We start from the raw sequence: 71,461 nt of genomic DNA, 5'->3' as shown, positions 1-71,461 counted from the left end.
TCCTTACGAATTTATCCCTTTATTCTGGGCGGATTATGGGCCTGCCGAGGACTAGACTGTCCTCGGCTGCCTCCCAAAAATTGGTCCGTACTCGGCGTCATGGAGCTTGGGCCACAGTTCTCCTCGGATTGGGCCCTCGGACTTTCTAAGGGCAAATGGGCCTGGTCCACGAATTGCTGGGCCCCACAATTAGTAATTTAAAAACTCCTAATTTTTAGCTAAAAAAAAACAGTTTTTTCTCTCACTTCTCCATTTCTCTCTCACGTTAGTTTTCCACTTTTTTTTTTTTTTTTTGATAACTTTCCACTTTTTATTTTGATTGAACGTTTCCAACTTTTTAAATTAACAAAATCATTTTTCCCCTTTTTAAAACCGATTAGATTTACCATGTTTCACTCCTAAAAAATTGCTTTTAATTTGCCAACCACGTTTTCCACTTATACAATTACTAAACTCAATTTTTTTTTTCCCTTTTACAACAAATTGTAAACCAAATTCATTGTAAAATGCATTTTTTCAGTTCCTTTTCAGTTTCTTTGCAGTTCACACTTTCTCCATTTTTTATATAAACAAATGCACTTTCTTCTCATCTTTTATTTATCCAGTATCTATATATATTTTGTTTTTAGGTGGAGAGAAGAAGAGGCTGCCAAAAAGAGATTTGGCCAGTGGGGAGAGAAAGCAAATCTTGGCCATTCTTCTTTTCTATTGCCACTCTAGAGTCTAGATCTAGAGCCATTCCGAATCCACTCATCTACTTGACTTTGGTAATTGGTAATATCCTCCCACCGAACAACCTCTTTTTTTTTTTTTTTTTCAGTCTCTTTAATATCTATTTGCTTTTAATTTTGTGGTACTGGTTCTTTTTTTTTAAATATTTTCTCTAATTGTTTCACTTTGGTGCGAATTCTTTTTCAAAGTATGGAAATGATAATATTTTTATCTCTTTTTTTGTTTTTGTGGTTATCAGTTTGAAATTATTGACTAATTAGTTGATATTGTATATTATAGATGATAAAGGCATTCCCTAATTATTTTAAGTGGTGTTCTCTCTTCCTCCTATTCTTTTTCTTCTTCACGTTTGATTGTTCTTCATTTTTTTTTCTTTTATGTTTCTGCATTTCATAATTTGGGGAATGTGGTGAGTTGTGTCCGTTGCTTTTGTGGTTAAATACGTGTTGTAGGTGGTTGTAAAAAATATTTGGTTTGCAAACGTCTAAAATTTTTCTTATTATTTCTCAGGTGAGTGACCCATTTTTAAAATGAAGCCAACGTTGTCTCCAAAGATGTTGAGCCCGGGCAGTGTTGTAGCTGATCATCAACGACATAGTTGTTAGCATTAATAGCGGTGAGAGAGATGGAAGGGAGTCAGTGATGAGCTATAGTCATAGTAGATAGTTCTTAGTTTTTAAAATTTATGTTAATTTTTCAATTTAAATTTGTACTACTATGAGCATTCAGTTTAGTTCTCAGAGTTACTATTACTCCATTTGGAATTTGGAAGTTTGATTGATTATTTGATTTTGCTATGAAATTCAAGGCATATATATATATGCCTTGATTGATTATTAAACCTCTTCTACCAATTTTAATATCAAAAGAGTTATCAATATTTAATATGTTGAATTTGTCTTGTAAATTACTAGGTTTTCTTTTACAATTTTTATTAAAGTATCCAGATTTTCCATAGTTAACATGTCTCTTCTTAGCATGGAAATAATTAGGTTTAACAAAGTTATATCTGTACTTGAATTGGTGTTTTAACAATTTTTTATTATTACCCCTATTGGTACTAAGTTTTTTAACAGTATTGAAAATATCTTCATAGGTTAAATTATTATAATCAATAGAATTATTTTTACCCACTAATTCTTGTTTTACCTTATGAGCAAAGATAGGAGGCAGACCGTCAATAAACTTTTAGCTTTTCCCTTGTTTTTCCTTTCCATAATAATCCACTTACTAGTGGTAAAAATATGAATATTATTATTGTCCCACTTATTAGTGGTATTTATCCACGCATCATTATCCGATTCCTGCAAAGAAGCATTAATATTGTTAGGATAACGGATAGTTTTTATCATTTTGGTGTCATGAAAATTACCTTTAAAATCATCAGAATTCATTATTAGTTCTTGAACAAGTCCATTCATGGGAGAGTCTTTCTTATAAGACAGATTATCAATATCAATTTCAAACTTTGAAGCAAATTTGAATTTTACTTTCTGTCCAAATGGATCAGTAGTAATTCCATCATGTTCAACAAGAAAGGGATACAAAGCATTAATAAATGGCAGACCAAGAATCACTCTATCAGTCATATTTTTTACAAGAACAGAAGGAATCTTGAAGCAAACATTATCATGGCACACCTGAGCATTATTCAATTCATACTTAATTTTCATTTGAGAACCATTAGCAGAAACCAATCTTTCAGTAGATTTCTCAAAATATTTTGAGGGAATTAATCCTTCTTGGATACAGTGACAAAAGAGGATGAAGTGACAAAAGAGGAAGTGAAGGCCTCTCCTTTCAAAATTGCTGATGATCAAACTCCTATTGTTAGTCTTATTGAACAAAACAATTTCACTAATCAATCTTTGCATATTATTGGTCAACAGCTTGACCGTATTGAAGAAAAATTTGTTGAAAAATCTGTTCCTGTTTCTGAAAAATCTGTTCCTGTTAAAACTGAGAAACCTTTGATTGATTTACCCAGTCAAAGAGAAAAAGTTATGTTTAAAACTTCTCAGTCCAAGACTCTTGAAATTGTTGACAAAATGCTTTCTAATTTAAAGATTAAAACTGAGGGTACTGGTACTTCTACAAGTATTCCAATTAATCGAACTATTTCCAAAAAAGAAATTGTTTCTGAAGAAAATACAGATTCTGATACTGTTTCTTCTGTTACTGCAAAAAGAATCTTTGATGATGATTTCCCAGAAATTAAAAGATTTGTTGGGAACTCCAAACCCATGTCTTTTACAAAAAATTGGTATCCAAAACCTACACCTCCTGATATGCAGTTTGAAGAGAGATCTTTTCAAACACAGTTTTCTGTCTCTGCTGATAAGCTCTATGAATGGAATATTGATGGTTTGTCTAAACAGGAAATCATTAATAAAATGAGTCACATGTCTATGGTTGGTATTGCTTATCAAAATAACCATGATCTTGATCAACCTGAAATTGTTAACTTGCTTCTTACTGGTTTTTCTGGTACTCTTCGTGGATGGTGGGATTCATACATCACTGAAGAATCCAAAGAGTCTATTAAACATGCTGTTAAAAAGAATGATGAAGGTTTGCCTATTTTTGATGAAAGTATTGGTCGTGGTATTCCTGATGGTGTTAATACCTTGATCTATACCATTCTCAAACATTTTGTTGGTACTCCATCCAATATTTCATCCCGTGTTTCTGATTATTTGAATAATTTGAGTTGTCCAACTATGTCTGATTACAGATGGTACCAAGATGTTTTTACTTCTAGGGTGATGCTCCGGAAAGATTGCCATAAGCCTTATTGGAAACAGTGTCTTCCCCCTTTAGAGAGAACATCACCATCTTTCTCATATTGCTATTTCAAAATCCAAGGTATTTTATATTTTTTAACAAAATGAAGCAAAGCAGGAAATTTGGCTCCATAAGCATCACACCTATAACATTTCTTGAAACAGTTGAAAGCATCAAGCAATGGTGCAGGAAATAATTCAGTAACAGGACCAAATTGGCCCCACCAGCGGTTGAACCAAAGGGGCAAATCACCAGTGAATTCTTTGTCAAAGTTAACAAACCAGGAATGAGACATGTTTTCATTCTGGTGCAGCATGAATCTTGTCCAAGCCATGATATAATCATAATATGAATAGGGAATGGGGGAACTTGGCATTGTTCTGGTAGATGTAAGAGAAAAGCCCCATTGTTCTTCAGAAATAAAATTGGCCAAGTAAACACTGTGATAAATAATTTTGGAAGTGTCATTATGATCAAAAATGGTGTTAATAATAATAGATCTTTCATGGCGCAGAAGATCAGAATAATAATTTAAATTCTTTTCCCTATGCTCTGGAATCCAATGAAACTTCGGAGGGAAATAACTCTTAGCAAGTCTGAAAGGATCAGAAATAGAGGCTCTGTTGGGTTCAACATAAAACAGGTGTTGGTAATATTGTTTTTTGATGTATTGGGGGGAACTTTTTGGAAAAACAGTTTTGATGGGCCGGTTAACAGGGGTTAAGGCATAAGGATCAAATTTCTGATAAATTGTTGTAATCCAAAATTGATAATTTTCAAAAAATGTTGATTGATGATGTTTGCTCCGATGTTCCTAATGCTTTCTGGCATAGGAAGAAACATATTGTTGATTTGCAGTATGTCAAAGATTTTGACGAGAAAAATATTCCCACAAAAGCTCGTCCTATCCAAATGAATGTTGAAACTGTTGAATTTTGCAAAAAAGAAATCCATGATTTGTTGCAGAAAAAATTGATTAGGAATAGCAAGTCTCCCTGGTCTTGTTCAGCCTTTTATGTCCAAAAAAATGCTGAGATTGAAAGAGGAACCCCAAGATTAGTCATTAACTACAAACCCTTGAATAAGTCAGGAAGGGGACGCACTACTGAAGAGAAGGAGACGGAAGCACAATAATAATGTAAATGGAAATAATGTAGAGAACTTGAAAGTAAATAGCTTGAAAGTAAGTAACTTGAATGTAAGAACAATAATAAGGCGGTAGAACTAGCCAAGCAGTATATATCAAAATAATTTAAAGTAAATAAGAACAATAGTTCAAAATAAATGAAAGCAATTTAGAACCATCCGGTATGGCGGTAATCCGTCCAAGGTGGTGGTAGCAACAAGTAAAGTAATGAACATAGAACTGAAAATACTTCTTATTGAAAGTAGGATAAACACTTACAGCAGTAGTAGTGAATACAAGATCTCAACAGTTACAGGTTAACAGTTACAAAGCTTGAACTAGTCCTAGTTACAAGGTTTGTAGGATTACAAGGCTTGTAGTGAATAATGGTGAACAAGGTAGTAGTAGAACAATAGTAGTGGAAGCAAGTGGGTTCTCTCTCTAAGAAGGCTAGTTCTAAGGGAAGAGAAATCAGAACTAAACTTTGCTTCCAACTTTGCTTGAGAAAGCCCTCCAACATAAGGGACAACCCCCCTTAAATAGGCAAAATTCGGAGTGAATAGTGTCATGAATAGTAACGGATGAACAGTACCAGTGAATAGTGACAGATGAATAGTGACAGGTGAATAGTGACTGAATAGTAAAATTTGGAATTTTCCCTCTTTTTTGACCCAATCTTGTGAGGAATCCTTCCAAGATTATGGGAATCAGCAATAGCCCTCTAAGTGTAGGAACAAGGCCTCATTATTGGTGTCCTTTAAAGACAAAAGATGCCAATAAGAAAGAAGCCAACAAAAGGAACTAATAGGCATGCATTTTGTTGTCTTCACGTGAACATTAATCTTTGGGATCTTTTGAAAGCATCATAATAGTGGAAAACCAGCTTCTAGCAGTAGTAAATATTGCAGCATTGGCCATTGTGCAGGCTAGACAAATAAGAAAATCAAAATCTTCCGCAAAATCCGGAGTATTATGAACCAGTACCGGATTTTCTGCAACAAATTTGTGAAGGACAATATTTTATCTTGGCTGTTGTGCAAGCCAGACAAATAAAGTAACACCAGTCTTGAAATAGTAGTGACCTCAGGAATAAACTCATTAACCAATGGAAGTAGCATCTGATGGGTAGTCATCGTAAGGTTCCCATGGAGGATCATCATTACATTCATGCTCATGATAGAGAACATATTGGTTACAAAATCCACAGTATAGAAGTGGCTCAAACTCTGGAGTTTTTCCTGGAGTGAGAAAACTTCTTGGATTATAGTGATCTGCTATCCGCAAATGAGGAATGGCATTAGCATAAGGTCTTGGACCAAAAACAGAAATTCTACCTGAATTCCCCATAAAGTGATAATTCTTCCATAAATTCTGAGCAACTTCACGAATTTGATTCGTAAAATAATTACTCCAGCAGTCTGCGAGAGCCCAAGGATTTTTGAAGGATAAATAAGAGTCTCCTTCATACCATTGCCCTTGGATGCGTGTATCCATTAATGAGAATGAGATGTTTTGAGGGCTGGACATTCATCCAGTTATCTCTTTCCCATTGAGGCAAAGTGCTCCAGCATCTGATCGAAACAAAAGGACTTTCAAATTGTTTAATAGCAGTCTGAATGATTTGTGGGAGCTGGCTGGTTTGGTCATGGCTTGTTAGTCTTATGAGCCTAATAAAGCCATACTCAAACATTTGAGAGAGCCAATTAGGACCCCTCTTATCATCATCTGAACCATCATCATAATTGACCAGAAGGCCGGGAAATGGGTGTTTCTTTTCATACACTCTGAAACTACTCCCAAAGTGTTCTTTCCAATCAGCTTGTTGAAGAATATCACTAACATCATCTGAATTAGCAGGATCAGGAATAACAGTTGTAACAAGTATCTTGAAATGCCCGAACCATAAGTCAGAAGACTTAAACATAGCCTTGCTTTCCAGAATACGAGATTGTATGTCTGTTGGCAAGTTGGCAATAGCACTTTTCAACAAAGATTGGGTCTTAAGACTCAATCTTGCGTAATCAGTGCCCATAATAGTCTTTTTATCCATTGAATGGATGTCCTCTTTGCCAAAGAGTTGACTAGTATTGGGTCCATCTTTGATATTTGGGTGGTTAACAGGATGGCTTTGAAAAGCCTCATTTTTTGAAACAAAGTCATTTTCTAAAGCAAGATTATTTTCTGAAATAGGGTTAGCTGGGTGGCTCACATAAGCTTCATTTTGAGCAATAAGGTTAACAAGATGGATTTCAAGGTTTCTGAGAGTGTTTTGGAAAAGATCATGGTGGTTTCCAATAAAAGCAAATTGAAGGTTATCAAGGATGAGTTTAATAGAATTTGGTAATTCTAAGCAGGTTCCATTGTGAAATTGCAAATTTCTTGACAAAACTTCTTGTAAAGCAATTAACATATTACCATTGGAATATGTCACCGTTGCCAGGACATCTCCTTGAAGGGATGTTGATCCACTAGGTTTTACCCTAGAAGATGCGCCTTCAAGCATTGCAAATTGAGAATAGTCCTGTGTAGGAGCTTTTCCCTTGTTCTTCTTTTCCATAATGATCCACTTACTAGTGGTATAAATATGAATATTATTATTATCCCACTTATTAGTGGTATTTATCCACGCATCATTGTCCAGTTCCTGCAAAGAATCATCGATAATGTTAGGATAATGAATAGTATTTAACATTTTGGTATTGTGAAAATTACCTTTAAAATCATCAGAAATATTGGTAAGAATTCATCATTAGTTCTTGAACAAGTTCATTCATGGGAGAGTCTTTTTTGTAAGACAGACTATCAATATCAATTTCAAACTTTGAAGCAAATTTGAATTTTACTTTCTGTCCAAACGGATCAGTAGTAATTCCATCATGTTCAACAAGAAAGGGATACAAAGCGTTAATAAATGGCAGACCAAGAATCACTTTATCAGTCATGTTTTTGACAAGAACAGAAGGAATCTTGAAACAAACATTATCATGGCACACCTGAGCATTATTCAATTCATACTTAATTTTCATTTGAGAACCATTAGCAGAAACCAATCTTTCAGTAGATTTCTCAAAATATTTTGAGGGAATTAATCCTTCTTGGATACAGTTCATATCTGCACCAGAATCAATCATGGCAATAACAGTGAAATGATAATCAGGAGAAACAACAATTTTAACTTTTGTAAACCATTTTGGAGGACATAATTTATTAACAAAAGCAAGTTGGGGATCAGTAAAAGTATCAGGAGTACCTTTATCAGAAAGAAGAGCTTGTTGACTGGATTCATCTCCATCACTGTGCTCATTTTGTTCTTACTGGATTTATTAAGATTTTTATCAAGTTTTAACATTGTCAATTCTTGTTTGAGATTATTGTTATCACTTTTCATGCTTTTAAATTCATGTTTTAATTCATTCATCTCTTGTTTAACAATATGAATTTCATTATGGAGATCATGAACAGTTAATTCTTTAGATTTCTTTTTATTAAATCTTTCCAAAGTTTCTTCAAAACTTATAGTAGATTTTGGTTTCTTACCAGTTTCATTTCTTATCAAATTTTTCTTAAATCTATCCAAATATTCTTTCTGGAGTTCAGGGTTTTGAATTTGATGAATTAGTTGAATTATTAATTTTTCATCTTCTTCAGTCTTGGTGAGAGTATTAACAACATTGCAACAAGAATCTCTACAACCAATTTTGATATTAGGAGAATCAGAAGAATCATCAGCAGATTGATAACAAGAATCAGATGAAGAAGAAAAATCATCTTCCAAAGAATCAGACGAGTTGTTTGATTCGAGGATTCTGAATAACTCTTCTTGCACATTATCATCAATGTTTAACATGTTGAACTTGTTTTCAATTTACCAGGTTTTTCTTTGCAATCTTTACTAAAGTGTCCAGGTTTACCACAGTTAAAGCATTTACCTTTACCCGATCTCTGTTTAATATATTTTTTAGAAACATTTTTCTTTTTAGCATAGAAATCATTAGGTTTAACAAAGTTATTTCTGTATTTTTTATGGCTTTTATCATGTTTTTTACTTTTTTGCTTAGAAGGAGCAATAGGAGGCAGACCATATTGTTCACAGAAATTTCCCATTTCATATTTAGCTTTTCTTTTATTCTTTAATTGGTGTTTTAACAATTTTTCATCATTACACATATTGATACCAAGTTTTTTAATAGTACTGAAAATATCACCATAAGTTAAATTATCATAATCAATAGAATCATTTTTACCCATTAACTCTTGTTTTACCTTATGAGCAAAGATAGGAGGCAGACCGTCAATAAACTTTTCTTTCCAATAAGGCTTATGGCAATCTTTTCGGAGCATCACCCTGGAAGTAAAAACATCTTGATACCATCTGTAATCAGACATGGTTGGACAACTCAAATTATTCAAATAATCAGAAACACGGGATGAAATATTGGATGGAGTACCAACAAAATGTTTGAGAATGGTATAGATCAAGGTATTAACACCATCAGGAATACCACGACCAATACTTTTATCAAAAATAGGCAAACCTTCATCATTCTTTTTAACAGCATGTTTAATAGACTCTTTGGATTCTTCAGTGATGTATGAATCCCACCATCCACGAAGAGTACCAGAAAAACCAGTAAGAAGCAAGTTAACAATTTCAGGTTGATCAAGATCATGGTTATTTTGATAAGCAATACCAACCATAGACATGTGACTCATTTTATTAATGATTTCCTGTTCAGACAAACCATCAATATTCCATTCATAGAGCTTATCAGCAGAGACAGAAAACTGTGTTTGAAAAGATCTCTCTTCAAACTGCATATCAGGAGGTGTAGGTTTTGGATACCAATTTTTTGTAAAAGACATGGGTTTGGAGTTCCCAACAAATCTTTTAATTTCTGGGAAATCATCATCAAAGATTCTTTTTGCAGGAACAGAAGAAACAGAAGAAACAGTATCAGAATCTGTATTTTCTTCAGAAACAATTTCTTTTTTGGAAATAGTTCGATTAGTTGGAGTACTTGTAGAAGTACCAGTACCCTCAGTTTTAATCTTTAGATTAGAAAGCATTTTGTCAACAATTTCAAGAGTCTTAGACTGAGAAGTTTTAAACATAACTTTTTCTCTTTGACTGGGTAAATCAATCAAAGGTTTCTCAGTTTTAACAGGAACAGATTTTTCAGAAGCAGAAACAGATTTTTCAACAAATTTTTCTTCAATACGGTCAAGCTGTTGACCAATAATATGCAAAGATTGGTTAGTAAAATTGTTTTGTTCAATAAGGCTAACAATAGGAGTTTGATCATCAGCAATTTTGAAAGGAGAGGCCTTTACTTCCTCTTTTGTCACTTCATCTTTCTTAGTAGTTATCAAAATTGAATCAAGAGGAGGATGACTAGACCTAACAATGGTTTTATCCATCTTAACAAAATTTGATTTCTTTATCACATATAAATGTTGTTTTGAAACCTCATTATTTGGAACATAATGGTTTTCAAGAAAATCAAAAAACAAAATATGTTTTTTCAATTGATTCATCATATCCAACCATTTTCTTTTAACACGGTCTTTATCAGACTGAGCAAAATTATCTTGGAAATATTTTCTCTTGGTTTTGTTTGATGCAAGCATAAACTCATTGTACAAAGAATCTCAATCAATTTCAAAATCATCATTTAAAACAGTCAAAACTCTTAATTGATTTTGGTAAACAGGAGGAGTTTCAATAGGAGAATCAAAATCAGATGGAGTAACAGAAACAGAGTCTTCCTCATCTTCATTAGCAGTTTTACTAAATGGAGTGGAAGTTTCAGGTTTAGTTGAATAGTAAACAGAGCTAATTTGGGATTTATCACTTGAAATACCTTTTAGCTTTAAATCAGAGGATGTTTCCAAATTCTTTTTCAAAAATTCATTGATCTCGCGATCTCTTTTTGAAATACTTTCAGATCCAGCAAAGGAATGTCTTCCTTCGTTGACCCTCAAAGGTGGATTGTTTTGAAAACTTATTTTAACAGTACCATCAAGATATTGTTGAATATGGGTGAGATCAAGCTCATCAAAAATGGGTTTAGCATGAGGGGTTTCTTGTTCTAACACCCAATCATTAGGAAGTTTAACATCTTGCCATTGAATCATTTTTGGGACTTGGATTTTGGCATCAGGAGTTGAACATTGAATTAACATGGTTTTACCTGAAGGTTCTCTAGGCATTATAGCACAAGGATTCATTTGAGTACCCATAAGTCTATAATAAATGCGGTAAATCAAAGCAAAAGGCTTACTACCCTCTTCCATGTGATAACCAGATGAAGCAATATTCAGTGTCAAAGCTTTAACAATATTAGGATCATCCAAAGCAAGAGTAAGATCAGGATTACAGTTAAAATAAACAGGACCATCATACAAAAAAGCAGTGATCATACCAAGAATGCTATCTTTAAAAATCTTAAATCTAGCACCTCTTAAACACATGAGAACAGAAGCATTAATACCCTTTCGGGTGAGTGATTTAATAGCAACTTGAACCATACCAATATGCAAATAACTGAATTTTTTAGCAGCAATGAAGTCATTAATATTCTTTTTAGTAAACAAACAGCATTTTTCATGAATTCTAGAAATAGAGAAAATTTGTTCAACAGTTCTAGCTTTATAAGCAGAATGAAAAGTACTTTCAACAAAACTAGTTTTATAAATAGTTTTAGTATCAACTTTAGGAATAGTCCATTTACGAAAATCAGGGATCACCTCATTATCATCAATAGTGTGATCTTCTTCATTTACAATATCAGGAGGACAACTAGTCCTGGAACTGATAGAGGAGTTGGATCTCCACAACTTATCCATACTATCCTAGGTTCAACACTCAGTTATCATGTTTTTCTCACAACCGTTGCATTTCGTAACACATACCCTAACCAACCTCATACCTCTCATGCCCTACACGCCCTCTCTTGGCTCAAACGGGCCTTACAGCTAGGTCCTAGGAATTCACTTTACGACTAGGGTGGCGCCAACGACGGTAAGAAGGGAACACAACAACGGAATATCAAGCGTTCGGGTAGACACGGACAAGACCACAAAGAACACAACCACACTACCACCGGCCAGAAAAGAGTGGCTCTGATACCATAAAGGGGGAAGGGGACACGCTGCTGAAGAGAAGGAGAAGGAAGCACAGTAATATATTGTAAATGGAAATAATGTATAGAACTTTAAAGTAAATAGCTTGAAAGTAAGTAACTTGAATGTAAGAACAATAATAAGGCGGTAGAACCAGCCAAGCAGTATATATCAAAATAATTTAAAGTAAATAAGAACAATAATTCAAAATAAATGAAAGCAATTTAGAACCATTCGGTATGGCGGTAATCCGTCCAAGGTGGTGGTAGCAACAAGCAAAGTAATGAACATAGAACTGAAAATACTTCTTATTGAAAGTAGGATAAACACTTACAGTAGTAGTAGTGAATACAAGATCTCAACAGTTACAGGTTAACAGTTACAAAGCTTGAACTAGTCCTAGTTACAAGGTTTGTAGGATTACAAGGCTTGTAGTGAACAGTGGTGAACAAGGTAGTAGTAGAACAATAGTAGTAGTGGAAGCAAGTGGGTTCTCTCTCTAAGAAGGCTAGTTCTAAGGGAAGAGAAATCAGAACTAAACTTTGCTTGAGAAAGCCTAAGGGACATCCCCCCTTAAATAGGCAAAGCTTTGAGTAAACAGTACTCATGAACAGTAAAAGTTAACAGTAAAAGATAAATAGCTGAAAGCAGTCTTGGTGTGACTAAAAGTCACGGGAAACACGGAGAATCAACTTTTCAGAACATTATCATTAGGAGTGGAAATTAACAGTGAAAGTCTACTAGTAAACAGTGTAGCATTTGGCCTTTATGCAGGCTAGACAAATAAGCTCAATCTTCTCGAAGATCTGGAGTGTTATCTTCATCATGTCCAAACAGCTCTTGATCATATGGGAAATAGGGATTGTGAGCAACAGATTCTTCAGAGGAGGCTTTGGATTCTTCTTGATCAGCAACAGCTTCTTCTGCCCATTTGAGTAAAGCTCGAAGAGCATCAGGATTCTTTCTCAAATTGTCAATAGAGGAGCTTTTATTCTGAACATTTTTGCCTGAAGAAGAAGAGGGAGCATCAGCAGGAGCAGGGGTTTGAACAAAGGAATGATTTTTTGCCATAGGCAAAGCAGCAGCAGATGAAGATTCTCTGGAAATAGAGGCAACAGCAGTAATGATCTTTTGAGTGTGAGGGAATTTTCCCCTTTATGGTATCAAAGCCACTCTTTTCTGGCCGGTGGTAGTGTGGTTGTGTTCTTTGTCTCTTGTCCGTGTCTACCCGAACACTTGATATTCCGTTGTTGTGTTCCCTTCTTACCGTCGTTGGCGCCACCCTAGTCGTAAAGTGAAGTCCTAGAACCTAGCTGTAAGGCCCGTTTGAACCAAGAGAGGGCGTGTAGGGCATGAGAGGTATAAGGTTGGTTAGGGTATGTGTTACGAAATGCAACGGTTGTGAGAAAAACATGATAACTGAGTGTTGAACCTAGGTTAGTATGGATAAGTTGTGGAGATCCAACTCCTCTATCAGCTCCAGGACTAGTTGTCCTCCTGATATTGTAAATGAAGAAGATCACACTATTGATGATAATGAGGTGATCTCTGATTTTCGTAAATGGACTATTCCTAAAGTTGATACTAAAACTATTTATAAAACTAGTTTTGTTGAAAGTACTTTTCATTCTGCTTATAAAGCTAGAACTGTTGAACAAATTTTCTCTATTTCGAGAATTCATGAAAAATGCTGTTTGTTTACTAAAAAGAATATTAATGACTTCATTGCTGCTAAAAAATTCAATTATTTGCATATTGGTATGGTTCAAGTTGCTATTAAACCACTCACCCGAAAGAGTATTAATGCTTCTGTTCTCATGTGTTTAAGAGATGCTAGATTTAAGATTTTTAAAGATAGCATTCTTGGTATGATCACTGCTTCTTTGTATGATGGTCCTGTTTATTTTAACTGTTATCCTGATCTTACTCTTGCTTTGGATGATCCTAATATTGTTAAAGCTTTGACATTGAATATTGCTTCATCTAGCTATTACATGGAAGAGGGCAGTAAGCCTTTTGCTTTGATCTACCGCATTTATTATAGACTAATGGGTACTCAAATGAACCCTTGTGCTATAATGCCTAGAGAACCTTCAGGTAAAACCATGTTAATTCAATGTTCAACTCCTGATGCCAAAATCCAAGTTCCAAAAATGATTCAATGGCAAGATGTTAAAATTCCTAATGATTGGATGTTAGAACAAGAAACCCCTCCTGCTAAACCCATTTTTGATGAGCTTGATCTCACCCATATTCAACAATATCTTGATGGTACTGTTAAAATAAGTTTTCAAAACAATCCACCTTTGAGAATCAACGAAGGAAGACATTCCTTTGCTGGATCTGAAAGTATTTCAAAAAGAGATCGAGAGATCAATGACTTTTTGAAAAAGAATTTGGAAACATCCTCTGATTTAAAGCTAAAAGGTATTTCAAGTGATAAATCCCAAATTAGCTCTGTTTACTATTCAACTAAACCTGAAACTTCCACTCCATTTAGTAAAACTGCTAATGAAGATGAGGAAGACACTATTTCTGTTACTCCTTCTGATTTTGATTCTCCTATTGAAACTCCTCCTGTTTACCAAAATCAATTAAGAGTTTTGACTGTTTTAAATGATGATTTTGAAATTGATTGGGATTCTTTGTACAATGAGTTTATGCTTGCATCAAACAAAACCAAGAGAAAATATTTCCAAGATAATTTTGCTCAGTCTGATAAAGACCGTGTTAAAAGAAAATGGTTGGAAATGATGAATCAATTGAAAAAACATATTTTGTTTTTTGATTTTCTTGAAAACCATTATGTTCCACATAATGAGGTTTCAAAACAACATCTAAATGTGATAAAGAAATCAAATTTTGTTAAGATTGATAAAACCATTATTAGGTCTAGTCATCCTCCTCTTGATTCTATTTTGATAACTACCAAAAAGGATGAAGTGACAAAAGAGGAAGTGAAGGCCTCTCCTTTCAAAATTGCTGATGATCAAACTCCTATTGTTAGCCTTATTGAACAAAACAATTTCACTAATCAATCTTTGCATATTATTGGTCAACAGCTTGACCGTATTGAAGAAAAATTTGTTGAAAAATCTGTTCCTGTTTCTGAAAAATCTGTTCCTGTTAAAACTGAGAAACCTTTGATTGATTTACCCAGTCAAAGAGAAAAAGTTATGTTTAAAACTTCTCAGTCCAAGACTCTTGAAATTGTTGACAAAATGCTTTCTAATTTAAAGATTAAAACTGAGGGTACTGGTACTTCTACAAGTGCTCCAATGAATCGAACTATTTCCAAAAAAGAAATTGTTTCTGAAGAAAATACAGATTCTGATACTGTTTCTTCTGTTTCTTCTGTTCCTGCAAAAAGAATCTTTGATGACGATTTCCCAGAAATTAAAAGATTTGTTGGGAACTCCAAACCCATGTCTTTTACAAAAAATTGGTATCCAAAACCTACTCCTCCTGACATGCAGTTTGAAGAGAGATCTTTTCAAACACAGTTTTCTGTCTCTGCTGATAAGCTCTATGAATGGAATATTGATGGTTTGTCTGAACAGGAAATCATTAATAAAATGAGTCACATGTCTATGGTTGGTATTGCTTATCAAAACAACCATGATCTTGATCAACCTGAAATTGTTAACTTGCTTCTTACTGGGTTTTCTGGTACTCTTCGTGGATGGTGGGATTCGTACATCACTGAAGAATCCAAAGAGTCTATTAAACATGCTGTTAAAAAGAATGAGGAAGGTTTGCCTATTTTTGATGAAAGTATTGGTCGTGGTATTCCTGATGGTGTCAATACCTTGATCTATACTATCCTCAAACATTTTGTTGGTACTCCATCCAATATTTCGTCTCGTGTTTCTGATTATCTGAATAATCTGAGTTGTCCAACTATGTCTGATTACAGATGGTATCAAGATGTTTTTACTTCCAGGGTGATGCTCCGGAAAGATTGCCATAAGCCTTATTGGAAAGAAAAGTTTATTGACGGTCTGCCCCCTATCTTTGCTCATAAGGTAAAACAAGAACTAATGGGTAAAAATGATTCTATTGATTATGATAATTTAACTTATGGTGATATTTTCAGTACTATTAAAAAACTTGGTATTAATATGTGCAATGATGAAAAATTGTTAAAACACCAATTAAAGAATAAAAGAAAAGCTAAATATGAAATGGGAAATTTCTGTGAACAATATGGTTTGCCTCCTATTGCTCCTTCTAAGCAAAAAAGTAAAAAACATGATAAAAGCTATAAAAAATACAAAAATAACTTTGTTAAGCCCAATGATTTCTATGCTAAAAAGAAAAATGTTTCTAAAAAACATGTTAAACAGAGATCAAGTAAAGGTAAATGTTTTAACTGTGGTAAACCTGGACACTTTAGTAAAGACTGTAAAGAAAAACCTGGTAAACTGAAAAACAAGTTCAACATGTTAAACATTGATGATAATGCGCAAGAAGAATTATTCAGAATCCTTGAATCAAACAACTCGTCTGATTCTTTGGAAGATGATTTCTCTTCTTCATCTGATTCTTGCTATCAATCTGCTGATGATTCTTCTGATTCTCCTAATATTAAAATTGGTTGTAGAGATTCTTGTTGCAATGTTATTAATGCTCTCACCAAGAGTGAAGAAGATGAAAAATTAATAATTCAACTAATAAACCAAATTCAAAACCCTGAACTCCAGAAAGAATATTTGGATAGGTTTAAGAAAAACTTGATAAGAGATGAAACTGGTAAAAAACCAAAATCTACTATAAGCTTTGAAGAAACTTTGGAAAGATTTAATAAAAAGAAATCTAAAGAACTAACTGTTAATGATCTCCAAAATGAAATTCATATTGTTAAACAAGAGATAAATGAATTAAGACATGAATTTAAAAGCATGAAAAGTGATAACCATAATCTCAAACAAGAATTGACAATGCTAAAACTTGATAAAGATCTTAATAAGTCCAGTAACGAACAAAATGAGCACAGTGATGGAAATGAGCCCAGTCAACAGACTCTTCTTTCTGATAAAGGTACTCCTGATACTTTCATTAATCCCCAACTTGCTTTTGTTAATAAATTATTTCCTCCAAAATGGTTTACAAAGGTTAAAATTGATGTTTCTCCTGATTATCATTTCACTGTTATTGCTATGATTGATTCTGGTGCAGATATGAACTGTATCCAAGAAGGATTAATTCCCTCAAAATACTTTGAAAAATGTACTGAAAGATTGGTTTCTGCTAATGGTTCTCAAATGAAAATTAATTATGAATTGAATAATGCTCAAGTGTGCCATGATAATGTTTGTTTCAAGATTCCTTCTGTTCTTGTCAAAAATATGACTGATAAAGTGATTCTTGGTCTGCCATTTATTAATGCTTTGTATCCCTTTCTTGTTGAACATGATGGAATTACTACTGATCCATTTGGACAGAAAGTAAAATTCAAATTTGCTTCAAAGTTTGAAATTGATATTGATAATTTGTCTTATAAGAAAGACTCTCCCATGAATGAACTTGTTCAAGAACTAATAATGAATTCTGATGATTTTAAAGGTAATTTTCATAACACCAAAATGTTAAAAACTATCCATTATCCTAACAATATTAATGCTTCTTTGCAGGAATCGGATAATGATGCGTGGATAAATACCACTAATAAGTGGGACAATAATAGTATTCATATTTATACCACTAGTAAGTGGATTATTATGGAAAGGAAAAACAAGGGAAAAGCTCCTGTACAGGACTATTCTCAAAACAAAGGGTTCCCAGCGGGACGACCTTTTAAAATGCATGAAGGCGCATCTTCTGGTGTAAAACCCAGTGGATCAACATCCCTTCAAGGAGATGTCCCTGCAGAGGTGACATACTCTAATGGTGATATATTAATTGCTTTACGGGAAGTTTTGTCAAAAAATCTACAATTCCACAATGGCACCTATTCAGAATTACCAGATTCTATTAAATTCATTCTTGATAACCTTCAGTTTGCTTTTACCAAAAACCACAGTAATGTTTTTCACAAAACCCTTAGAGCCCTTGAAATCCATCTTGTTAACCTTACTGCTCAAAACGAGATTTACATGAGCCATTATGGTAACCTTATTCCAGAAAATGACCTTGCTTCAAATATTGACTTTGTTCCAGAAAATAACCTTGTTTCAAAAAATGAGGCTCTTGTGAGCCGTCTTAAAGCCTACATTAGTCAACTCTTTGGCAAAGAGGAAATCCATTCGATGGATAAAAAGACTATAATGAGCACTGATTATGCTAGATTGAGTCTTAAGACCCAATCCATGTTAAGAAGTGATGTTGCCAACTTGCCTTCAGATTTACAATCTCGTATTCTGGATAGCAAGGCTATGTCCAGGTCTTTTGACCTATGGTCCAAGTATTTAAGAAAACTTGTTACTGCTACTATTCCTGACCCTAATGAAATAGACGAAGGTGATAATGTCTTTATTCAACTTGAATGGGAAGATCACTTTGGGAGCAGTCTCAGAGTGTATGAAAAGAAACATCCATTTCCCGGTCTCCTTATTAATTTTAGTGATGGTTCATATTTCACTGATGAAGATTCAGATGATAGTGATGATGATGATCCTAATTCTAGCTGGCTTTCCCAAATGTTTGAATATGGCTTTGTTAGATTTGTAAAGTTGACAAGTCATAAACAAGCCAGCCAACTTCCACAGATCATTCAGGATGCTATTAAAGGGTTTGAAAACTCTTCCACTAGACCTTTTGTTACCATTAGGTGCTGGAGCACTCTACCAAAATGGGAGCGAAATAACTGGATGAATGTTAACCCCTCAAAGCATCTTATTCTCATCAATGGTTATACTCACCAAGGGCCTTGGTTCAAAGGAAATTCTCAATTGTCCTTTAAAGATCCTTCTGGTCTTGCAAAATGGTGGAGGCATTATTTTAATAATCAAATTCGCGAAGTTGCTCATGATCTATGGAAAAATTATCATTTCATAGGAAGCACAGGTAGAATTGCTGTTTTTGGTCCCAAACCCTATGCTGATGCCTTTGTTCACCTACAAACAAAAGATCATCCTAATCTAAACAGTCTCCTTATCCCAGGAAAAACTCCAAAGTTCGAGCCAATTTTATATTGCGGATTCTGTAATAAGTATACTATTTACCATGAGCATGTTTGTGATTCTCCACAAGGTCCTTTTGATCCTTTTGATGGTTATCCCTCCGATGCTCCTTCTACTGATTGATGAAGTCACTACTATTTCGAGACTGGTGTTACTTTATTTGTCTAGCTTGCACAACAGCCAAGATAAAATATTGTCCTTCACAAATATGTTGCGAAAAATCCGGTACTGGTTCATAATACTCCGGATTTTGCGGAAGATTTTGATTCTCTTATTTGTCTAGCCTGTACAATGGCCAATGCTGCAATATTTACTAGAAGCTGGTTTTCCACTATTATTATGCTTCCAAAGGATCCCAAATGTTCACGTGAAGAATGCATGCCTTTTAGTCCCTTTTGTTGGCTTCTTTCTTATTGGCCTCTTTTGTCTTTAAAGGACACCAATAATGAAGCCTTGTTCCTACACTTAGAGGGCTATTGCTGATTCCCATAATCTTGGAAGGATTCCTCACAAGATTGGGTCAAAAAAGAGGGAAAATTCCAATTTTTACTATTCAGTTACTATTCACCTGTCACTATTCATCTATCACTATTCACTGTTACTGTTCATCCGTTACTGTTCATGACACTGTTCACTCCGAATTTTGCCTATTTAAGGGGGGTTGTCCCTTATGTTTGGGGGCTTTCTCAAGCAAAGTTTAGTTCTGATTTCTCTTCCCTTAGAACTAGCCTTCTTAGAGAGAGAACCCACTTGCTTCCACTACTACTATTGTTCTACTACTACCTTATTCACCATTGTTCACTACAAACCTTGTAATCCTACAAACCTTGTAACTAGGACTAGTTCAAGCTTTGTAACTGTTAACCTGTAACTGTTGAGATCCTATATATATATATATATATATATTTGGTTGCACCTACAATTTAACCATGGTTGTTGATCTATTATTTGCACGTAGAGAAGATGATTTTTTCAACTACACAGATAAAGATTAGGATTTGAAATCAAAATGTGTCACAAAAATTCACAACTTTTTAAGAATATTACTAGCCTCTGAGCACGCGCTCACGCGCGTGCCCAGAGGCTCTTCTATTTTTTGGGTAATGGTTAATTTAGAGCATTTATTATAATTTGAGATTATTACATTTTTCAATCACAAAAAAAAAAACCTAGGGGTGTGATGAGTATCATGTGTGGAGCAATAATTTTTCATCACACCCCTAGATTTTTTTGTGATTGGAAAATATAGTAATCCCAAATTATAATACATGTTCTAAATTAACCATTACCCAAAAAATAGAAGAGCCTCTGGGCACGCGCGTGAGCGCGTGCTCAGAGGCTAGTTTTATTTAATTGTTATCATATTACATTTCAAGAACCTGGATATAAAACACAAAAAAAAAAAAAAAAAAAAAAACCTACTGCGGGACAGATCTGCAATGCAAACACACACACAGTATAAGGGAAACAGCAAAAAAACACAAAAACATTACACCCTACAAGGCCTACACTACCCTCCCTTTATAAAGGAAGAAGAAATACTCTGCCTGCTTCATAAAATCCTATCACAAATAAAATTAGGGTCATTTTGCATAAAGAGAATTTGAAACCCAAGTTCTGACATGAAACACCTCACATTCCTTTGAATCCGCCAGTGTGATACATACAGACAACCCAAGCTGATTTGCATAAAGAGGATTTGAAACCACTCTTCTGCAAGTTACTGACATCCCATTGAAATACTCTATTCACAAATATTTCAAGAGCACTTTTTTTTTTTAATATATGTAATTGGAAAATTTTATTTCGAGCGTCCTTTTTTAGAAATAAATGAAAAATTTTATTTCCACTTCAAGAGCACTTTTACTCAAATATAAAATAGAAAGCAACAATATGCCTGAAGGGCAAGGCTAGCTCACCTCATGACATGAAATATAGGAAGGTTCTATGAAATACAAATCCTGATTAAATGTCTTATATAAACCCATGCTGAGAGTAAATACAGGTACTACAATGTAAAATTGGTTAAATTATTTAGTCCATTACATGAGAGGGGGTAATACTGCAGAACACTGTTCACCAAGCATTCGAAGTAATGGCTCAGTGAAATTTTACTGGCGACAAAGCCTAAAGATTTGCATCCTGTGTATGCATTTTAATTAAAAATTATATTAAAAAGAGAGCTAGTTAGATAAAAATTATATTTAAATATTTAACCACATAAAAGTTAAATCTATTTCTTACATGATGATACAATTAATCAATCAAACACCTGAAATAATTTTGGACGTCTCTATATAACAATTGTATTCTATCACCTATGTTTAGCATTCATAGTTTCAGAAGAGGGGACTGGTTCAGTGACCTTGACAATGAAACATGAAACAGTGGTAGGTGATATAACATAAAACATAGAAATGAAAGAATACTGAATTTACAATTCAAAAATATCCCAAATATGAGTGATCCATTAAAGCTAAAAAGCATAAAACACCTCTAACTTTCACAAAGAGACAATAAATAATAACAAACCAATAATTTATATAGATATATAAATCATATTTATTATATTTAAATGCTAAGAGCCTTGAAGATAAGCTGGTTGGCACCTCCTACTATTTCCAACAGAGACATCTAAGGTTCAAACCTCCCTCCCCAATCATTGAATCATCAAAAAATATTTATTATATTCAAATGCAAAAAAACAAAACAATGAGGACCAAGACCTAGATGAAATTTCCTTTACTGGGAGACCAAAGACAACCTATAGATTAGACAAGAACCAGTTTATGATGAAAACAAATATGGGGTTCAGTTCAGACTTGAGATTTAAGATTGCAGAAACATAATTATACAAAATAATAACAATAAAAGTAACTCTTCAATTTTTTTCTTTTTTTCTTTTTGTATTTTTAAAAAAGAAAAAAGAGGAGCATGTAGGTTTGGGGATATGAAGGATGTGAACTCAAGGGTACAGAATGAGACCCCAAAGACCATTCTGGCCCTATCTATCACAGGCACTTGTATCACTCCTACCATCTTTGTGCAATCTTGGATTTTAGCTTTCACTATGTCATTCATATCAATCTGGTGAAACTTGAGGGATAGATTGCTGCCAAATCATAAATTGCCTTCCAAGATGGATGATGATGACCCTAAAATATAAAAATGAATGACAATAGATATTATGCTAAAGACACTCAACTTTGTTGTAAAATCTGTTTAAGCTATAAAAATGGCTAAGGGAATAAATGAGCACCTGATTCGTTATCATGGTAAAAAAAAGGGTGCATGCCAAACCCTTGTCTAATCATACTTGCGTAGAATGGAAAGATTGTTTCCTTTTAGATGTCGGTGGCTCTTTGAACAAAAAACCAACAAAATCAAGTATTTTTCTATTTTCTTTTGAAATTGCAAGATCATCTCCACATGAGGCTAAACCGTTAAATAGGCTTATTCCTTCCACAAAAACCTTCCTCATTTTCAAACTCCCTTTTTAATTCCTGAATTTGTGCCATCACCTTCTCACACCTATCTTCAGAATCTGCTGCTAAGTTGGCAACCTCAAAAAAGTCTTTGCACATTTTATCATAGCGCTGTGCTTCAGGCTTCACAAACCAGTTGTCATAACTTATCCGAACTTTATTGTGGCTCCTTATGACAGTTTTACTCCATCTTTTTAAGATATACTTGTCTGGTATTCGATAAACCTCCCTATGAATGAACACCATAATTTGATGTCTGCACAATATCCCCCTAAACTCAAACAACCGGCAGTTACAGTTAACTTCATTGGTATCCTCATTAACATAAACACTAAAAATTGCAGGTCGATGTCTTTCTCCAAGTGATACATCTTCACGTAGTTCATATTCTGAAAAGACTGTACCCTTCTTGCATGAAAACAAATTACAACAAATGTTCCCAATTAACTCTTGTTGGAACTCTTTAAATTTTGCAATTGTGTAAGCACTTTGAAATTGCTTCTCCATTTCATAATGAGTGATACATGGAATGCACAAGTTAAAAGAATTGAAATCTTCATTATTTTCATTTGCCACTTTTTTGGCTATAGCAAGCTCATACTGGTCTAAAAATTGTTTCAAAGCAGTCTTCAAATTGATATACCCATCAAAGAATGCATGCATGCTTTCACCCTGCTTTGTAGTTGACATTCCTGCCCAAAACATATCTTTCACAAATGCAGGCACCCAACGACGACGCTCATCATACAACCCAAGTAACCATTCATTACTTTCAAGTTTATATTTTTCAACGAACTTCCCCCAACTTTCTTCAAACTCTCCTTTTGTTAAGGAATCATACACAGCATTTTGCATACAAATTTTGATTGATTCATATTCTTTGTACCCTCTCAATTTTTTAGATAGCTTTTCCATGATATGCGATAAACACCATCTATGTCGTGCTTTAGGGAAAACAATTTCTATCGCTTTTTTCATGGCTTTGTCGTGATCTGTAATTATTGCACAAGGAGGGCATCCAAACATGCATTTAAGCCAAGTTTGAAATAACCATGTAAATGTCTCTGTGTCTTCATTTGAGATCAATCCACATCCTAGCAATGTAGATTGCCCATGATGGTTCACCCCAACAAAATGAGCAAATGGAATGTCATATTTGTTAACCAAGTATGTTGTGTCAAACATGACTACATCACCAAACTCTTTGAATGTTGCTCTACTCCTTGCATCTGCCCAAAATACATTCCTTAATCGACCATTTTCATTAAAATCCATTGTGTAAAAGAAGTCAGAATTATCAACTTGCATTTTCAAAAAGAAATCTTGCATTGCAGCAACATCTCCTTCCCTGAGGTGTAAACAACTGAGTTTATTTCTGCAATCCTTTTCTACAAATGACAAATTCTCATGCCCCCCTGCCTCAACCACAAATGATTTTAAATTCTTCTTCATTCTAATATCAGCTTTATCATTCGATGCAAACCTCTTTTTTGCATGTGGTTCTAGTAGCCTGTTGCATTTGTAATATCGAGTTCTGCTTGGACTCAATCCATGGTTATGGTCAAGTACCATGGCATTCAATATCCACTTTCCATCCGGGCATAAAACCGCCCTAAGCTGAGCTTTGCAATCCGTTTTTGATTCTGATTGCAATTTAAGTGGGTTGCTAGATCTATTCCTTGGCTTTCCAGCACGATTACAAGCAATAGTCACATACCTTACCTCTCCATCATCCCCCTTTTTAGAACTTCTTTTAGCCACTGCAAAACCTTTTTCCTTTCCATATCTTGTGTAATATTTCATTATATCATCAATGGAGTTAAACATCATTCCCACCTTAGGATCCTCTATTTTGTCTTTTACGTTTCTTGTTTCTTCCGTTGCATTCTCAATATTATTTTCATTCAACTCCACACGTGAAGAACCAATTGTTTTTTCTTCTTCCATGCCTCTACAATATAATGCATAAAAATTTATCAGAATATAACGTCATTTTAATCATAAAAATTACAATTTCAACATTCAATGATGTTTCTAAGGTTCTAGATTATTTCTTGTATTCCAACAATGGGTTAGAATCTCTGATAAAATTAAATAAATGACAGGGGATCACAAACTCAAAGGAATCAAAATCTCCCATATATCATAAGCGCATGATATAAACCTTGTCACACAGTTGGGATATTAACAGTTATGAAAGGACACGGACATTTGTAACAGTTTGCTTATTGATTGTTTTTCCAATCAAATAAGGCAAGCTAATCATACCAAAAGACTATGAGGAACATGTGAAGTTTCAGAATTTATTTAGCAAAAAAAGAAAAGAAAGAAAGAAGTGGCCAGATTTTAAAATATAAATTTTGGGTATTCCTTGATGCTTACCAGCTACGATGTGAAGTAATCATAGTACATGAATAATGAAAGTTATGGACTGTATGAACTTGGAAAATTAGATTGGTTGATCAAGCTGAGAATTCATTTCAAAATTAAATGTGGAGCCACTTGATTAATTACAATCTAAAACCTGCTGGCCGTTTTCAACATTTATGTCAATAAGCAAACTAGTACACCAAGCAATACCATGCCAAGCACATGTTTGTTAGAAAAGAAAAATATACTAATACGCCAAGGCACCTGAAACCTTACAGATCTTTTCAAAAAAAAATCGTATACAGTGGAGAAGGAATTGAAAATTGATTAAAACAAAACCATTTGATGGAGAAGAGCAACAATACAGCCAGCAAAAGAATTGATGGGTCAGAGAAATAATACCCCAAGAAAAAGAACCAAAGACTAAAATAATAAAAATAAACAAAACAGAGCATGCTAATTACAAGCATATACACGTTTAGTAATTCCCTCCAACAACAACAAAAAATGTAAACTTTAGTGTGTATAAATAAATTTAAAGTTATACATGGAAGATGAAAGAGATAGTGAATAATAGCAGCATATTTAGAGTATATTATTATAGAGAAGAAAGTTCATAGTTAGTAATAGTACCAGAGGAGCTGTCTGTCTAAACTTTGAAGTCTGAAGAAGAAGAAGAAGAAGAAGAAGAAGGTATCGCAACAGTGAGAAGTTTAGGGTCCACGGCAAGTAAAGCCTAATAGAAAAAGGCGAGGAGGGAAGCTAAATTGAATATGCAATGCCGATGCGATGCAAAATCATAACTCATATCACAAAGATTTAAGTAACAGAAGAAGAAAAAGGAAACTCACCGTCACCGAGCAGAAATGGAAATGAGGAAGGTTAGGGTTTGGATTTTATTAGTTGGGTTTTGAAGTTTGAAGTCCGCAATTGAGAAATAGAAGAGTGAAGAGAAAGAGATCCGAGAGAGAGGAGAAGGAATTATGGGTTGTACTACACACTCATAATATATTAACAATTAACAAAAGAAAAGAAAAGAAAAGAGAGCTCCTCTAGCTCTACAGTGTCACACTAGTGGGCTGCCTGACTGAGCTTATCCCTGGACCCTGATGCCAATTATCCTATCCCCCACTTACTCATTATCAAATAATCTGTCATTTATTGTCAAAAAATAATAATAATAATAATAATCTGTCATTTAAATATATATATATATATAAATTAATTCTTTCTTTTACCACTAAAGTTTCTCTCTACTTTTATTTAAATAATATATTTTGCGTTTACTCTCTAACCACATAAACCGCTAAATAGGTGTTAAAAATTACAGGATTGGCAGCTTTGATGAGAATGCTCTAACATATATACTATTTTATGTTTTGTTTGTTTCGCTAAAAAATATTTGTTTTTACCATATTTGGGGTGTTCCTTAAAATGCTTTAAAAGACATTTATAAATGTTTGGTTCAATGTAAAATAAAATAAAAAATCCATCTCACAACCCATCCATCACGATGAGTCGATGAACAGCCCAAAAAATTCATACACAGAACCCATTATCATCCACTTTTAGTCACAATCCAACTAATCCATTTACACAAAATGAAAAATTCTCTCTTAAATCAAAATCACTAGTGATGGAGGACTATATATGTGCATTAGAAGGACTTGAATGTAAGGAGAACTAGGTTTGTGTAGGGAGGATGCGACAAAGGACTAGATATGTGAGAGGCATAGTGAGGAGCAACATGGCTGTGAGAGGTGAAGCCATGGTAGATCTGTGGAGAGAGAGAGAGAGAGAGAGAGAGAGAGAGAGAGAGAGAGAGAGAGAGAGAGAGAGAGAGAGAGAGAGAGAGAGAGAGAGAGAAGGGATGACTCAAAGGCATTGATGGTGATGATGACCAACGGCGTAGTGGTGATAATGGCTCACTTAGACCTCTTGTGACAATGTCTCTAACATCAAAACATGCTAAGATTCAAAATCGTCCTCTCATAGAGTTCGCCAGACTGGTCGCCAATGATAAATGGAGTCAAATATGGGTGGTGCTGTCACTTGTGGGTGCCCTCTTTGGACTAGCTTGGGCGAGTGTAAGAGAGGGAGAAAAAGGCCCAAAATAAGATTTTTGTAAAATGTTTTACACTTGTTTTATATTTTTTTTAAAATACAAATTTTCAATCAACAGAATTATATTATACAAGCAAATAAAGATATGAAAAATGGGAAAATATTTACATCGAAACAAATAGAGCATAAGTTGATTTTGAATTCTTTCTCCAAATGGTTAGTTATACTCTTAGGGTGACCAATTTCGTTGCTCAAAATTTAACCAAATGAACTCTTTTGTGTAACTTGGATAGAATAATTGTAATTCTCATTTCATAGTTCAACTTCCAACATACAGGGTTTAAATCTCCCTGTCCTACCATCTAATTATCAATGACAAAATAATAATAATAACATGAGTGTGTACTCAGAGACTCTTTTATTTTTTGGGTAAAGATTAATAATTTGCATTTATTATAATTTGAGATTTCTACTTTTTCTAATAAAAAAAAAAAAACTAACTAAGGGTGTAATGAAATTTAAAAAGAAGACAGAAGAAACAAATACATTGTGATGAAGTAAAAAAAAAATACGTAGGGTGTGTTTTGTAAATTGGAGGAATTTTAAAACTAACAAAAGAGTAATCCTATTTTGTAGGAAGATAGTGAGTAGAAGTAAAAATTTAAATCAACGTAAAAGTAAGAGTTAGAAGTAGAAATTTATTATTTTTGTCAATTTACTATTTTAACCTCATTTTTAAGTTTTAGGTAAGGGTATTTTTTACATTAAAAAAAAAAAAACTAACTTTTTTTTTCCAATTTACTATTTTAACCATATTTTTAAGTTGTTAGTTAATTAATTTATGAGTATTTTTGAAAGAAAAAAAAACAATAACTAACTTTCTGAATACTCTTAATATATTCAGAAATATATGCAGATAATAATAATAATAATAATAATAATATAAATGCTTCGTTACAAAAAAGAATATTCCGATATCATCTGTGGTGGGCCTATTTGGTTGGGCCAGGAGGGAGGAGCAGAAATGGAATACAGTTTTGGCCTGTATCCTGGGAAATGGGAAAAACGGGGGGAGTGAAAGGGAAAAGGAAATGTTGTTGTGATCGGAATCGGAGAGAGAATGAGAAGCAAGAGTGGGCGCGGGGGTAGGCCCAAACACAATCGTTCCACTTCTTCTTCTCCTTCTATCACTGCTACTACTACTTCACTTCCTATGCTCTTCAATCGCAAACACAATCAGGTTTGTTTTTTCATTCATATTTTTGTTCTCTTCTTCTATATTTGTTTAACATTGCAATTTTACAATTGTTCGTTAGGTTTTCAATTTCATATCTATTTGTGTTTATTTTGAACTCTTTTTTATTTTTATTTTTTTAATCTGCGGTATAATTATGTAGGCATGCATTATGCAAATCCTCGCTAGTTTATTTTGGGAATTTAAGAATTACCTGTTCCTGTTTTTTGCTTAATGCGTGAGAATTTATCTTCAGTTCACACTGGACGAAGATAGCGTCTGTGGAGAAATGCTCAATGCTCAGCTACACAATGATGTAGCTCCTGATTTGGTTGACCACGCTCTTGCTTCCAAAACAAGAGTCCATTGCTCTACCTCTCATGACATTTCTACTCTAGATGATGGTATGGAGATTGATTGCTTCAAACAGACTTGTATAATATGCAATCAAGGTGGACATGTGTTTGTTTGTGCTGAATCTGGCTGCCCAATTGCTCTCCACAAGAAGTGCGTGAGTCAGGAACTTATATCTGATGACGACTTAGAACAATTCTACTGCCCGTATTGTTTGCACAAACGAGCGTTGGTACAGAAAGAACAACTGAGAAAAAAGGCTGAATTGGCAAAGGAGGATTTATTGAAATTTTTGGGTACAAATGCCGTTGGTGGGGATGGGCTAAAGCAGAAAGATGGGGAAGAAAAGAGGTGTCAGGATCAGCATAATACAGATGAAGAACAGATGACCGAAGATGGTGCACTTGATGCATCAAAAGGATCACAAGGCGGTCTAAAGATACATGAGGAAAACATTTCTGAAGCACATCAGTCTAAATTTGCAGAAGATGTAGAAAACATACAACTAGAGATGAATGCAGATGGGGCACTTGATAGATCAAAAGGAGGATCAAAGGACGGTTTAAAGGTACCTGAGGAAAATAAAGGCAGAAGCAAGGATGAAGAACAAATGCAGCCAAAATCACCAAAGCAGACTTCAAATGCTGATTTTGCCTCTAGAACTACGGATTCAGATATGGAGATACTCGCAGCACGAGTATGCCGAATCAAACAAAGAGCCCAAAAGAAGCCTTTCCCTCAGAATGATGATTCACCAAGGAAATTATCCTCTCAGGAAAATAGCACCACAGAGAAAAAGGTCACCTCCAAGAATAAGAAACATGCTGCCTCCAAAAAGTCAAGACAACCTCAAGTGTCGACTAAGCAACTGTGAGTTATTCATGTCATATAAGGTTTTCCTTTTTCTAAATAAGGTTTAATCTGGAGAGTGTGGAAATTTGGAGTGAATATTATTTATAGTGTTTGGTGTGTGCCAACTATTTTTGGTTAGTTAATTTGCTTTTCTACGTGCAGCACAACAATGCCTTTTCCTACTGCAAAGCGAAAGAGATTACTTTGGACAGCTGAAGAGGAAAATATGTTAAAGGTATATGTTTTTGGACACAGTGCTTCTGCTTGTCTAGAGCTATGCTCGATTATTATGTATATTTTCCCTGTTTTTTTCACTAATAATAGAAAACATCAAGAATCCATTCTAATAAATTCATTTTGGTATCGCAACACTTGTTTGGAAATATGAACAGATTAATTTTCATGGATATAGTGTGACCAGATACATGCAGTGTTAATATATTTGATATTCACTAAGAGATCTAAACTTAAACAAAGATTGATATGACAACCTAATAATGCTGGATTTCTTTATCTTCTTTGCCATAGTATCCAAGTTCCACTTCCATGATCTTTGCTGTTTGATTCCAATTTTTTCATTAGAGATTTTTTATTATTATTTTTTTAAATATGTAATTTGAAAGAGCTAAGCAGTACACTAAAGTTTTTCCATTTGTGGGTGTATATATTTCTTCCAGTATGTGGTAGAAAGTGGCAGTTTTTGGGTGGTAAATAAATAAGTACATTAGACACTCAAGGGGGCACAAGACAAGTATGAAAATAGTATGCACAAGAAAACGATGGCTTAAAATAAGAACATGTATAATTTTTTTTTCTTAAGTCAAGGATCTGTGAAAAGAAAAATGAGAGAGAGCACAATTGGAATTCTGAGATTAGAAGCTGTCTTTCAAAAGAGAGAGGGAGGGAGATATTAAATGTCTGGCATATTGACATCTGACTTTATCAAGCACTCTTATGTTGCAGGAAGGTGTGCATCATGTTTCAGCTTCAGCCAAAAAAAATGTCCCCTGGAGGAAAATTTTGGAACTTGGTCGTCACATATTTCATAAGAGTCGAACTCCAGAAGATCTCAAGGATAAATGGAGGACGATGTTGGCCAAAGAGCCTTAGACAATTAAGAGAAGATTGACTGAATTGCTTAGTACATCAGATGACAAAGGTAATTTTATTATTTCATAGTTTAGTTGATCATTATATTTTATTTTTTGAAACCTGCTTTGGAACGGGTGGATCTAAAGGGTGGAAGATTGTAGCTCATGTTCCATTTAAGATATGTGTTATGATGATTGTGTAACTCACTCCTAAATTTTTTAAGCAACCTTAGTAGTGGTGTCATAATTAAAATGTTGTCAAAAGTTGCATCTCGTATACTATAAATCTAGAATGACCAAGTTCATAGGGGGCTTTGAGTGGTGATTTGATGTAAAACATTCTTCTGGAGTTGGAGTTGGTTAGTGTTCTTGTCTCTTAAGATCACATCCAACATATGGCAAAACATTGAAGATATGACCAATGTTGTGGATGAAGATTAGAGTCAAGATTTAGTAATTAAAAAAAAATGAAAATTAGAGTCAAGATTCTTTTAAGTTTATTGGTTTATGATGTTAATGAGTTCCAACTTAAATGTTATCTGTTCCTCTTGTCAAAAAAGGTGGAGGGTGAGGTTGTGGGTTCAAGACTCTTTGCATATAAAAAGAAGTATATTGGTGTATGACTTTATGAAATAGCCTGCCATTACATTTAACTCAAATTTTACTTGATTCCATATTCATATACTTTTCCATGGATGATATAGAACCACCTTTCAACAGCTCCCTTCTAAGAGGACATAAGTTATACAAGGCTCGAGGTTGGATGCTTTTAATGAGTAATAATTAGACTAAAATACCTTTTGGTTCCTCTAAATTTTAGGTGGTTGTTGTTTTGGTCCCTCAATTTTCAGAAGTTGCAATTAAAACCTTCAACTTTAGGATTTTTGTCATTGTGATCCTTTAATCAAGATTCATCAACTGTAAGCTATAAATGTAGCAAAACAACATTTTTTTAATTTGTTCTGCCAAAAACAACTTAGTTTGGAGTATTTATTGGCACTCTACTAAGTACTAACAGATTTTAATAGAAGGTTTATATTGACAATGATTCTATTGGAGATTTAAATTGCAATTTTTCTTGCTTGAGGGGTTAAAATGCCAGCAACTGAATGGACTTGGGGGAGGATACTCACTATCACTGGTGATAATTTGAGGAGGAGAGGTTTCACTTTCCCTATTGTAGATTGGTGTTGTATGTGTAGGTATAGTGGAGAGACTATGGACCATTTATTGATTCATTACGAGAAGGCCTATCAGTTGTGGTGTTTTGTCCTTTGAGCCTTTGGGATCTCTTGGGTTTTCCCTAGAAAGGTGATTGATCTTCATTTTGGATGGAAGAATTGGTTGGGGAAACCCTCATCCAACATTTGGAATTTGATTCTGATGTGTTTGATATAGTGTACTTGGAGGGAGCGCAACAGTTGCACTTTTGAGGATGTGGAGAGTTCAGGCAATCAGCTGCTTGGCTCCTTTGTTGGCACCTTGTTTGATTGGGGTTTGGGGACTCACATCTAGTGTTTGTTTGAGAACAGCTTATTTAGCTGAAATTGAAAACTTTTTGCTAAGAGTATTGTAGATAAAGCTAAAAGGTAGCTGAAATAGTATAGTAGGACCCATGAATATTATCAAAAAGTGCAATGAAACCCATGAATAATAGTAAAAATAATCTGAATAGTAAAAAAAACTGGCTTTTTAAGCCAATGCCAAACGCATACCTAGTGAATCTCTCCTGTTGTTTGTAGAGTCGTTTCTTTCGTGCATTAGTTTCTGTTTCTTTTGTGATTTGTGGCTGCTTTATGTTTTTTGCATAAAGAATTCCTTTTTTGAATAAATTTTTTCTTACCTATCAAAAATAAAATAAAATGACAATGACTGGAAGTAATCCAAATTTTAACAGATGGTTTACGTTGACAACAATTCTATTGGAGGTTTAAATTGCAACTTTTCATTCTTGAGGGATCAAAATGACAGCAACCCAAAGGTAAAAAGAACCAAAAGGTGCTTTTTAGTTTTTGCTGGATAAGTTCTCAGGACCTTCTGTTAGCCTTAATGTATGACTAACATACAACGTACTATGCTGTCTTTTCTTATTCGACCACTAATATAACTATAATGTCAACTCTTCTTGTGGTGTGGATATATATATTAAGGAAATCTTATTGTACTTGACCAGATGTAACAATTTCTGGTCATGCTTTTTGTTGGGTTGTGAAAGGAATGGAACAAATGGTTACAACATTTTGTGTTTTTTTGTCAATCAGCTAGTGAAAGGGGTGACAGCAGGGTCTTTCTCCTAGTCAAGTCTAACTGTACGTGTGTATAATATACCAGGAAGACCTCTTAAATGATGAAACATGTATATATATCAAATGGATTCACTACTGTTTTTTGCTTGTCAATGAAGGTTTTACATTTTATGAGAGGAAGAAAGAAAAGCAAGGCAGGATAAATTTGTTTCTAGGGCACAGGAGCAAACTTAACCCATGAATAAAACTTCCTGTAACTAGCATTTTGGATGGAGGAAATTGCCAAGGTTGACTGTAGATTGAAGATAAATGACCATAGAAGTTGTAATTGGTAAGTCCAAAAACATGTGGACTTGCCAAAATTATGATCAAGCTGATAGCATGAGATGATATTCATAGCGCACAAAAAATAGTAAAAACAATTAATTAATTCTCTGTTAATTACAACTTCGGGAGAAAGTGAAAAGAAAAAGATGATCTTGATGTTAGGAAACTAAGGGCATGCCACCAGCTTGGCAACCAAACTTTGGGCAGCCTGCTATGGCCTAAGGCCTACTCTTTCCATGGGAACACAGCTACAGGAATATCCTAATGGGGACTTCTTTCTAGTCTTTCATTATTTGACTACTAATTGCCTGTGCCTTTGTCCAATTGCAGGAGCTTGCTTAATAGATCCTGGCCTTTCGAAGTATGATAAGTATATCAGGAAGCAAACTTCTGTGCAGAGATTTTGACACAGCAGCAGGTGGATAGTAACTGGAATTACTTTGAAGTAAATAATAGTTTCCCAGCTAAGCAAAGGTGCTTTTATCTTTTTGCCAATTTTGAGAAGTAGCTTATGCATTTTTAGACGACTTTTTACTTAGAAACGCCCAGGGATTTTCTCATAGTAGTTAAGCAGCTCTACCAAACTAAAGAAAATAGATTTTCTCTTGTATATTAATATTGATATGAAGCCAAGGATTTGTTTCAATTTCAAGTAGTACAGCATATCCTTATGAAGTAAGACAAATTGCAAATGATTTAGTGAAAATTCAAACATATTGATAATATTTGTCTATCACTGGACCAAGAGGCGAATACCTTCTAACCCCATCAAAGGAGAGAGGGAGAGATTTCTGGCAGCCAATTTAGGCATCCAGTAAAAGTGTAAAACAAAGGGCTAGGTGAACCTTGCATGATGCCACAGAACCTTGCCACAGAACCCGTCACGTAAGGTAAACCTTCCGATCTATAAAATATAAATGGTGAGACGAGATCAGAAAGTCACATGTTTCGCCCAGCAGTTAGAACCATGAGCAGGGCAATGCTTTTACTTCTTAGCTCTTTGGCGGGTAGGAGAATTTCTCAATTCTCATGAATTTTTCCGACCATGGAGTATGAACTGTATGCAAATTTAGAAGCTTGGGTCATGGCTGACTGGTCTGTACAGATTCAATACTTTTTTTCTTCTTCTAAAATTAGGTAATTCGAGCTAATCATGATTGCACGGATCTCACCATAGAAAGTAACCACCTGTTTTATTAAAGGCTTTTTACTGTTTTTGTGAAGCAACCTGTGATCTTTTAAGCCAAAGCCTCTCATTCTTTGAAAGTCATGATTCCACAAAATGAAAATGGACCTTAATGCAAGGGAATTTCATTAAGAAATTAAAAAAATAATAATACAACTCATACCGCTCCCTCATTCAAGTAAATTAAATACTAATGGCTAAGGTTGACTACAGGATAAAAATATGAAAGGATTGTAATTTAAAATTCTATACTCATCATTTTTATTAAACTATCTGTCACAACACTACTCAACAACCCTTCAGTAATTTCAGGCTAGTTAGACACTTGCAGGATGTAGAAGATCAACACCAGGTGCTTTTTGATGGAAGTAAATGCCCACCATCCAACAAGGAAGACTTGCCAATCACAGTACGCTTTACGAGTATCAATATGTGATCCATATGAACATACATATTGGGAAGAAGAATTCCTTGTTTCTCTAGCAGTTTCATTTTAGGGAGTTCTCGATATCAATCACAAACCGGTACTTCACATCTTTCTTTATTAGCCTCTCAAGAGCTTCGTTTGCATACTGAATTGGAATTACTTCTATGTTTGGGTAAATTTTGTGAGCAGCACAGAAGTCTATCATTTCTTGGGTCACCTTTGTACCACCTACTATACTACCAGAAATGGTTTTCATACCTGCAAAAAGGTCAATGCATGCAGTTCATTAAAATTGTTGTGTTCAAAACCTGGAAAGGTAACATTGTCTAACTAAAAGAGTTCATGAAACTCTTCAAATCCAAAAATTGTCAGAGTACCTAGATTAAGGATTGCAGGACTGAATTTGGCTTCACTTGGGAAACCTACTAGGACTAGAACACCAGCAGTTTTCAACAGCGAAATGTATGGATCAAGTGAGTGAACACCAGATGCTGTATCAATTATGAAGTCAAATGACTTAGCCAGGGCCTGCAAAAACCAGATAACCATCAATCTAACAGAACCTGAAGATAGGTTATTGATTTCAATAGTGCTTATGTGAACAGGGAAACAAATGCTTTTTAAGAAGTTTTATTATATAAATTTACTTCCATCTGCTCTTGATCAGCCGAGACTACAAATCTGTCTGCACCAAGCAAGGTCAGGGCTTCCTGTTTCTTGGATAAGCTAGTGCTGAAAATTGTTACATTCAACCCAAAAGCCTTCCCAAACTTCACTGCCATGTGACCAAGACCTCCAAGCCCAATCACTCCTAGAGATTTACCAGGTTGGTTCATCTTGTGGCGCACCATAGGAGCATATACAGTAATTCCAGCACATAGCAAAGGAGCTGCTGAAGCCAATGGATAGTTGTCAGGTATCCTGAAGCAGTACCTGTATATTCATGACCAAAACTGATATGCTTATTCTGTGTTTAAAACAGCTAAAGTCCCTTAAGCATAAGGTCAGTAGGTCAATTATCGGAATAAGTTATCAAATCTAAACGCTCTAAGTTGTGACATGAAACTATGGTTCCTGTTGACTACTCTGGAACCTTAATAAGAAATCATAATTTTGTCCTTTTCCCAATAGCATGCAAAGTATAGATGCAGGCTCCATCAGTAAGATTTATATACTGATGTCGATTTTCCATTCTTGATTTCCTTTATCAAAGGCTTTGATACCAAGTAAACAAAAAATAAAAACAATGTACAAGAATATTGTAGCTGTTTAGTCACTGGCAAAACTGCCAAAAAAGGCCCCCTGGCCCCTGGGAAGCCTTACCTGGACACTAAAATCTACAACTTCCATGTAATTTATTTTTTCCTTTTTTGGTTTTTTAAAAGTAACCTCCATTTAACACCTCCACACAATGGCGACTCCAAGATTTTTTTCTAGAAGGGTTAATAAGAAGATACATCTTGGGTAAAATATAAATCTTACGGTTTACACGATTTCCTTTTTACAAATTTGTCTATTGTACATACTAGTAGTAGAATAAAAAATAAATTATAGGTTCAATTGACATATTTTTTTTCTTAATGTAATGAACATGTTAATTATGTTAAGTAAATTTTAATTATTAATACTTAAAATACTTTTAATTATTAGTTTAGGACAACTATACGTTCACATTGTACTATCAATGCAAGATTTACATTGCAGACAATTATACTATACACGTTTGTTTAGAAACACTATAAATATACAAGGTAAACTATGTATTTTCTATTAGTTTATTTCAAATTTGTTAAGATCTAAATGGTTTTTATTTTATTTTATTTAAGATTTAAGATTTTTTTTTTAAAAAAAAATTACTTTTGTTGTTGGGCTTACTATTTCTCCCAAATTTTAGATAAAATTGGTTTATTGTGAGGCCTTTTTTTGTGTTTAAAAAGATCAAAACATTATTAAGAGAATCATAATTAAACTTATTTCAAGTGGGTTTTAAAAAATTTAGGGTCATAGTGTTCAAATTTTTATTTTAGGAGGGTAAAATAACAAAAATAAAATTATATATATAAAAATAAAATCTCAGGGGGTTCATTTGAACCCCCTGAACTATGCATGGCGCCGCCCATGCCTCCACAAAACAAATGATCAAATGAATTGGCACATAATCCAAGTAGTATGAACTTAGACTTCTTGTTTTGCAAGTGCATCAGAGGCCTAGATGTAAATACCATGCAAATGTGAGCGATAGCTTCATACATTCTGCAGAAACAATTAATTTTATCAAGGGAGGGATTGGTCCTAGTCCATAACTTTGAATTTTGTATGTAAAGGAAACTAAAGGAAGAGTATGTAGTAGCATAAAAGAATACTTACCTTTCATGGACAACAATGTAACTGGAATATCCTCCTTTAGTAATAGTACCATCCACATCCACGCGATTAAAGGTGTAAACTAATTCTTTTACGCAATGAACTTCTAGTCCATCATTACAATACTCACAATCTCTGCATGAGTTGACATAGGTTCCCACTCCAACATGGTCACCAACTTTGAAGTGATGAACATTAGAACCAACCTCTTTCACAATTCCTGCAATTTCATGTCTGGTGTACAATTACAATATATCAGTTCAAGGAATATATCTTAGACTTTTATTTATTTTTAAATATAAGTAAAGGTCAAGGATATTTAGGACTACTCATAGCATATGTTCGTCCACTTACCCAGGCACTACAGGATACATTGAATCCCCATGTTTATTCCTAGTCCAAACTACATCACCATAACAAACTCCACAGTGCGTAATTTTTATTGAAACATCATCACTCCCAACAGCCCTGTATATATAAAATTTCCCAAGTTAATTCTTAATCAGAACATAATATTAAAAAAATCATATAACCAAGAAAAACACAATTCATGAAGCAAATTTCAATTATTTTTTAATTGTAGATCTCAAATCATATGGGAACTCAGGTATAAGATCATTATTGTCAACTAATTAATGATATAAAAAATTAACACATGGATTAACTTCTCTATAAAAATTTTAATATTTCATAAACTTGAGCAAATTGCTTACATTTTGTCACTCACTTAAGTAAATCATTACCTTTATGGACATCAAAGAGAATAAAAACACATCAACAAATAACATAATGTATAAAGAGAAGGCTATCCATCTTTCAAGCAAATATAATTTTTCTTTTCTTTTGTTTATTATATACTTGTACTTCAAGAAGGTATTCATCACGTCAAGTACCCATCACGTCAAGCAAAACAAAAGCAAGCAAGACCTGCAAGGCATGCTTAAACAAACATTTTCTTAAAAAAAGATGACACACATTGGCCATTTAAGAAAAGGCCGAAGAAGGTAGGTGTAAATTTTTTGCTACTAATGCATAGACAAATCAAGAACTGGTTACTCTATGACATTTGACGCCTATACTTAACTTACACATGCACCTGATAAGTCTTGAATGGGCGACCTCATTCCTCCACCTTACGCTAACAATGGGAGGAGTTGCAATTTGAGCTAAACAGATTGGCCACTCATATTTCTATAATTTTTCGGGAAACAAATCCAACATTTTCAATGGGCAATTCAAGAATCACAACCATCGTAAAAAGTTTAATGAAAGTAGAAATGCTTTATCCCATCCCTCGTAGTGATGGCTTCGATGTTTTTGATGGTCCCATTCAAGATGATGGATTTGTATGTCAAAATAAGTTATGAATGGCGGTGTTCAAACTCATGGACAACCAAATGTGCCCTTAATGAATGATGAATAAACATGCAAGCTTTTTCTTGTTTTATTTCCTTGAAAAGCTCTACTCGATCATCTTTTCCCCCCTCAACGAAGAATAAATAAACACACCTGCGGCTGAAGTTGTAAGGTGATAAAACTCCAGATGCATCTCTTGCCGCCCATCCAAGGCAATCATCATTTGCAGTCAAGGAGCTCATTGTTGTGGACTGCTTTACCATAAAGCAATAAAGCATCAGTTTCCTCAAAGGAAAATATAATTGGGGGACTGAAAGAAATCCATCAAGGTTATATATATATATATATATATATATATGCTAATATGCACCTTATGTTGCTTCAAATAAAAATAAATTAGCTGACAAAACTAGCTTATATATATATATAGCACCTTCTCTACCTTAAAAAAAAAAAAAGTTAAATGGTATTGTATTGAGTTCAAGAACCACTGTATATCTATGATTAAAAAGGTAATCGAATTCAAAACCAGCTATGAAAATTATTGGTCGTTTTAGAAAATAGAATTATAGAGTTTAGATAACGGCTACTTTTAATTAGCAAAGATGAGACTGTTTGGCTTACCAAGATTGATGAAGGAAGTATATATATGTATGGAGAGGGACAGGGAATAAGAATGATAGATAGAGATAGAGATAGTACGAGGATGAAAACAACCTCTTCTCACTCTACTATTTGAAATTCGACAGAGAATAAGAATGATAGATAGAGATAGTACGAGGATGAAAACAACCTCCCCTCCTCGCTCTACTATTTATAGATAGACATGATTCCACGGCTCTTTACCATACACTCGAAAACGTTCGATTTTTACCTCTCCAATTAGAATCAGTCTTTTTAGAATCCAATATAGATAGGTTAACTTTAGTTTTATTAATACTAAGAATATGTTATATAATATTGCTCTCTCGCTCTATTTTGTTTGTCAAACTCTAGAAAATCCAGGATTACAATACATTATCCTTTAAATTAATTAAGAAAAAAATTATCAAAATTACTATTTTAATTTAAACTTAAATGAAAAGGTAGGTTATGAAAATAATGTCTAAATGAATAATTTTTTGGGCACCCCAAAATGAATTAAACAATAAATAAATAAAATGATGATTTCCAGTTAACTCAATTAGTAAAATTTTGTCTTCTCCCAAAAAAAAAAAAAGTAAAATTTCTAATAATTGAATAAGAAATTTGGAATTTAATCTCTGCTTACACCAAACACCAATAGGTGTCTTGGACTCAATAAAGAGCACAATCATTAAAAACAGGCCTCTATATATAAAATAAAATAAAATAAAAAAGAAGAATGGGTCAAATTAAACAAAATGAACTCAAGAGGCTTTTAATATCAAAGAATTATCTAATCAGACCAAAAAAGATGAAATGATTTATTTCATTTTGAGTGCTATTGACCATGGTCATCTCATCTCCCCTGTCAGGCAGCCACAAATTTAAAAATTTCACTAGTGACTCTATCGTTACGTATGCAGTGACCTCCTTGATGACCTTGAATATTTATTTATTTTTTATATTTTTAATATGAATGAAATTATTTATTCAAGAATCATGATGAAAAAAGATCAAATTACTTATATTGACTAGCGACGTTACTACGTAGGCAGTGACCTCTTTTGAGTTGGAATGGTGGAGCTATGGGACTATTCCTATTACAGAATTCAAATGAGTCAAAGCGCGCCAAAACATTGGTTTCTCTACATACAGCCATAGCTTCTCTTCAATAACTCGACGATTTTGCTCAATAATATTGCTTTCGAACTATTTTGCCAAATAAGATTATATTAAATTTATATATTAGAAAATAATCTCTTTTTGCAATTTGAGTCTTTCCTTGAATTTTAATTCTTCAAAGCGCGCCAAAACATTGGTTTCTCTACATACAGCCATAGCTTCTCTTCAATAACTCGACGATTTTGCTCAATAATATTGCTTTCGAACTATTTTGCCAAATAAGATTATATTAAATTTATATATTAGAAAATAATCTCTTTTTGCAATTTGAGTCTTTCCTTGAATTTTAATTCTTCAAGAAGAGTAAGGGTGTGTTTGGATACCGTTTATTTTATTGAAAATACTGTAACAAAATAATTTTTAAATGTGTAAATAGTGCCATGGGACCCATTTTTAATGAAAGTTTTGGTGAAAAAAGAGGTTTGTGGATCATCCCGTGAACAACAGAGCACAAAACCCACTGGAAAAGATACAAAGCGCTTCTCCAAATAAATTTTTTTTAAAAATGATTCACTTAGATCACAACTTTTTAAGAAGCAAGTTTCAAGTGGATTTTTAAAATAGTCTATTTGAAATCCACTTATTTTGCTAAAATTGAAAATTTTTTGCTAAAAATACTGTTGATAAAGATAAAAATTAGATGATATAGTATCGTGAGACCCATAAATAGTATCAAAAAGTGCAATAAGACCCATAAATAGTAACAAAAATAAGCTGAATAGTAAAATAAACTGATTTTTTTAATTTTGATAGAGCCACTTGAAAGTATATCTCAACTCTTCAAGAGTTGAAATGATATTCGAGTCATTCGACACTAGTTTCCAGGGTAGTAGTGCCATTATGAATTCTCTAATTGCCGATCAATACTTAAGTCTTTGACGTAAAGCGTCTTTTGTTAAAACTCATTTCTGAAAGAAGCAAAATTGGCTTAAATGAAACTCGCCTCTTCAAGGCGGTTGATTCCATTCTTCAGGTCTCATAAACTGTAAACATACAATCAATAAAACCATCTCAAATGCTAACCCATACCTTAAAAACCTCCTTTTACATTTCCATTAATTTATATATAAAATCAATGGGTTTACTTTATCAAAACCAACACTTCGAATAGTGTTTTTTATCATCTAAAATCTAAGGCATTAGTTACAAAAGCAAAGAATGAGAGACGTGGATATGAGCTAGACTTTGAGATTTAAAAACTAAGGAGAAACAACAAGGTCATTACAGATTCTATTAAAGAATCTGCCATTACAATATAATATTATAGAATCGTCTTTCTACCACACACACACACACACACACACACACACACACACAAAAAAAAAAAAAAAACAGAGCTAGACTTTGAGATGTACCTTCAAAGCATGAAATAGTGGCTCTAGGTGGCAATTTTAGTGGCTAACAAAGAGAGAGAGAGAGATTTTGGAAATGGGAGAGGAACTAAATCTATTTACATGCATCTCGCCTCATAAAGAGTCAAGATCCAGATGAATATTATTTTTACAAACACTACATAAACAACAACCACACCAGCAGATGTGGCATGAAACTGAGTTAAAAAAAGAGGTTATTTTTCCATATAAGTTTGAAACAATTCTATTTGGCAAATAATTTGCCAACCTGCATTATTGAGCAAAACTTGAGGTTAATAACTTCTTTATTGCAGACAAAAAACTTAACGTACATATCTAGATTCTCAAATTAGTGGCTATATTGACTTATGAGTCATATAATTGGAGTTTTTTTTTTTTTTTTTTTTTTTGAGAAACATATAATCGAAGTTAATTTGTGAGAAGATTAGATATTTTATTTTATAGTGTATTGGCCAAAATACAATCACATAGTTGAATTTAATTAGGGAAGCGAAAACCACAATCTCCTATTCATTAGGAGAATATTTTAGAATGGAAGTTAAACCGACTCATTTATAAATAGCTGGGGCTTGGTTCAAGAAAAAGCTTGTTTATATAAATTTATTTAGCAATCGAATCAAACCCAAGCCCAAGTTTAGGCTTGAACCAAATTTCTCAATAACCAAATTTCTCTGTTCCCAATCCCACCAAAACATGAAAATCAATAGTTTGTATCTTAACAATCCATATTGGATCCAACTACATAGAAAATGGGAAAGAAGCAAATTGGGCAGCATACAAAAGCCTAACGAACTAGCAAAACAGCTTTAGACAGCAATCTTGATACAAAAAACATGTTCAAGACATCAACTGAAGGAAGCACTCATGTTACCACGGATTATACCAACTCCGGATGAAAGTAGGTCTGGATACATACATTTTATTTCTTTTGCTTTCTCTTCCTCTTTATGGAAGGCTTCTCAGTCTGCGATTTCAGTTCTGAGTTTTTAATAAACTGTGCAATTTGAGGGTCTTCTGGCAAAGTACATAGCAGAAATTTCTTGTTGGAACCAATTTGGTTGCAGAACAGCTTCAGCATCTTCCTCCCCCTCATCCATTTGAGCATTAGCTTCAAGTGTGTCTTGCTGTTCAATCCACTAATACCAGATTCCTGTAATGAAAAATCAAACCTAATCAAAAACATAAAGCTTACACAAGCAGATATAATTTCCCATATACATTTTTTTAAAAGAACAACATATAAGTGACTCATTTCGAGAACATATGATTATCCTCTATCTGTGACTCATATTTCAATAACATATTATGATGTACCACAGATGATCTATATATCCTCAGGTGCCCTGTGCACAATCCAAAGTTAGCAAGTTAGTAGCAACATAATTATTCCATGGCATAGTACAGTAAAAAAAATCTCATCCCAGGCTCAGTAAACGAAGGACATGTGCAGTGTCAATTAATTCAAATGATTGTCCATACATCCATAGGCACATAAATTGCAAAAGAATAACATTAGAAAGTTAACTACAATTACAACAACAACAAAAAGGCTTTGGGATTGGCTATGGATCCTCAATTGATTCATAGACGAACATAAACCACATTTAGATTATACAAATTTTAGTGTGTCATAACCATCAAAATAGGTTACAAAAATCCTTTTAATAACTTGAATTTTACTAAAAGAGCTAGTCATAAAGTCATATTTTGTCTTTGGCATTATATATAACAACTAAAGAATGAGTCTAATCAGCAGTACTATACAAGGAAGAAAAGGTCAATCTTGATGGTAACACAAGATTTATAAAGTGTTACACCATCCATATAGATACTAATGTTAGACAAATATTGGAGAAGTGTGAAATGGAAAAAGAATTGAAACAAGTGAAGTTTAGGAGTTAAAGAATAAGTTAGGGCTAATATAAACCAAGAATCATGAACAAACGCAGCTTCAAAAAGGAGGAAAAAAAAAAAAAAAAAAACTTGTTTAATAATGAAACCAACTTCAAACCACTCTTTAAGAGTTAAAATCATAGCTTAAATATGTTTAAATGTTTCATGAACAAGCGTGTGATTTAAGTAGCTTCATAATGGTTTGTCTGTGATAGTGGAAATGACTTTTTTTTTTTGGCCAAAATGCAAAACTAACCCTCTAAGTTTCACCATTTTTCATTTCAGTCCTATAAGTTTGGGTTTTGTTATTTCAGTCCTCTAAGTTTCATTCTTTCCCAATTAAATCCTCTGTTAACCTGCTATTAATTTCTACCGTTAACTTACCAAAAAGGCGTTGTTTTTTTTTTTTTCTGTTACCAAAAGCCAACCATTCCTTGTTTCTCATTTCCTATTCTTTTCTAATCATTTTTTGGTCCAGACAATTTCACAAACACCTGGTGCGATGGCTGAAGAAGGTGCCGTCACAATCTACAATAGCATCGCCATCACAGATGCCAAGAAAAACCATTTTCCCTCAAGGCTGGGCTAACCCAAATGCTACACAGCAGAGCCATTGTCGAAGTCACAAATGCCGAACAAGCCAAGATCGCCGAACAAGCTGGTGCATGTTGTCTCATTGTGTCAGACCCATCTCAACGAGGCATTTCTTGCATGCCAGACCCATCTCTCATCAAGGAAATCAAGCACATCGTTTTGATCCCCATAATGGTCAATGCCCGGCTCGGCCATTTCATCGAGGCCCAGATACTTGAAGCCATTGGGATCGATTACATCGACGAGAGCGAAGCTATTGCTCTTGCAGATGAGGACAATTTCATTAACAAGCACAACTTTTGTTGCCCATTTGTTTTTGGGTGTGAAAACCACGGAGAAGCATTGAGCAGAGTAAGAGAAGGTGCGGCTATGATAAGGATTCAAGGGGATTTATCTGGGTCTGGAAATGTAGCAGAAACAGTCAAGAATATGAGGGCTGTAACGGGTCAGATAAGAATCTTGAATAACATAGATGAAGACAAAGGACTTAATTGGGTTGGATCTTGAATAACATGGTAAGTTAACGGAAAAAATTAACAGCAAATTAACAGAAGACTTAATTAGGAAAGAATGAAACTTAGAGGACTAAAATGATAAAACTCAAACTTATAGGACTGAAATGAAAAATGGTGAAACCTAAAGGGTGAGTTTTGCATTTTAGCCTTTTTTTTTCACTAAAAATCAGAGAAGAGTGCGCCAAAGTACATGGGCTGTATATGACAGGAAACACAAGAACAAAGAAGAAACAATAACGAAAAATAGATATTTCAATTTAACCATGCTTAGTTCTTGACCCTCAAAACAACAAAGACAACAAAATTTATATGGTTCTAGTGCATTTTGTCTAATTATAAAACCTTTTCAAACACAAAATTGATAGAGTGTGTTTCATTCTTTTTATTTTAAACAAATGAAAAGTTAGTCTGTGTAATTAACTTGACTAGGAACATCTCAACTATAACACAGGTGACAAAGAGTGAGGATGGATTTTGGTAGAGGTACAAAGTTTTGCTCATGATGTTTGTGAATCAAAGTTCTAATCGGTATTCTGCAATTGAGAAATCTCTATATCTACAAGTCTATTTTCAATTATCAATACATTTATTCTACTCATGATCAGGGTTTTTTTTTTTTTTTTTCCCCTAATAATTCAATAATTGAGGGTGGGGGGATTTGAACCCTAAACGTCTCCATTGGAAACATCAAGAGGTGCCAATTAAGACAAGGCTCTTGACTTATTTTATACACACACTTATGATTAATACGCAAAAAATAATTTATACATTCAAAACAAAATTCATAGTAGCTATAAATATTCGACTTATCAAAAAAAAGTTAATGTTGTAAATATTCTGCTAGCTATTGGATACGTCAGTTAAGACATGAACATGGTGGTATATGTTTTGGTTCTATTTTCACGTCCACAAGCACAAAGGTCTTAGAACTTTGTGAAGCAGTAAATGAACAGAAATGAAAATGAAGTAATTCGAGTAAGAAAAGAAAAAATATATATAATATTTAGTAATTAAAACCTGTTAAACAATAGATTCATTTGATATAATGTTATGCAGCATAATAGAGGGGAATGAGCTGTAGGCTGTAGCTCGAATGAAACAATGCAAGCTTCTTTTCCCTTTTGAGAGGAAGGAGCAGGGTACAAGATGTGAATATGCATCTATGGCTATGCAGGTTGGTGAGGTTTCATTTTCTAGTGGCATTTCCAATTAGAAATTACCCGCATTCAAGACACAATATCTTCAATTATACCATAATAAATAAAAATATAACAAAAACAATGTATTTAATATTGTTAGAGGTGTTCGATTCAAATAGAAATAGGAGATGTATTATCAATTATGACAATGAAAAAAATTAAAAAGAGGGAAAAGAGGAAAGAGGAAAAGAGGAAGGACCTGGGCTTGAATCCAAGCATTAGAGATGGTGAGAGGGCCGCGTTGGTTGATGAGACGGTAGAGGTCTTGAGCTATGTTAGATGCCTCCTGTGGCGCCACCTTCGGATTTATCTTCCGAAGATTCTCCCCCCTTTTTCGAGAGAAATGCCTCACCAGACTACTACTCATCATATTCATCAACCTACCACTACCACTACCACTACTAGTAGCAGTCCTACTCCTACTAAACAGTCCGCCGACGAACCACATCTCTACTCCGATCACTCCGCCACCGTTTCTTTCTACTTCTCCACTCTGGCTCTGGGACCTCACCTGAGACTGAGAGCTGCTAGACTCTCAATATATTTAGGATTTTAAATGGGGAGGTTTTGGGTTTATAAAATCGACTTAACTAGAAAGAAAGTAGAAACCCTTCCTAATGAGCACGTGTCCCTCACGTGGCTTTTACCTTTGCTTACCCTCCTCCAATAGCATCCTCCTTCTGTTTATTACAACATGTTTTCAAAATTTAATGAAAATGAGTTGAGGTTTCATTCCCTCCCAAACTTCACATGAGATAAAGAGGAACCTTTTTAATTTCTTTATTATTATTATGAATTACTCATAATAATATTTAGATGATTTCATTGTTATCCCTCAATTTTTGAAATACACTAGACTATGCTAAAAACAAACACTTTTACAAATATCATTAGACCCTGTTCCGAAGTATCAATTAGTTCAACTTCAACCCCCAGCCCCAGCCTCTAAGTGAGGTGTTAGAAAAAGGGTTGTGTTAATAGGCACCGTAAGGTGCTCACTAACTGCAGCCCTTTGTACTTTTTTTTAGCTTTATTACAGTTTTATGTCATATTTTTGCAGCTTTTAGATTGTGGGACCAATTTTATAGAAGAGAAAAAATATATTAAAATAAGTTGTAGGATCAGTTTTATGTGCTTTTTTTTCATTTTTTTTATCAAATAAGACCCACGTAAGTGCAACATTAACAAGTACTGCACGGTGCTTGTTAATATTATCCATACTTTTAGCCAAAAATTCCCCCTACCTCTTTTTCCCTCCTCCTTTCTATTTAGACTACAATCCATATGCATTCATTCACATAAGATATGGCATCATCTACATATATATATTGCTGCAGCAGCAGTCACTTTGAGGCTTTCCTCCTTTTCTCATATGTCTTGAAACAAAAACAATTAACATTTATGTAAACGCGTTGTTAACATTTTATATATTCAGCCCACAAAACTTAAACAAGTTCCACTTACGTCTCCACTATTTCCCACAAACAACATGAACAACGATGTCTCCATTTGGCTTCTGTTGCTGTGTTCCACCATTTCTTTTCTGATCTTACTTTTAAAGAACCATGATATCTGAAAAGCTCTCGAGGCTTTTGCAAAGAAATAACATAAACAAGTTCCAATTACAGCTCTGCAACTGCAAGACTGCATCTATCACAACATCCATGATGCAAAAGGACTGACAAACTGAGAAGTGAACAGGCCATCAACCGCACTCCGTGCAACTGCCACCATTTCAAATCCGTGCTATTTCTCTTTGCTTTTCGTTGATGAAGACATTCCCTCCCTATTACAATCAAATATTCACGTGGAAATTTCCTTAACCTTAACAGCAAGCTATGACTGCATAAACAGATTGTATGAAGTGGTCCAAGGTTCATGTGCAAGTTTGCTGTTGTGCGAAAGTGCAGAAGAGTTAATGGTTCTACCCTTTCCACTGAAAAGGTATACTCCAGATATATCCTGAAATAAACACAAACTAATTATCTCAGTAACCAACACATTGACATGGATTCCAAGATTTCCTCCATAAAGTCAATAAAACTACACCAAAATCCAATTCAATAATAATTCAGCTAAATGTTTCTAACACACATGCAAGGAGAATCATACCCAGATCAAAAAAGTTATCAACCACAACAAGAGGTTAGTAATGTTAGCACTCAATCAAAAGCTTTCTACCCACCAACTAAACTAACTCAAGAAAACATGCAGGGTAATAGAAATCTTCAACACTATAATATGTGGGTTTGAACAGCCTGTCATAGGTCAATCTTATAGATTTTGACGCAAACAGCAACAGACAAAAGTGGTCCATTTGCAGGCACTAATTTTCATCAGCAGAAAAATATATCCGTTATATAATCCATGTGACATCAGTATCAACTATCAAGTAACGGTCAACACTAAATATTTGATGCCTTGGAGTGTCCACCCATTAAACCAAGGCATGTCCAGAAAAGAGCATTAACCAATTCAACTTTGAAGCACCAAAGACACGAGAGGCACTTACCATCCAATCTGTCCATAGAACACAATCAAAAACTCATCACAAGAAATTGATGTTCTACTTCCACCCCACACTAAACAATACATGGGTGCATTTCAAGAGTCTCAAGAAAATATTACCTCAACAACGTTCATAAATAAGAAAAAAGGTGTCCTGCTTTATCACAGCATAAGTTGCTTAATATTACTAAATAGGAGGAGCATCTAAGATATTCCAGAAATTATCGATGTATATCAAGGTACAAGATTAGAACTAGCTGCATTAGACAATACACTCTAGCATGCCACATTTCTGTCAATTGCTTCAGTACAATCAAATTGCTGATATAACTACTGGAGTTGGACTGACACATGAAATTGTAGGCATAATAGCTTTGATTAAGATATATATAACGAAAAAAGGTGTGCCTGCATAACAACTTTGGTTTGAGAATTATAATACAAATTATTAGGAGGAGTAAACTCACTGGTTGCACAAGGGCTGCATCAAGAACAGAGCTTATCCCTTTTTTAGGTGATTGCAAAAGGCTGAGAAGCTTCAAGACTGTAAAATGTAAATGCTACACAAGAAAGGCACGAGGGAACCTCTCGCATAATATTGGTTTCCACTACTCCGGGATCCACAGCACTTCAAATCAAACAAAAACAGAAACAAAAATGAGGTGGAAATTATTGTGGAACATCTTGAAAAAGCATAATGGATGACAGCATTTAGTTAGACCTAAAAATTCTCAAATATGCTTAAAAAGCAAAAATGTTGTACATGGTACGAGAATGGAAGACAAGAAATCTAGAGTACAAAGAGTTAAAAAAGGGAAAATGTAGGGATACAATCCTAGTTTTTAATGCACAAAGCTCAGAAAATGATAAATATGTATTCAAAAAATTGCACTCAAGCAAGTTTAGTGATAATTATATGTTCAAAGATACACCAAGGCCTGAAAAGAAATGAAAAACCATAAGAAGAAGAAAAAAAAAAGCGCAATACATGACAGAGACCCGATGATACTTTTCCATCAAGCAAAGTTGTCGGTGAAGCTCATAAGAAAACAGCACTAGGCATACTACGGCAAAAAATGGGGTGCTACTTGTAAGGTTTCAAATAAAAGGTAGTCTGATATATCTGGTGGGGCATTTATATCTTACATTTAGAATTCTCATAAATACGAGCACATGGATATGGTTTTGTTCTTGAGAAGCACTTCCCCGAAACAGTTTCCTAGTCAACCTGCAAATTAAAAACTGAAGAACAAGGAGTTCATGAATTTTGTGTTAAATAATCTGTTAGCCGATGCAATTATGGGTTTGAACTCTTCTAACTATAAATTCCTGCTTATAAAGAAATTTAACAAACCATCAAGCACCATGTGGAAAAGGTGATATTGCAGGAACTCTCATTACAGCATATCTTATCTTTTTGGCTCAATGGAAAGCCATCATAGCATATCTTATCCTGAGGGATCAATCAGCATGCACTTTTCTTTTGCCATTTTCAGTTAAGGCAACAGTCAGATGTTAGTAAGTTAGCACATTCATTCATTTACCATATTAATGAAACATTACAACTTAAGCCTGGTGACCTCTTTGACACATCAATATGCCTGTCAAACAAAATTTCCAGCACTAACATTCTTTTACAAGTCTCCTTCTTTAACTTCTCTTTTCTTTGCTTTTCTCTTTTCACTTTTTTTCCAACTAACGTCATCATATCGGCAGATTGAATGTATCAGAAATGGACAGCAATTTCAGAGCCAATGCCAAAGTAATGGCATTGGCATAGAATCAAGGATGAGCAAGTAGTACACAGGCAATAATTAGAAGTGTACTAGTTTTTCCCTAATGTACCACTAATTGTTCATAGAAACATGTTCACATACATAACTACAAACCAATTTTACCATTTGGATGAGTAAAAAAATGTAACATTCACGATCTGGGAAGGCACAGGACTATTTTTAAGAAGTGGTAGTAAAAGATTGGTCAAACAGAATGCACCAATGTAATTTGTAGCCATCATCCTGAAAAACACATGTAAACTTATCATCAAACAACCCATGATTGAACTTCATGTGGGTAGGAAACAGGGATGTATCACAGGCACTAAAACGAATAAGATATTTACTAACAATTATTTGTGATGACATCAAAATGTATTTTGCAAAGATGCAATAAAAAAAATCTGCTGAAAATGTAGCACCAAAAAACACAATTTTTGCATAACAAAGAAAGATATGAAATGGAAGATTAAACACATAAAACAAAGGACAAAAACGACTTCGACACAATCTTGTAGGTCTCAATTCCATGAGGTTCAAGTCTAATTGAGCATGGTAATATTGGTATTAAAAGTGCAGAGGTCACTAGCAACTTATGCTAGTTAGATCAAATTATACAAATCAAAAGAAAGCTGAAGCTCATCCAAATTGTTGTCATGCTGTCTGCATGTTTGATCATATAATTGGACCGAAGTACGCATATTTGAATCCAAAAGCCACTGCTGCAGAAAGCTCTTAAAGTTGAATATCGACTGGAAGGATGATATGTCAACCTGAAAAGCTTTGAGATGGGCATCCTTATTCCAATTTTTTATCTCTCTCACAGTCAGTCAGTCACAGAAAATTTAAGAAAAAACGTAAATTGAAGGAGGTTTTTTTTTTTTTTTTTTTTTTTTTGCATGATTTTAATTTGAATATCCTTTTGCAGTGTCAAAATATCAAAATAAAAATTATTTGGATATCCCTATATGGTGTCAAGCTATTAAAACTAGAAGAAATCATGCATGACAACAAGTTTTAATTTATTTATTTTTTACTACACTTGGTGTTTCAGAAAAGAATCAGCACTAAATCATTAAGCAAGCTCTATAAAAAAGTTTGGGTGCAAGTCAAAGTCAAAGACAAAGCACGCTTGAATGGTTAAAATATGAGGAAATTTAAATGTTTCGAATTATAGCATAGAAAAGGTTAAAAAACAATTGTGTGACTATTCTATGTGAATGAACATGTCATGTGATTTTATACACTGTTTTTGTGAGCAGAGACACACCCAACCCAGATGTAGCCAAACCAAACTGAACTAGTCATAGTTTAGTAGGGTGATTGGGAAATTAAGGATTGAAAGTAATTTGTTGAGAAAATAATAAGAATTGTGATAATGCAAACAACAAGTGGCAATAATAAGAGACAGGGAGAGAGAGAGAGAGAGAGAGAGTACCGCCATTCTCCAGAATTGTAGGTAGGGAGTAGGGAGCACATGTCCCCAATTCCTTCATATTTCTACAAATCCAAAAACCAAGACGCCATATCTCTCTCTCTCTCGTCAGAGCGTTCGTATGACCTTGGCGGGTCACACACTATAATGGAGCACATTTTTTTGAAAATAAACGATAGAACGGAGCACTTTTTTAATTTGGACAAAATTTGGATCCGAAGTCCAAACACCGTTATTGATGTTAAAAAAAAAAAAAAACAAAAAAGCTGTCATTAAAAAAAGTAAAGACAACGTTTTAATGTAATTTTAGTGTGTATAAATTTTTTGAATTTCAGTTAGTTTAACGGGTAAAATTTTTATTAGTTAAAGTTGATTAAAAAATTGAGAGTTGACGTGTTTTAGTTAATATGACTATTGTAGGGACTGGGTTTGAGCACTATTCTTAAGGGATAAGTGAATTCAAGCCCAGCAAGCCCAATACAATAAATTTGTAGAGAATGGGTAGAAGAACTGGACTTTAATGAGTGTAACAACAGTTGAAAATGATTTAAAGAATGAATAAGTGAAACAAATATGGACTTGAGCAAGCAATTCAATCATTGGCACTAGTCCGAGGAGCTTCAACTTATTATTTCTTGAGTGACAGTTGACAATGGTTGCAAAGTTAGTTTAGATTGCTACAGTGTTTTCTCTGGGAAAATCTCTGATCCTCTTCTCATGGAGGGTCTCTCCCATTATATAGTCCCCTCTAAACCATCCTAATCCCACACTTGTTGATCATCTGAGCCCTTACTTAAGTACCTATCCCATCAGACAACCATTTTTGGCTTTTTGTGTGTTGCGGTTGCCAAGACAGTACTATTCAGGGGTCTTCTCCACATGAATGCGACCAGAGTATTAGTTGTGGAGCATTTAATGTGGAGGCAGCAACTTTTCCTGGAATTGCTCTACCGCCATGCTCTAATGTGCTTACTTGTTGTACTTATATTTTTCCTTGGAATGCTTTGGAAGATTGTCTTTGCTGGTAAATCACTTTTCTTCTATCTCGGCTTTGGCTCGTCAAGGACAGAGTTGTCCTCGGCACGATTTCCTAGGTTGCCATGATCACCACTGTCTTTTTCATATGCGATTATGGGCCTCAGGCCCAATACAAAAGGTGGATGTATATCACTGGGCTCTATGACCCCATAATAGCCCCTCAAAATTATGCTGTCTGGCACCTCGGACAGAAAGGAGGATTTTGATGTCTTCGGGCGTACCTTAGGCTTATCACGTCTTGTCTTCTGCCAACGTCAGTGCCTTTTTAACTGCCCAAGGCATGTTCCTGACGCTTTGGCATCTGGAGCGCGCCCTCATTAAACTTATTTTTTATGTAAAATCTTAGATTATAAAAATTTAAAATTTAAAAATTGAATTGATGACATAGAAATTTATTTTTTATGTTCTTGAAATTTTGTAAATATAAAGATAAATAAAAAGATTTAATCAAACGATTAGATTTTTAAAATTTACACCTAGATTAACCATCCATTTTGAAAAAAATTTAATGGAGAATTAAAAAAACTGTTAAAACAATTAATCATTTTTTCTTTTTTTAATAAAAAATTTTCTAAAATAGTTTACTAATATACATCCTAAGACCTAAGAATATATAACATGGAAACCCTAATAAAATAGGATTCAATTAATGTGTGTCCTTAAATCATTCATTTTTAAAAATATTTTCTCAATATTTGAAAAAGTTAACAATACTTTTTCAATTTTCAAAAAAAAAATTCAAAAATAAAAACTATTGTGTGGTCCACGTTAACAAAATCCAATAAAATATACGAATTTCTCTCCAAAGTAACTTTTTCTCGATCGAAAGTAGTAAGTGCATAATATGTGGTAAATACTATACTGTGGTCTGTGGAGCTGTTCTGTTATAGTAAATATTTGAGGGTATCATGCTACTGTGTTTGGCCTCTGGGTCTAGGGGGCTCTTATCAACACTACTGTTACTTTGATTTCTGGAATTTCGTGCTGAAGTTGACAATTCGCCTTTGCTCTGTTATAACTCCAAGATATTTATTAGTTACTACTTTACTCTCAAGTCTTGGCTGATAGTAAATACTATTTTAGTTTTTTCCTATCAAAACAGAAATTTGTCTTGGCTGAAACAAATATAGATTGTGAGACAGTGAGAGAGACTTATGAGTTTTTGGGTTCAGGTAATTAATTTTTTTTGTAAAAAGTGAGATAAAGAAATTTATTTATTTTAAAAAAATTAGTTTATTTGGTAAAAAGTAACATAAAAGTGGATTTAAGTAAAATGTTGGATGCAATTTTTGTTTAAAATTTATTTATTTATTAAAAGTTAGTTAAAATATAATTATGTTTCAAAAATAAGGTTTTAAAAAAATTATATATAAATAAATAAATAAATAAAATTATTAACAAAAATTATTAGTTATTTCTTCTTGTACTTTATAAATAAGGTGCGTTTGGAAATACTCGCAGCACGAGTATGCCGAATCAAACAAAGAGCCCAAAAGAAGCCTTTCCCTCAGAATGATGATTCACCAAGGAAATTATCCTCTCAGGAAAATAGCACCACAGAGAAAAAGGTCACCTCCAAGAATAAGAAACATGCTGCCTCCAAAAAGTCAAGACAACCTCAAGTGTCGACTAAGCAACTGTGAGTTATTCATGTCATATAAGGTTTTCCTTTTTCTAAATAAGGTTTAATCTGGAGAGTGTGGAAATTTGGAGTGAATATTATTTATAGTGTTTGGTGTGTGCCAACTATTTTTGGTTAGTTAATTTGCTTTTCTACGTGCAGCACAACAATGCCTTTTCCTACTGCAAAGCGAAAGAGATTACTTTGGACAGCTGAAGAGGAAAATATGTTAAAGGTATATGTTTTTGGACACAGTGCTTCTGCTTGTCTAGAGCTATGCTCGATTATTATGTATATTTTCCCTGTTTTTTTCACTAATAATAGAAAACATCAAGAATCCATTCTAATAAATTCATTTTGGTATCGCAACACTTGTTTGGAAATATGAACAGATTAATTTTCATGGATATAGTGTGACCGGATACATGCAGTGTTAATATATTTGATATTCACTAAGAGATCTAAACTTAAACAAAGATTGATATGACAACCTAATAATGCTGGATTTCTTTATCTTCTTTGCCATAGTATCCAAGTTCCACTTCCATGATCTTTGCTGTTTGATTCCAATTTTTTCATTAGAGATTTTTTATTATTATTTTTTTAAATATGTAATTTGAAAGAGCTAAGCAGTACACTAAAGTTTTTCCATTTGTGGGTGTATATATTTCTTCCAGTATGTGGTAGAAAGTGGCGGTTTTTGGGTGGTAAATAAATAAGTACATTAGACACTCAAGGGGGCACAAGACAAGTATGAAAATAGTATGCACAAGAAAACGATGGCTTAAAATAAGAACATGTATAATTTTTTTTTCTTAAGTCAAGGATCTGTGAAAAGAAAAATGAGAGAGAGCACAATTGGAATTCTGAGATTAGAAGCTGTCTTTCAAAAGAGAGAGGGAGGGAGATATTAAATGTCTGGCATATTGACATCTGACTTTATCAAGCACTCTTATGTTGCAGGAAGGTGTGCATCATGTTTCAGCTTCAGCCAAAAAAAATGTCCCCTGGAGGAAAATTTTGGAACTTGGTCGTCACATATTTCATAAGAGTCGAACTCCAGAAGATCTCAAGGATAAATGGAGGACGATGTTGGCCAAAGAGCCTTAGACAATTAAGAGAAGATTGACTGAATTGCTTAGTACATCAGATGACAAAGGTAATTTTATTATTTCATAGTTTAGTTGATCATTATATTTTATTTTTTGAAACCTGCTTTGGAACGGGTGGATCTAAAGGGTGGAAGATTGTAGCTCATGTTCCATTTAAGATATGTGTTATGATGATTGTGTAACTCACTCCTAAATTTTTTAAGCAACCTTAGTAGTGGTGTCATAATTAAAATGTTGTCAAAAGTTGCATCTCGTATACTATAAATCTAGAATGACCAAGTTCATAGGGGGCTTTGAGTGGTGATTTGATGTAAAACATTCTTCTGGAGTTGGAGTTGGTTAGTGTTCTTGTCTCTTAAGATCACATCCAACATATGGCAAAACATTGAAGATATGACCAATGTTGTGGATGAAGATTAGAGTCAAGATTTAGTAATTAAAAAAAAATGAAAATTAGAGTCAAGATTCTTTTAAGTTTATTGGTTTATGATGTTAATGAGTTCCAACTTAAATGTTATCTGTTCCTCTTGTCAAAAAAGGTGGAGGGTGAGGTTGTGGGTTCAAGACTCTTTGCATATAAAAAGAAGTATATTGGTGTATGACTTTATGAAATAGCCTGCCATTACATTTAACTCAAATTTTACTTGATTCCATATTCATATACTTTTCCATGGATGATATAGAACCACCTTTCAACAGCTCCCTTCTAAGAGGACATAAGTTATACAAGGCTCGAGGTTGGATGCTTTTAATGAGTAATAATTAGACTAAAATACCTTTTGGTTCCTCTAAATTTTAGGTGGTTGTTGTTTTGGTCCCTCAATTTTCAGAAGTTGCAATTAAAACCTTCAACTTTAGGATTTTTGTCATTGTGATCCTTTAATCAAGATTCATCAACTGTAAGCTATAAATGTAGCAAAACAACATTTTTTTAATTTGTTCTGCCAAAAACAACTTAGTTTGGAGTATTTATTGGCACTCTACTAAGTACTAACAGATTTTAATAGAAGGTTTATATTGACAATGATTCTATTGGAGATTTAAATTGCAATTTTTCTTGCTTGAGGGGTTAAAATGCCAGCAACTGAATGGACTTGGGGGAGGATACTCACTATCACTGGTGATAATTTGAGGAGGAGAGGTTTCACTTTCCCTATTGTAGATTGGTGTTGTATGTGTAGGTATAGTGGAGAGACTATGGACCATTTATTGATTCATTACGAGAAGGCCTATCAGTTGTGGTGTTTTGTCCTTTGAGCCTTTGGGATCTCTTGGGTTTTCCCTAGAAAGGTGATTGATCTTCATTTTGGATGGAAGAATTGGTTGGGGAAACCCTCATCCAACATTTGGAATTTGATTCTGATGTGTTTGATATAGTGTACTTGGAGGGAGCGCAACAGTTGCACTTTTGAGGATGTGGAGAGTTCAGGCAATCAGCTGCTTGGCTCCTTTGTTGGCACCTTGTTTGATTGGGGTTTGGGGACTCACATCTAGTGTTTGTTTGAGAACAGCTTATTTAGCTGAAATTGAAAACTTTTTGCTAAGAGTATTGTAGATAAAGCTAAAAGGTAGCTGAAATAGTATAGTAGGACCCATGAATATTATCAAAAAGTGCAATGAAACCCATGAATAATAGTAAAAATAATCTGAATAGTAAAAAAAACTGGCTTTTTAAGCCAATGCCAAACGCATACCTAGTGAATCTCTCCTGTTGTTTGTAGAGTCGTTTCTTTCGTGCATTAGTTTCTGTTTCTTTTGTGATTTGTGGCTGCTTTATGTTTTTTGCATAAAGAATTCCTTTTTTGAATAAATTTTTTCTTACCTATCAAAAATAAAATAAAATGACAATGACTGGAAGTAATCCAAATTTTAACAGATGGTTTACGTTGACAACAATTCTATTGGAGGTTTAAATTGCAACTTTTCATTCTTGAGGGATCAAAATGACAGCAACCCAAAGGTAAAAAGAACCAAAAGGTGCTTTTTAGTTTTTGCTGGATAAGTTCTCAGGACCTTCTGTTAGCCTTAATGTATGACTAACATACAACGTACTATGCTGTCTTTTCTTATTCGACCACTAATATAACTATAATGTCAACTCTTCTTGTGGTGTGGATATATATATTAAGGAAATCTTATTGTACTTGACCAGATGTAACAATTTCTGGTCATGCTTTTTGTTGGGTTGTGAAAGGAATGGAACAAATGGTTACAACATTTTGTGTTTTTTTGTCAATCAGCTAGTGAAAGGGGTGACAGCAGGGTCTTTCTCCTAGTCAAGTCTAACTGTACGTGTGTATAATATACCAGGAAGACCTCTTAAATGATGAAACATGTATATATATCAAATGGATTCACTACTGTTTTTTGCTTGTCAATGAAGGTTTTACATTTTATGAGAGGAAGAAAGAAAAGCAAGGCAGGATAAATTTGTTTCTAGGGCACAGGAGCAAACTTAACCCATGAATAAAACTTCCTGTAACTAGCATTTTGGATGGAGGAAATTGCCAAGGTTGACTGTAGATTGAAGATAAATGACCATAGAAGTTGTAATTGGTAAGTCCAAAAACATGTGGACTTGCCAAAATTATGATCAAGCTGATAGCATGAGATGATATTCATAGCGCACAAAAAATAGTAAAAACAATTAATTAATTCTCTGTTAATTACAACTTCGGGAGAAAGTGAAAAGAAAAAGATGATCTTGATGTTAGGAAACTAAGGGCATGCCACCAGCTTGGCAACCAAACTTTGGGCAGCCTGCTATGGCCTAAGGCCTACTCTTTCCATGGGAACACAGCTACAGGAATATCCTAATGGGGACTTCTTTCTAGTCTTTCATTATTTGACTACTAATTGCCTGTGCCTTTGTCCAATTGCAGGAGCTTGCTTAATAGATCCTGGCCTTTCGAAGTATGATAAGTATATCAGGAAGCAAACTTCTGTGCAGAGATTTTGACACAGCAGCAGGTGGATAGTAACTGGAATTACTTTGAAGTAAATAATAGTTTCCCAGCTAAGCAAAGGTGCTTTTATCTTTTTGCCAATTTTGAGAAGTAGCTTATGCATTTTTAGACGACTTTTTACTTAGAAACGCCCAGGGATTTTCTCATAGTAGTTAAGCAGCTCTACCAAACTAAAGAAAATAGATTTTCTCTTGTATATTAATATTGATATGAAGCCAAGGATTTGTTTCAATTTCAAGTAGTACAGCATATCCTTATGAAGTAAGACAAATTGCAAATGATTTAGTGAAAATTCAAACATATTGATAATATTTGTCTATCACTGGACCAAGAGGCGAATACCTTCTAACCCCATCAAAGGAGAGAGGGAGAGATTTCTGGCAGCCAATTTAGGCATCCAGTAAAAGTGTAAAACAAAGGGCTAGGTGAACCTTGCATGATGCCACAGAACCTTGCCACAGAACCCGTCACGTAAGGTAAACCTTCCGATCTATAAAATATAAATGGTGAGACGAGATCAGAAAGTCACATGTTTCGCCCAGCAGTTAGAACCATGAGCAGGGCAATGCTTTTACTTCTTAGCTCTTTGGCGGGTAGGAGAATTTCTCAATTCTCATGAATTTTTCCGACCATGGAGTATGAACTGTATGCAAATTTAGAAGCTTGGGTCATGGCTGACTGGTCTGTACAGATTCAATACTTTTTTTCTTCTTCTAAAATTAGGTAATTCGAGCTAATCATGATTGCACGGATCTCACCATAGAAAGTAACCACCTGTTTTATTAAAGGCTTTTTACTGTTTTTGTGAAGCAACCTGTGATCTTTTAAGCCAAAGCCTCTCATTCTTTGAAAGTCATGATTCCACAAAATGAAAATGGACCTTAATGCAAGGGAATTTCATTAAGAAATTAAAAAAATAATAATACAACTCATACCGCTCCCTCATTCAAGTAAATTAAATACTAATGGCTAAGGTTGACTACAGGATAAAAATATGAAAGGATTGTAATTTAAAATTCTATACTCATCATTTTTATTAAACTATCTGTCACAACACTACTCAACAACCCTTCAGTAATTTCAGGCTAGATAGACACTTGCAGGATGTAGAAGATCAACACCAGGTGCTTTTTGATGGAAGTAAATGCCCACCATCCAACAAGGAAGACTTGCCAATCACAGTACGCTTTACGAGTATCAATATGTGATCCATATGAACATACATATTGGGAAGAAGAATTCCTTGTTTCTCTAGCAGTTTCATTTTAGGGAGTTCTCGATATCAATCACAAACCGGTACTTCACATCTTTCTTTATTAGCCTCTCAAGAGCTTCGTTTGCATACTGAATTGGAATTACTTCTATGTTTGGGTAAATTTTGTGAGCAGCACAGAAGTCTATCATTTCTTGGGTCACCTTTGTACCACCTACTATACTACCAGAAATGGTTTTCATACCTGCAAAAAGGTCAATGCATGCAGTTCATTAAAATTGTTGTGTTCAAAACCTGGAAAGGTAACATTGTCTAACTAAAAGAGTTCATGAAACTCTTCAAATCCAAAAATTGTCAGAGTACCTAGATTAAGGATTGCAGGACTGAATTTGGCTTCACTTGGGAAACCTACTAGGACTAGAACACCAGCAGTTTTCAACAGCGAAATGTATGGATCAAGTGAGTGAACACCAGATGCTGTATCAATTATGAAGTCAAATGACTTAGCCAGGGCCTGCAAAAACCAGATAACCATCAATCTAACAGAACCTGAAGATAGGTTATTGATTTCAATAGTGCTTATGTGAACAGGGAAACAAATGCTTTTTAAGAAGTTTTATTATATAAATTTACTTCCATCTGCTCTTGATCAGCCGAGACTACAAATCTGTCTGCACCAAGCAAGGTCAGGGCTTCCTGTTTCTTGGATAAGCTAGTGCTGAAAATTGTTACATTCAACCCAAAAGCCTTCCCAAACTTCACTGCCATGTGACCAAGACCTCCAAGCCCAATCACTCCTAGAGATTTACCAGGTTGGTTCATCTTGTGGCGCACCATAGGAGCATATACAGTAATTCCAGCACATAGCAAAGGAGCTGCTGAAGCCAATGGATAGTTGTCAGGTATCCTGAAGCAGTACCTGTATATTCATGACCAAAACTGATATGCTTATTCTGTGTTTAAAACAGCTAAAGTCCCTTAAGCATAAGGTCAGTAGGTCAATTATCGGAATAAGTTATCAAATCTAAACGCTCTAAGTTGTGACATGAAACTATGGTTCCTGTTGACTACTCTGGAACCTTAATAAGAAATCATAATTTTGTCCTTTTCCCAATAGCATGCAAAGTATAGATGCAGGCTCCATCAGTAAGATTTATATACTGATGTCGATTTTCCATTCTTGATTTCCTTTATCAAAGGCTTTGATACCAAGTAAACAAAAAATAAAAACAATGTACAAGAATATTGTAGCTGTTTAGTCACTGGCAAAACTGCCAAAAAAGGCCCCCTGGCCCCTGGGAAGCCTTACCTGGACACTAAAATCTACAACTTCCATGTAATTTATTTTTTCCTTTTTTGGTTTTTTAAAAGTAACCTCCATTTAACACCTCCACACAATGGCGACTTCAAGATTTTTTTCTAGAAGGGTTAATAAGAAGATACATCTTGGGTAAAATATAAATCTTACGGTTTACACGATTTCCTTTTTACAAATTTGTCTATTGTACATACTAGTAGTAGAATAAAAAATAAATTACAGGTTCAATTGACATATTTTTTTTCTTAATGTAATGAACATGTTAATTATGTTAAGTAAATTTTAATTATTAATACTTAAAATACTTTTAATTATTAGTTTAGGACAACTATACGTTCACATTGTACTATCAATGCAAGATTTACATTGCAGACAATTATACTATACACGTTTGTTTAGAAACACTATAAATATACAAGGTAAACTATGTATTTTCTATTAGTTTATTTCAAATTTGTTAAGATCTAAATGGTTTTTATTTTATTTTATTTAAGATTTAAGATTTTTTTTTAAAAAAAAAATTTACTTTTGTTGTTGGGCTTACTATTTCTCCCAAATTTTAGATAAAATTGGTTTATTGTGAGGCCTTTTTTTGTGTTTAAAAAGATCAAAACATTATTAAGAGAATCATAATTAAACTTATTTCAAGTGGGTTTTAAAAAATTTAGGGTCATAGTGTTCAAATTTTTATTTTAGGAGGGTAAAATAACAAAAATAAAATTATATATATAAAAATAAAATCTCAGGGGGTTCATTTGAACCCCCTGAACTATGCATGGCGCCGCCCATGCCTCCACAAAACAAATGATCAAATGAATTGGCACATAATCCAAGTAGTATGAACTTAGACTTCTTGTTTTGCAAGTGCATCAGAGGCCTAGATGTAAATACCATGCAAATGTGAGCGATAGCTTCATACATTCTGCAGAAACAATTAATTTTATCAAGGGAGGGATTGGTCCTAGTCCATAACTTTGAATTTTGTATGTAAAGGAAACTAAAGGAAGAGTATGTAGTAGCATAAAAGAATACTTACCTTTCATGGACAACAATGTAACTGGAATATCCTCCTTTAGTAATAGTACCATCCACATCCACGCGATTAAAGGTGTAAACTAATTCTTTTACGCAATGAACTTCTAGTCCATCATTACAATACTCACAATCTCTGCATGAGTTGACATAGGTTCCCACTCCAACATGGTCACCAACTTTGAAGTGATGAACATTAGAACCAACCTCTTTCACAATTCCTGCAATTTCATGTCTGGTGTACAATTACAATATATCAGTTCAAGGAATATATCTTAGACTTTTATTTATTTTTAAATATAAGTAAAGGTCAAGGATATTTAGGACTACTCATAGCATATGTTCGTCCACTTACCCAGGCACTACAGGATACATTGAATCCCCATGTTTATTCCTAGTCCAAACTACATCACCATAACAAACTCCACAGTGCGTAATTTTATTGAAACATCATCACTCCCAACAGCCCTGTATATATAAAATTTCCCAAGTTAATTCTTAATCAGAACATAATATTAAAAAAATCATATAACCAAGAAAAACACAATTCATGAAGCAAATTTCAATTATTTTTTAATTGTAGATCTCAAATCATATGGGAACTCAGGTATAAGATCATTATTGTCAACTAATTAATGATATAAAAAATTAACACATGGATTAACTTCTCTATAAAAATTTTAATATTTCATAAACTTGAGCAAATTGCTTACATTTTGTCACTCACTTAAGTAAATCATTACCTTTATGGACATCAAAGAGAATAAAAACACATCAACAAATAACATAATGTATAAAGAGAAGGCTATCCATCTTTCAAGCAAATATAATTTTTCTTTTCTTTTGTTTATTATATACTTGTACTTCAAGAAGGTATTCATCACGTCAAGTACCCATCACGTCAAGCAAAACAAAAGCAAGCAAGACCTGCAAGGCATGCTTAAACAAACATTTTCTTAAAAAAAGATGACACACATTGGCCATTTAAGAAAAGGCCGAAGAAGGTAGGTGTAAATTTTTTGCTACTAATGCATAGACAAATCAAGAACTGGTTACTCTATGACATTTGACGCCTATACTTAACTTACACATGCACCTGATAAGTCTTGAATGGGCGACCTCATTCCTCCACCTTACGCTAACAATGGGAGGAGTTGCAATTTGAGCTAAACAGATTGGCCACTCATATTTCTATAATTTTTCGGGAAACAAATCCAACATTTTCAATGGGCAATTCAAGAATCACAACCATCGTAAAAAGTTTAATGAAAGTAGAAATGCTTTATCCCATCCCTTGTAGTGATGGCTTCGATGTTTTTGATGGTCCCATTCAAGATGATGGATTTGTATGTCAAAATAAGTTATGAATGGCGGTGTTCAAACTCATGGACAACCAAATGTGCCCTTAATGAATGATGAATAAACATGCAAGCTTTTTCTTGTTTTATTTCCTTGAAAAGCTCTACTCGATCATCTTTTCCCCCCTCAACGAAGAATAAATAAACACACCTGCGGCTGAAGTTGTAAGGTGATAAAACTCCAGATGCATCTCTTGCCGCCCATCCAAGGCAATCATCATTTGCAGTCAAGGAGCTCATTGTTGTGGACTGCTTTACCATAAAGCAATAAAGCATCAGTTTCCTCAAAGGAAAATATAATTGGGGGACTGAAAGAAATCCATCAAGGTTATATATATATATATATATATGCTAATATGCACCTTATGTTGCTTCAAATAAAAATAAATTAGCTGACAAAACTAGCTTATATATATATAGCACCTTCTCTACCTTAAAAAAAAAAAAAAGTTAAATGGTATTGTATTGAGTTCAAGAACCACTGTATATCTATGATTAAAAAGGTAATCGAATTCAAAACCAGCTATGAAAATTATTGGTCGTTTTAGAAAATAGAATTATAGAGTTTAGATAACGGCTACTTTTAATTAGCAAAGATGAGACTGTTTGGCTTACCAAGATTGATGAAGGAAGTATATATATGTATGGAGAGGGACAGGGAATAAGAATGATAGATAGAGATAGAGATAGTACGAGGATGAAAACAACCTCTTCTCACTCTACTATTTGAAATTCGACAGAGAATAAGAATGATAGATAGAGATAGTACGAGGATGAAAACAACCTCCCCTCCTCGCTCTACTATTTATAGATAGACATGATTCCACGGCTCTTTACCATACACTCGAAAACGTTCGATTTTTACCTCTCCAATTAGAATCAGTCTTTTTAGAATCCAATATAGATAGGTTAACTTTAGTTTTATTAATACTAAGAATATGTTATATAATATTGCTCTCTCGCTCTATTTTGTTTGTCAAACTCTAGAAAATCCAGGATTACAATACATTATCCTTTAAATTAATTAAGAAAAAAATTATCAAAATTACTATTTTAATTTAAACTTAAATGAAAAGGTAGGTTATGAAAATAATGTCTAAATGAATAATTTTTTGGGCACCCCAAAATGAATTAAACAATAAATAAATAAAATGATGATTTCCAGTTAACTCAATTAGTAAAATTTTGTCTTCTCCCAAAAAAAAAAAAAGTAAAATTTCTAATAATTGAATAAGAAATTTGGAATTTAATCTCTGCTTACACCAAACACCAATAGGTGTCTTGGACTCAATAAAGAGCACAATCATTAAAAACAGGCCTCTATATATAAAATAAAATAAAATAAAAAAGAAGAATGGGTCAAATTAAACAAAATGAACTCAAGAGGCTTTTAATATCAAAGAATTATCTAATCAGACCAAAAAAGATGAAATGATTTATTTCATTTTGAGTGCTATTGACCATGGTCATCTCATCTCCCCTGTCAGGCAGCCACAAATTTAAAAATTTCACTAGTGACTCTATCGTTACGTATGCAGTGACCTCCTTGATGACCTTGAATATTTATTTATTTTTTATATTTTTAATATGAATGAAATTATTTATTCAAGAATCATGATGAAAAAAGATCAAATTACTTATATTGACTAGCGACGTTACTACGTAGGCAGTGACCTCTTTTGAGTTGGAATGGTGGAGCTATGGGACTATTCCTATTACAGAATTCAAATGAGTCAAAGCGCGCCAAAACATTGGTTTCTCTACATACAGCCATAGCTTCTCTTCAATAACTCGACGATTTTGCTCAATAATATTGCTTTCGAACTATTTTGCCAAATAAGATTATATTAAATTTATATATTAGAAAATAATCTCTTTTTGCAATTTGAGTCTTTCCTTGAATTTTAATTCTTCAAAGCGCGCCAAAACATTGGTTTCTCTACATACAGCCATAGCTTCTCTTCAATAACTCGACGATTTTGCTCAATAATATTGCTTTCGAACTATTTTGCCAAATAAGATTATATTAAATTTATATATTAGAAAATAATCTCTTTTTGCAATTTGAGTCTTTCCTTGAATTTTAATTCTTCAAGAAGAGTAAGGGTGTGTTTGGATACCGTTTATTTTATTGAAAATACTGTAACAAAATAATTTTTAAATGTGTAAATAGTGCCATGGGACCCATTTTTAATGAAAGTTTTGGTGAAAAAAGAGGTTTGTGGATCATCCCGTGAACAACAGAGCACAAAACCCACTGGAAAAGATACAAAGCGCTTCTCCAAATAAATTTTTTTTAAAAATGATTCACTTAGATCACAACTTTTTAAGAAGCAAGTTTCAAGTGGATTTTTAAAATAGTCTATTTGAAATCCACTTATTTTGCTAAAATTGAAAATTTTTTGCTAAAAATACTGTTGATAAAGATAAAAATTAGATGATATAGTATCGTGAGACCCATAAATAGTATCAAAAAGTGCAATAAGACCCATAAATAGTAACAAAAATAAGCTGAATAGTAAAATAAACTGATTTTTTTAATTTTGATAGAGCCACTTGAAAGTATATCTCAACTCTTCAAGAGTTGAAATGATATTCGAGTCATTCGACACTAGTTTCCAGGGTAGTAGTGCCATTATGAATTCTCTAATTGCCGATCAATACTTAAGTCTTTGACGTAAAGCGTCTTTTGTTAAAACTCATTTCTGAAAGAAGCAAAATTGGCTTAAATGAAACTCGCCTCTTCAAGGCGGTTGATTCCATTCTTCAGGTCTCATAAACTGTAAACATACAATCAATAAAACCATCTCAAATGCTAACCCATACCTTAAAAACCTCCTTTTACATTTCCATTAATTTATATATAAAATCAATGGGTTTACTTTATCAAAACCAACACTTCGAATAGTGTTTTTTATCATCTAAAATCTAAGGCATTAGTTACAAAAGCAAAGAATGAGAGACGTGGATATGAGCTAGACTTTGAGATTTAAAAACTAAGGAGAAACAACAAGGTCATTACAGATTCTATTAAAGAATCTGCCATTACAATATAATATTATAGAATCGTCTTTCTACCACACACACACACACACACACACACACACACACACAAAAAAAAAAAAAAAAACAGAGCTAGACTTTGAGATGTACCTTCAAAGCATGAAATAGTGGCTCTAGGTGGCAATTTTAGTGGCTAACAAAGAGAGAGAGAGAGATTTTGGAAATGGGAGAGGAACTAAATCTATTTACATGCATCTCGCCTCATAAAGAGTCAAGATCCAGATGAATATTATTTTTACAAACACTACATAAACAACAACCACACCAGCAGATGTGGCATGAAACTGAGTTAAAAAAAGAGGTTATTTTTCCATATAAGTTTGAAACAATTCTATTTGGCAAATAATTTGCCAACCTGCATTATTGAGCAAAACTTGAGGTTAATAACTTCTTTATTGCAGACAAAAAACTTAACGTACATATCTAGATTCTCAAATTAGTGGCTATATTGACTTATGAGTCATATAATCGGAGTTTTTTTTTTTTTTTTTTTTTTTGAGAAAAATATAATCGAAGTTAATTTGTGAGGAGTTTTTTTTTTTTTTTTTTTTTTTGAGAAACATATAATCGAAGTTAATTTGTGAGAAGATTAGATATTTTATTTTATAGTGTATTGGCCAAAATACAATCACATAGTTGAATTTAATTAGGGAAGCGAAAACCACAATCTCCTATTCATTAGGAGAATATTTTAGAATGGAAGTTAAACCGACTCATTTATAAATAGCTGGGGCTTGGTTCAAGAAAAAGCTTGTTTATATAAATTTATTTAGCAATCGAATCAAACCCAAGCCCAAGTTTAGGCTTGAACCAAATTTCTCAATAACCAAATTTCTCTGTTCCCAATCCCACCAAAACATGAAAATCAATAGTTTGTATCTTAACAATCCATATTGGATCCAACTACATAGAAAATGGGAAAGAAGCAAATTGGGCAGCATACAAAAGCCTAACGAACTAGCAAAACAGCTTTAGACAGCAATCTTGATACAAAAAACATGTTCAAGACATCAACTGAAGGAAGCACTCATGTTACCACGGATTATACCAACTCCGGATGAAAGTAGGTCTGGATACATACATTTTATTTCTTTTGCTTTCTCTTCCTCTTTATGGAAGGCTTCTCAGTCTGCGATTTCAGTTCTGAGTTTTTAATAAACTGTGCAATTTGAGGGTCTTCTGGCAAAGTACATAGCAGAAATTTCTTGTTGGAACCAATTTGGTTGCAGAACAGCTTCAGCATCTTCCTCCCCCTCATCCATTTGAGCATTAGCTTCAAGTGTGTCTTGCTGTTCAATCCACTAATACCAGATTCCTGTAATGAAAAATCAAACCTAATCAAAAACATAAAGCTTACACAAGCAGATATAATTTCCCATATACATTTTTTTAAAAGAACAACATATAAGTGACTCATTTCGAGAACATATGATTATCCTCTATCTGTGACTCATATTTCAATAACATATTATGATGTACCACAGATGATCTATATATCCTCAGGTGCCCTGTGCACAATCCAAAGTTAGCAAGTTAGTAGCAACATAATTATTCCATGGCATAGTACAGTAAAAAAAATCTCATCCCAGGCTCAGTAAACGAAGGACATGTGCAGTGTCAATTAATTCAAATGATTGTCCATACATCCATAGGCACATAAATTGCAAAAGAATAACATTAGAAAGTTAACTACAATTACAACAACAACAAAAAGGCTTTGGGATTGGCTATGGATCCTCAATTGATTCATAGACGAACATAAACCACATTTAGATTATACAAATTTTAGTGTGTCATAACCATCAAAATAGGTTACAAAAATCCTTTTAATAACTTGAATTTTACTAAAAGAGCTAGTCATAAAGTCATATTTTGTCTTTGGCATTATATATAACAACTAAAGAATGAGTCTAATCAGCAGTACTATACAAGGAAGAAAAGGTCAATCTTGATGGTAACACAAGATTTATAAAGTGTTACACCATCCATATAGATACTAATGTTAGACAAATATTGGAGAAGTGTGAAATGGAAAAAGAATTGAAACAAGTGAAGTTTAGGAGTTAAAGAATAAGTTAGGGCTAATATAAACCAAGAATCATGAACAAACGCAGCTTCAAAAAGGAGGAAAAAAAAAAAAAAAAAAACTTGTTTAATAATGAAACCAACTTCAAACCACTCTTTAAGAGTTAAAATCATAGCTTAAATATGTTTAAATGTTTCATGAACAAGCGTGTGATTTAAGTAGCTTCATAATGGTTTGTCTGTGATAGTGGAAATGACTTTTTTTTTTGGCCAAAATGCAAAACTAACCCTCTAAGTTTCACCATTTTTCATTTCAGTCCTATAAGTTTGGGTTTTGTTATTTCAGTCCTCTAAGTTTCATTCTTTCCCAATTAAATCCTCTGTTAACCTGCTATTAATTTCTACCGTTAACTTACCAAAAAGGCGTTGTTTTTTTTTTTTTTCTGTTACCAAAAGCCAACCATTCCTTGTTTCTCATTTCCTATTCTTTTCTAATCATTTTTTGGTCCAGACAATTTCACAAACACCTGGTGCGATGGCTGAAGAAGGTGCCGTCACAATCTACAATAGCATCGCCATCACAGATGCCAAGAAAAACCATTTTCCCTCAAGGCTGGGCTAACCCAAATGCTACACAGCAGAGCCATTGTCGAAGTCACAAATGCCGAACAAGCCAAGATCGCCGAACAAGCTGGTGCATGTTGTCTCATTGTGTCAGACCCATCTCAACGAGGCATTTCTTGCATGCCAGACCCATCTCTCATCAAGGAAATCAAGCACATCGTTTTGATCCCCATAATGGTCAATGCCCGGCTCGGCCATTTCATCGAGGCCCAGATACTTGAAGCCATTGGGATCGATTACATCGACGAGAGCGAAGCTATTGCTCTTGCAGATGAGGACAATTTCATTAACAAGCACAACTTTTGTTGCCCATTTGTTTTTGGGTGTGAAAACCACGGAGAAGCATTGAGCAGAGTAAGAGAAGGTGCGGCTATGATAAGGATTCAAGGGGATTTATCTGGGTCTGGAAATGTAGCAGAAACAGTCAAGAATATGAGGGCTGTAACGGGTCAGATAAGAATCTTGAATAACATAGATGAAGACAAAGGACTTAATTGGGTTGGATCTTGAATAACATGGTAAGTTAACGGAAAAAATTAACAGCAAATTAACAGAAGACTTAATTAGGAAAGAATGAAACTTAGAGGACTAAAATGATAAAACTCAAACTTATAGGACTGAAATGAAAAATGGTGAAACCTAAAGGGTGAGTTTTGCATTTTAGCCTTTTTTTTTCACTAAAAATCAGAGAAGAGTGCGCCAAAGTACATGGGCTGTATATGACAGGAAACACAAGAACAAAGAAGAAACAATAACGAAAAATAGATATTTCAATTTAACCATGCTTAGTTCTTGACCCTCAAAACAACAAAGACAACAAAATTTATATGGTTCTAGTGCATTTTGTCTAATTATAAAACCTTTTCAAACACAAAATTGATAGAGTGTGTTTCATTCTTTTTATTTTAAACAAATGAAAAGTTAGTCTGTGTAATTAACTTGACTAGGAACATCTCAACTATAACACAGGTGACAAAGAGTGAGGATGGATTTTGGTAGAGGTACAAAGTTTTGCTCATGATGTTTGTGAATCAAAGTTCTAATCGGTATTCTGCAATTGAGAAATCTCTATATCTACAAGTCTATTTTCAATTATCAATACATTTATTCTACTCATGATCAGGGTTTTTTTTTTTTTTTTTCCCCTAATAATTCAATAATTGAGGGTGGGGGGATTTGAACCCTAAACGTCTCCATTGGAAACATCAAGAGGTGCCAATTAAGACAAGGCTCTTGACTTATTTTATACACACACTTATGATTAATACGCAAAAAATAATTTATACATTCAAAACAAAATTCATAGTAGCTATAAATATTCGACTTATCAAAAAAAAGTTAATGTTGTAAATATTCTGCTAGCTATTGGATACGTCAGTTAAGACATGAACATGGTGGTATATGTTTTGGTTCTATTTTCACGTCCACAAGCACAAAGGTCTTAGAACTTTGTGAAGCAGTAAATGAACAGAAATGAAAATGAAGTAATTCGAGTAAGAAAAGAAAAAATATATATAATATTTAGTAATTAAAACCTGTTAAACAATAGATTCATTTGATATAATGTTATGCAGCATAATAGAGGGGAATGAGCTGTAGGCTGTAGCTCGAATGAAACAATGCAAGCTTCTTTTCCCTTTTGAGAGGAAGGAGCAGGGTACAAGATGTGAATATGCATCTATGGCTATGCAGGTTGGTGAGGTTTCATTTTCTAGTGGCATTTCCAATTAGAAATTACCCGCATTCAAGACACAATATCTTCAATTATACCATAATAAATAAAAATATAACAAAAACAATGTATTTAATATTGTTAGAGGTGTTCGATTCAAATAGAAATAGGAGATGTATTATCAATTATGACAATGAAAAAAATTAAAAAGAGGGAAAAGAGGAAAGAGGAAAAGAGGAAGGACCTGGGCTTGAATCCAAGCATTAGAGATGGTGAGAGGGCCGCGTTGGTTGATGAGACGGTAGAGGTCTTGAGCTATGTTAGATGCCTCCTGTGGCGCCACCTTCGGATTTATCTTCCGAAGATTCTCCCCCCTTTTTCGAGAGAAATGCCTCACCAGACTACTACTCATCATATTCATCAACCTACCACTACCACTACCACTACTAGTAGCAGTCCTACTCCTACTAAACAGTCCGCCGACGAACCACATCTCTACTCCGATCACTCCGCCACCGTTTCTTTCTACTTCTCCACTCTGGCTCTGGGACCTCACCTGAGACTGAGAGCTGCTAGACTCTCAATATATTTAGGATTTTAAATGGGGAGGTTTTGGGTTTATAAAATCGACTTAACTAGAAAGAAAGTAGAAACCCTTCCTAATGAGCACGTGTCCCTCACGTGGCTTTTACCTTTGCTTACCCTCCTCCAATAGCATCCTCCTTCTGTTTATTACAACATGTTTTCAAAATTTAATGAAAATGAGTTGAGGTTTCATTCCCTCCCAAACTTCACATGAGATAAAGAGGAACCTTTTTAATTTCTTTATTATTATTATGAATTACTCATAATAATATTTAGATGATTTCATTGTTATCCCTCAATTTTTGAAATACACTAGACTATGCTAAAAACAAACACTTTTACAAATATCATTAGACCCTGTTCCGAAGTATCAATTAGTTCAACTTCAACCCCCAGCCCCAGCCTCTAAGTGAGGTGTTAGAAAAAGGGTTGTGTTAATAGGCACCGTAAGGTGCTCACTAACTGCAGCCCTTTGTACTTTTTTTTAGCTTTATT

The 71,461-nt window shown here is 34.0% G+C and overlaps 6 protein-coding genes, 1 long non-coding RNA gene and 2 pseudogenes across 17 annotated transcripts; 3 read left to right on the top strand and 6 right to left on the bottom strand.

Annotated features, from left to right (window-relative positions):
* Nucleotides 1–21,547: 21,547 nt before the first annotated feature.
* On the bottom strand, nt 21,548–25,836 carry LOC115973356 (protein FAR-RED IMPAIRED RESPONSE 1-like). Of its 4 annotated transcripts, none has more exons than XR_004087694.1 (4): nt 25,592–25,836; nt 25,374–25,476; nt 22,145–24,321; nt 21,548–22,040 (listed from the first exon to the last, which is right to left on the bottom strand). XR_004087694.1 is itself a non-coding variant. In XM_031093614.1 (3 exons), the coding sequence occupies exon 3, from the start codon at nt 24,315–24,317 to the stop codon at nt 22,329–22,331; it is 1,989 nt and encodes a 662-aa protein (XP_030949474.1). In that variant the 5' UTR covers nt 24,318–24,321; nt 25,374–25,476; nt 25,592–25,836; the 3' UTR covers nt 21,548–22,328. The 4 variants fall into 4 exon arrangements, 1 of the variants encoding a protein (XP_030949474.1); XR_004087695.1 differs by having other exon boundaries at nt 25,374–25,403; XR_004087696.1 differs by lacking the exon at nt 25,374–25,476.
* Nucleotides 25,837–27,787: 1,951 nt separating this feature from the next.
* Nucleotides 27,788–58,333, top strand: LOC115973357. 8 transcript variants are annotated; one of them, XR_004087700.1, is made up of 8 exons: nt 27,788–28,044; nt 28,295–29,074; nt 53,829–54,016; nt 54,161–54,233; nt 54,962–55,157; nt 56,987–57,070; nt 57,351–57,666; nt 57,993–58,333. XR_004087700.1 is itself a non-coding variant. In XM_031093616.1 (6 exons), exons 1-5 carry the CDS (start codon nt 27,925–27,927, stop codon nt 55,106–55,108), a joined length of 1,308 nt encoding a protein of 435 aa, XP_030949476.1. In that variant the 5' UTR covers nt 27,788–27,924; the 3' UTR covers nt 55,109–55,157; nt 57,993–58,333. The 8 variants fall into 8 exon arrangements, 2 of the variants coding, with proteins under 2 accessions (XP_030949476.1, XP_030949475.1); XR_004087702.1 differs by lacking the exon at nt 56,987–57,070; XR_004087698.1 differs by lacking the exon at nt 57,351–57,666.
* Nucleotides 34,201–37,694, bottom strand: LOC115973358 (probable cinnamyl alcohol dehydrogenase 1). Its single transcript, XM_031093619.1, has 6 exons — nt 37,629–37,694; nt 37,240–37,353; nt 36,889–37,119; nt 35,169–35,454; nt 34,899–35,049; nt 34,201–34,779 (listed from the first exon to the last, which is right to left on the bottom strand). Exons 2-6 carry the CDS (start codon nt 37,257–37,259, stop codon nt 34,583–34,585), a joined length of 885 nt encoding a protein of 294 aa, XP_030949479.1. The 5' UTR covers nt 37,260–37,353; nt 37,629–37,694; the 3' UTR covers nt 34,201–34,582.
* Nucleotides 41,994–46,186, bottom strand: LOC115973361. The gene is made up of 2 exons (XM_031093621.1): nt 45,821–46,186; nt 41,994–42,570 (listed from the first exon to the last, which is right to left on the bottom strand). Exons 1-2 carry the CDS (start codon nt 46,067–46,069, stop codon nt 42,340–42,342), a joined length of 480 nt encoding a protein of 159 aa, XP_030949481.1. The 5' UTR covers nt 46,070–46,186; the 3' UTR covers nt 41,994–42,339.
* On the top strand, nt 42,577–45,052 carry LOC115973360 (annotated as a pseudogene).
* LOC115973362 lies at nt 46,880–51,542 on the bottom strand. The gene is made up of 4 exons (XR_004087703.1): nt 51,343–51,542; nt 49,276–50,147; nt 48,597–48,757; nt 46,880–47,583 (listed from the first exon to the last, which is right to left on the bottom strand). It is a non-coding gene; the product is annotated as an uncharacterized LOC115973362 (long non-coding RNA).
* A 621-nt stretch (nt 58,334–58,954) lies between the features above and the next one.
* On the bottom strand, nt 58,955–62,449 carry LOC115973359 (probable cinnamyl alcohol dehydrogenase 1). The gene is made up of 6 exons (XM_031093620.1): nt 62,383–62,449; nt 61,995–62,107; nt 61,644–61,874; nt 59,923–60,208; nt 59,653–59,803; nt 58,955–59,533 (listed from the first exon to the last, which is right to left on the bottom strand). The coding sequence occupies exons 2-6, from the start codon at nt 62,012–62,014 to the stop codon at nt 59,337–59,339; spliced, it is 885 nt and encodes a 294-aa protein (XP_030949480.1). The 5' UTR covers nt 62,015–62,107; nt 62,383–62,449; the 3' UTR covers nt 58,955–59,336.
* A 4,349-nt stretch (nt 62,450–66,798) lies between these two features.
* On the bottom strand, nt 66,799–70,990 carry LOC115973355. Its single transcript, XM_031093612.1, has 2 exons — nt 70,626–70,990; nt 66,799–67,375 (listed from the first exon to the last, which is right to left on the bottom strand). Exons 1-2 carry the CDS (start codon nt 70,872–70,874, stop codon nt 67,145–67,147), a joined length of 480 nt encoding a protein of 159 aa, XP_030949472.1. The 5' UTR covers nt 70,875–70,990; the 3' UTR covers nt 66,799–67,144.
* LOC115973354 lies at nt 67,382–69,857 on the top strand (annotated as a pseudogene).
* Nucleotides 70,991–71,461: the final 471 nt, after the last annotated feature.

Source organism: Quercus lobata, unplaced genomic scaffold (genome assembly GCF_001633185.2).
Source record: "Quercus lobata isolate SW786 unplaced genomic scaffold, ValleyOak3.0 Primary Assembly Scq3eQI_2012, whole genome shotgun sequence".
In the NCBI taxonomy this organism is placed as follows: Eukaryota; Viridiplantae; Streptophyta; class Magnoliopsida; order Fagales; family Fagaceae; genus Quercus; species Quercus lobata.
This window is presented reverse-complemented; position numbering and strand designations above follow the sequence as displayed.

Excerpts from the sequence above, each read along its gene's own strand:
- LOC115973356 (XM_031093614.1), bottom strand. The coding sequence starts at position 24,317 with ATGGAAGAAGAAAAAACAATTGGTTCTTCACGTGTGGAGTTGAATGAA.
- LOC115973357 (XM_031093616.1), top strand. The coding sequence starts at position 27,925 with ATGAGAAGCAAGAGTGGGCGCGGGGGTAGGCCCAAACACAATCGTTCC. Across the intron at positions 28,045-28,294 it reads TCAATCGCAAACACAATCAG|TTCACACTGGACGAAGATAG; the intron begins GTTTGTTTTTTC and ends ATTTATCTTCAG. Across the intron at positions 54,017-54,160 it reads CAAGTGTCGACTAAGCAACT|CACAACAATGCCTTTTCCTA; the intron begins GTGAGTTATTCA and ends TTCTACGTGCAG.
- LOC115973358 (XM_031093619.1), bottom strand. The coding sequence starts at position 37,259 with ATGTATCCTGTAGTGCCTGG. Across the intron at positions 37,120-37,239 it reads ATGTATCCTGTAGTGCCTGG|ACATGAAATTGCAGGAATTG; the intron begins GTAAGTGGACGA and ends ATTGTACACCAG. Across the intron at positions 35,455-36,888 it reads TACATTGTTGTCCATGAAAG|GTACTGCTTCAGGATACCTG; the intron begins GTAAGTATTCTT and ends ATGAATATACAG.
- LOC115973361 (XM_031093621.1), bottom strand. The coding sequence starts at position 46,069 with ATGTGGTTCGTCGGCGGACTGTTTAGTAGGAGTAGGACTGCTACTAGT. Across the intron at positions 42,571-45,820 it reads ATGCTTGGATTCAAGCCCAG|GAATCTGGTATTAGTGGATT; the intron begins GTCCTTCCTCTT and ends TTTTCATTACAG.
- LOC115973359 (XM_031093620.1), bottom strand. The coding sequence starts at position 62,014 with ATGTATCCTGTAGTGCCTGG. Across the intron at positions 61,875-61,994 it reads ATGTATCCTGTAGTGCCTGG|ACATGAAATTGCAGGAATTG; the intron begins GTAAGTGGACGA and ends ATTGTACACCAG. Across the intron at positions 59,804-59,922 it reads CTGATCAAGAGCAGATGGAA|GCCCTGGCTAAGTCATTTGA; the intron begins GTAAATTTATAT and ends TGGTTTTTGCAG.
- LOC115973355 (XM_031093612.1), bottom strand. The coding sequence starts at position 70,874 with ATGTGGTTCGTCGGCGGACTGTTTAGTAGGAGTAGGACTGCTACTAGT. Across the intron at positions 67,376-70,625 it reads ATGCTTGGATTCAAGCCCAG|GAATCTGGTATTAGTGGATT; the intron begins GTCCTTCCTCTT and ends TTTTCATTACAG.